Source organism: Diadema antillarum, unplaced genomic scaffold (assembly GCF_040938485.1).
Source record: "Diadema antillarum isolate AM-2024a unplaced genomic scaffold, OU_Dant_1.0 seq00001551_RagTag, whole genome shotgun sequence".
NCBI lineage: Eukaryota > Metazoa > Echinodermata > Echinoidea > Diadematoida > Diadematidae > Diadema > Diadema antillarum.
The window spans coordinates 739,415-800,708 of NW_027272280.1; the positions used below are offsets into that span (position 1 = coordinate 739,415).

The 61,294-nt window shown below is 38.8% G+C and overlaps 3 protein-coding genes across 3 annotated transcripts; 2 read left to right on the forward strand and 1 right to left on the reverse strand.

Moving 5' to 3' along the window:
- The first annotated feature begins 12,325 nt into the window (after positions 1–12,325).
- Positions 12,326–25,256, forward strand: LOC139710650 (uncharacterized). Its single transcript, XM_071622571.1, has 11 exons — positions 12,326–12,361; positions 13,156–13,250; positions 14,136–14,198; positions 16,074–16,166; positions 17,257–17,330; positions 17,686–17,791; positions 18,667–22,136; positions 22,537–22,703; positions 23,403–23,512; positions 24,112–24,202; positions 25,251–25,256. The coding sequence occupies exons 1-11, from the start codon at positions 12,329–12,331 to the stop codon at positions 25,254–25,256; spliced, it is 4,308 nt and encodes a 1,435-aa protein (XP_071478672.1). The 5' UTR covers positions 12,326–12,328.
- Positions 25,257–27,965: 2,709 nt separating this feature from the next.
- Positions 27,966–38,610, forward strand: LOC139710651 (uncharacterized). Its single transcript, XM_071622572.1, has 10 exons — positions 27,966–28,082; positions 29,057–29,144; positions 29,777–29,930; positions 31,528–31,695; positions 32,890–32,978; positions 33,653–33,712; positions 34,420–34,523; positions 36,076–36,176; positions 36,914–37,039; positions 38,493–38,610. The coding sequence occupies exons 1-10, from the start codon at positions 27,966–27,968 to the stop codon at positions 38,599–38,601; spliced, it is 1,116 nt and encodes a 371-aa protein (XP_071478673.1). The 3' UTR covers positions 38,602–38,610.
- Positions 38,611–46,600: 7,990 nt separating this feature from the next.
- Positions 46,601–49,238, reverse strand: LOC139710654 (sperm-associated microtubule inner protein 10-like). Its single transcript, XM_071622577.1, has 3 exons — positions 49,192–49,238; positions 47,861–47,954; positions 46,601–46,828 (listed from the first exon to the last, which is right to left on the reverse strand). Exons 1-3 carry the CDS (start codon positions 49,236–49,238, stop codon positions 46,601–46,603), a joined length of 369 nt encoding a protein of 122 aa, XP_071478678.1.
- Positions 49,239–61,294: the final 12,056 nt, after the last annotated feature.

Here is a 61,294-nt window from a genome sequence, read left to right on the forward strand (position 1 = left end):
CATCCTTGTTCATTGCAATTTGTTCTAAATTTTGAAAATATTCTTATTCTTCATCCCAATTATCAAAAATTCTAAAACTCTGTCCTCAGTTATAACTAATTTATAGTTGTTCAAATGAAAAAATCTGAAAATCATCCGGAGGTCTCCGTTAATTACCTTAGCAAAATAAAGAATGCTAGTTCTGTTGTATGTTGTTTCGGCTTTTAGACGATAAAGTACCTTTTCAGTAGGTTCCATCATATTTCTTTAGCATTTTCAGATTCAAACTTTCATAGATTGACCACCATGCTCTATATGTTTGCTATATTCTGTTATGCTTCCTTGATAGCTGGATATCTTGTATAACAGTTGTATTTCATTTTGTCATATTTGATGTATTTTTCACAGAGAAATATGAAAAGAAATTGAAATCAATCATATCAAATAAGGTTAGGATACGCACACATCGTAATGTACGTTCACTACTCTGCTATTGTCAACATTTAAAATGTCAACATTTAAAATTGTCAACATTTAAAATGTTCCCCTTCACCCCGAAACAGGACTGTGGCCTTGGCCTATATAAAATGCCATCAACTCTGTGCGTGTACGACTAGGTTTGTTGTTTGCAATGAGATGGCTAATCAAATTGGAATGGACTAAGGCGTGGCGACGATCAGTCACAATCAAATCGTATAACGTGCGATTCGATGAAGAATTGTATCATAAAATCAAATCTTTTTCAAATTGTCTTCTGTATTCCATCATTTCTTGTCTTCAATAGCGATATAATGAAATGATATTTGTATTTTTTTTCGACAGTAAACTGCGATAATATCTCACTCTTTGAATACGCACCTAAAATGGTTGAATGAACTCGGTGCTTCGATGGAGTTTTAACACTAATCTAGAATGATGGCGGTTATTATTCATCCTCGTCCCCTCCCTCCCCCCCCCCCCCTTCTCAATTCGACGCCGTGAATGGTCTAAGCTCCACAAAATATAACGAAACACGGTCTCAGTTTCAATGGGGCTTTCCTGCATACTCTCATGTTAAACGAAAATCTACAAAGGTATGGGATAAAGGCTTGCAAAAACACAGAGAACAGCAACAACCACGATGAAAACAACACTATCGTTATTTGGTTGAAAAAAAGCCGGCCCATGGCGTGGCCGCTGTGTGTTTTTCTTTCTAAATCTCCAATCCGCGATTGTATGACATTGCTGGTAAAACGAGCTCAAACTAAACAACATGGCATGAATGCCACTGACTCTTGGTATAATAGCAACATGATTTGCTCTGCCCACCCATGTTATTTTATTTTTCTGAAGACTTCGTTGTAATAACTGTGCCCGGGTGGGAACTGCTATATAGAATTCTTCAGCCCCACCGCCCCCCCCCCCCTCTCTCTCCGCCTTCCTTTGTGACAGATGTCACGATAGGTTTGGAGGCTAATATATAAACAGGGGACTAAATGTTATAGATCACCACCGGCCAGATGTCGTGCGAAGTTCAGTCTGATGCGGGGTTTTGAACGTGAGTTGAGAAACGTCCAAGACTGAGGAGAAAAAGAACCCAACACGAGGAAAGAGAGAGAGAGAGAGAGAGAGAGAGAGAGGCAATGTCACATATAGTTCGTCCAAAAAGGAGTTTTCGGTTCTGACGACGAAAGTCCCCCCCCCCAAAAAAAAAAAAAAAAAAAAAAAATGCGAAAGGTGAAGAAAATGTGAGGGCTTAAAGGGATTGTACTCTCAAAAAAAAAATCGAGTGAAAATTTTCACTCTAAAAAGAGTGAATACAAAAAAGAGTGAATTTCGAGTGAAATTGGAGTGAATTTTGAGTGAAAATGCTCATTTTCACTCATTTTGGAGTGACGTCAGGGATCATTCGAAGATTTTGGAGTGATCCCTGACGTCACTCCAAAATGAGTGAAAATGAACATTTTCACTCAAAATGCACTCCAATTTCACTCGAAATTCACTCTTTTTTGTATTCACTCTTTTAAGATTGAATATTTTCACTCAATTTTTTTAGAGAGTATAGTTTTGGTTGAGACCTAATTTCGGATTTCTAACATTTTCTTTGGTGAGATAATGAGAAACCTCTTATGAAATATGAAAGAGCATGTAATTCCATGAGGAATTCAACGTTTATTTGATGAAAATTGGTTTTGAAATGGCTGAGATATCCAAAACAGAGCGATTCTAATGAAGTGTGGGACCCACCTTTTATTACGATCGCTTTGTTTTACTTTGTTTTTGGATGTTTCATTCATTCCAAACCCGATTTTCATCAAATAAACTTTGAATTCCTCTTAAAATGGTATGCTCTGGACTATTTCATGTGTTTTGTTGGTATCTCGCAAAAAGTTAAAAGCCCAATTCTCATTTCCACCAACTGAATCATTGGGACAAATTTACGAATTATGGTGAAAGTTGCTGCATGCTGATTTTTAGATTAAAGGTGATCCCACAGCGCAAGAAAACTACATGTACTTGCAAAGCCTCATATCTCCTTGCACGTATAAAATTTGAATTTCTTTGTGTTCCACATTCAGTTCCTCTTTTAACAGCATTAATGACAGTTCGCTATACAGAAATCTCATCAATAGTTATGAACTTTGGATGGGAAAAATACAAATAATTTCGACACCAACAGAGCAAAGTTAGCACGCGTCACTTACAATCACATTTCGATTCAGGAAAGTTTCTAATTATGAGCGAGTAGATATCCGAAGAAAGAAAGAATACATCGCATAATTAATTAAAAAAAGCAAATTAATCATCATAACCATGTATGTATATGAGCACTCTGTGTGCGTGTGCATGTATAATGTGTGTGTGTATGTGTCTGTCTCTCTGTGATGTGTGTGTGTGTGTGTGTGTGTGTGTGTGTGTGTGTGTGTGTGTGTGTGTGTGTGTGTGTGCTTATGAACAAAACAGTTAATGTAGGCTATGCGATCAAACAGGAAATTAAAACGTTAAGTTAGACCGAGTTACACAGATCATGGAACGCGCGCCTTCAGACGAATGAACCGGGAAACTTCAAAACTATAAAGTTGTATTAAAGGTAAAGCAGTGGTGTTTGAACGAAACATATGTACACACATACCTACGAACAAACACGTAATAACGACAATATCTGAACCTATCAGAGAAACGGCTTTTTTCAGCTATCAGTGGACAGAATATAGTTTTTCCTCTGTCTTAACGAGAAGACGTATTTGGTTTTAGAATCTGCTAATAGTAATTCAGTGTTCCGTAAACAACGAAGTGCATGTAAAGTGTATCTGCTGTTATAACAATATACAGCCCTAAACTTACATCAACTCATTTTTTTTTTTCACTTGACTTGAATAATAAGTGTTTGCTCGTTTTTATTTTTTTTTCCGTTTCACATGGTTCCTTTACTGGGCAATACAGACTATGAAGATATACAAAATAGTATACTTAGACATGCCGATATCCACATCGACATATCACTATCTTGGCAAGTCTGAAGCACGTACACACAAACACACACACACACACACACACAACAAAACCGCAAACTGTATGTGTACGGAGTTGCGCTAACGAGAAATCAATACCGTAAAACAATTACATGATATGGCGACATCATCTTATAAAATAGCAGCAAACGCAATTTTAGTTAAAGCGATAATTAGCCCTCTAATTAACCGACCACGTCTCTTAATTGGGAAATAATGAGGGAGGGGTGCACCAGAATAATTGATTCACAAGAGAAGGAAAACTGATAACTTAAAGGGATGGTACAGTATTGGTGGAGATGAAAATTGGACTTTAACTTTTTTGCGAGATACCAAGAAAACACTTATGAAATAGTACCATTTTAAGAGGAATTCAAAGTTTATAAGTTTTAAGTTAAAAATCGGGTTTGGAATAGCTGAAACATCCAAAAACAAAGTAAAAAAAAAAAAAACCCGATCGTAATAAAATGTGGGTCCCACACTTTATTAGGATCACTCTGTTTTGGATATCTCATCCATTTCAAAATCAATTTTAATCAAAACGTTGAAATCCTCATGGAATTACATTCTCTTTCATATTTCGTAAGAGGTTTCTCACTATCTCACCAAAAAATGATAAAAACCTGAAGTTAGTCTCTACCAAAACTATACGATCCCTTTAAATGGGAGTATTAGGGCTATTCTGACAAACGACAAATTCACCGAGAGGGCGTTTTATCAATAAGAAACTAATGATAAAGCTCTCTGCAAGACATTATACCGTGCCTGAAGTGTCGTTGTGTATAAGTTGCTCACGTACTCATCATTTGCTGGTTTACCGGATCGACAAAACGTTGTGTGACTGACACACTTTTTAAAATGTAATTCCATTTCATGTTCTAGTGAAAGTTCTGGCTCTAGTGAAACAATAGTCTAAAATTTATGACTTGTACTTTTTTTTTTCAAATTGTTCAACAATATGAGTTGACAAAATAAAATGTAAACTTTGTATAATATATTGCTTTTTGTTTGATGGAAATAAAGTAAAATTGAATTGAATTGAACTGAAATTAAATGAATTGAGACAATGACAAAAATGCCATTGAAATCGAAAATAAAGGGCATAAATCTGATTTAAATGTTTCCCATGCCTTTAAAGAACAGTTGTCATTAGTGCCAACCATGCAGAGTTGAAGATAATGAGGATATCATCGCCCCACCTCACAGAAATATTTGATTCAATATGACAGAAATATTTGATTGAATAAATCAATAAATCAAATCAAATCAAATCAAATAGGTATTATATATATTACATAAATATTTATTTTCATAACATCAAACCAAGAAGAAAACATGTATTTTTCTCTTCATACCATTGTTGTGTTTACATGACCCAACAATAATGAGTTTTAGGTGGAAGAAATATTGGAATTTGAAAAACATTAACTTCAAAATTTGAATTTCGCCATATTTTGATATAGTGTACATGCATGTATGTATGTACCATATATGTATGTATGTGCATACTAGTATGTATATACGGATATGTACGTATATAGTACACACACACGCACACACACACACACACACACACACACACGCACAAACACACAAACATATATATATATATATATATATATATATATATATATGTATACATGTATAGCTACCCTCTCTATATCAGCAGATTCTCAGTCTGTCTAATTGTGCCTGCATGCCTGTCTCCCTTTCTTTCTCTTTTCCCCCTCTGTTTTCTTTCCCTTCTTGTCTAACCTTAGCCTCTCCATCACCGTTTGATCTAGTGATGACCGAGAAAATAAACTGAGCCCGGTTCCAATCCCTGAAGCAGATCTTTTCTCATGCTTTAAACGAATCTGGCTCTCATTTTGGGACTACATGCAATTTCGAATAACACTATAGCTCGCCGAGACTTGAGATAACAAAATATAACTATCGGTGACTACTAGTATCTTGCCCATTCCGTTCCTCATAAGGATGTAGAATTCACATATAATTATAATGAGCTTCTCTACTGTTTTTCTTGCCACGATTGGAAGATGTCACAGGCATTAGGACAAATCCAAGGGAATTTGGGACATACATCTCTCTGTTTTTTTTTTTCTTGGCTTAATCATCGTGTGAATTGAGCTGAACTTTGTATAATATGTCGTTTTGAAGTAAAGAGATGGTATATGTATTTATATGTTCTGAAGCTACATGTGAGATATCATAACACATATCAAAGGAATACGGTAGACCTTTATCATGATGCATTCATAGCCCGTGCATAGCATCATTATGATATATCTTATTTACCAAAACTTGCTCCGAAAACGACCCTAATGTTATCCAGAGGGCCATCACTATACACGTATTACAATCTTGGCAAAGGTCGTGTTAGAAACATGCATTATAACTGATAAATAGGCAATCCACTATCTATGAATTCGCTACTACACTCATGTATTGAAACAACTCATGACTGTTTAATCGTCTAATTTTGTGTCTATCACTATGATTTGTCTAAGCTCAAAAACCACTATTACATTTTCGTTATGAGGTGAAAGTTCATAAAACATTGAGTTAACGAAGTGCACATGAATATTTTTGTATAATTCGTTTCATATAATTTATAAACCAGTCTGCTTCCTGATCTAGTGCATTTTATTTTTAGAAACCGAACAAAGGCAGTACTCACATCGTACTATCAATGACTATGAAATAATGAAAGGCAGATAAGTCAATGAAATGTTTAAGTTACTACGTAATAGTAACGATCATTGTTATAACTACATTCCACAACAACCGCTCACCCCTTCCCCCGTCACTGAATATATGCCATGAAGTCTTTCTCAATGAGGCACTCTCTAACAACAACCGATTAATTGGCACTGTTTTAAAGTGACTTCTGTGGCGTTCGAACACTAATTAAGTAATCAATCACCGCGTTCAAGATATGTCTGTGGATGTTCTCAGTCATCCAGGTTAAGTACACTGATATAGTTCATGCTCAATTACCGCGTTGACATCAGGGACCGCTGAGCAAAACGCCACTAAAAATTGTCTCTCATATTCCAATGCTTCAGCATGGCCAGGACGTTGAAAGGGTGGCAAATAATGATTCCAGCTGAGTGCCGATAGTATGCATAATCACCACCCAACCCCTCCCATATTCAAACAAGAACAAGAAAAGAAGAAGAATGAATACAAAAGCATAATAAAATGAATTCGAGCAGAAAATGTTCCAGCATGACAATCAGACTGCAAGGTGGATGAGACAGGCAGCTATAGGGCTCGCCAAATTTCGAAAGGCGCGAAACCCGGCGCGAAACCGTCTCGATCCAATTTACCGGATTCGTGGCTGAGAGATTAGATGGGCAGCAGACTGATTTCCCGGGAGATGACGTCTATGATTAGGATGATGGCGGGAGGAAAAGAAAAGAATACAACCCCAACTAAATCGATTGAATCTGAGAGGACATTCTCACTTGGAAACATTCATCTGTTCCCGGATTCACAGCTGACGGCATGCGTGCGTTTTTGTCCTAAACCTGTGACATCTCGGATTCAAGATTATGATCTGCATCACTTATTTTCTCTTTTTTTTCAATCAATGTTTTCAATACAACTATATGAATTAGTGGCCTATCAGTTATACGTACTGAACAAAAGGGTGCTCCATGGGATTTGAGAAGGAAGCATAAAGCAAACAAACGACTAAGCGAACAGAACAAATTTACTAATTTCCTTATCTAGAAATGTCATCATCGACATTTCTGTACAACTGTAGAGTAATTTGATGCGATTTCTTCTTATTTTGAAGATATTCATCAAGAAATCATTTCAGATTGCGGGCTCTCTTGTTATGAAGGTTAGTCAAATCACGGAGTGAAGTCTTCCTTGAATAAAACCATGACAGTGAAAAAAAAAATCACACAAACGAGTAGTGTGATTGTTTTCCATTTTCTCGTCATCTCACGTTGGAAGGATGGAATTCTAAAACCTACGACCATCCCGCCCATCTGTACGGAAGACTCATTCCTTTCACACCCAATCCATGAACGGGCAACGATGCAATAAAAACATGAAAGCTGCAGGGCGGGAAAAGAAAATAATATGCATTGATGACTACCACTCGAGAAGACCTCACACACGCAATCTCTGAGAATATGACGTCGCCTCGAAGCTCTCTCGTTCAGCCGTGACAATAAACAAATCGGGATTACGTGAAATCTGCCATTTGACAGGGAAGAATTTACTTCACGGGAGGACAAATCCGGGATTACCAAGATGCTGAAATCCACTGCTGGGGCAATCACTTTATTTTTATTTTTCACCACACACACACACACACACACACACACACACACACACACACACATCTTTTTGTTTTATGATATTCGTTATTTGAATTTCATTTAATATCAGGTCTACTCTCTAAAAAAAATCTAGTGAAAATATTCACTCTTAAAGGAGTGAATATTAAAAAGAGTGAATTTAGAGTGAAATTGGAGTGAATTTTGAGTGAAAATGTTCATCTTCACTCGTTTTGGAGTGACCTCAGGGATCACTCCAAAATCTGTTAGTTCGAGTGATCCCTGAGGTCACTCCAAAATGAGTGAAAATGAACATTTTCACTCAAAATTCACTCCAATTTCACTCTAAATTCACTCTTTTTTGTATTCACTCCTTTAAGAGTGAATATTTTCACTAGATTTTTTTTAGAGAGTATGTTAACAACGAAATCAATATGAACAAAAAATAATGGCAGCTGTATTCTTTTCTCTTGTGCTGCTAAATCATTTTTCCAACAAAAGTACACACACACACCAGCTGCACACGCACACACACACCATAGGACAGTAATCTAAACTGGCATTTCTGTACAACATTATTATAGGTGATGACTGGCGGGGGAGGGAACATACCGAATTTGAAATGCTATATCGGGAGGTTATAAGTCCCTCGACTTCGTCTCGGGACTTATAGCCTCCCGAAATAGCAGTTCAAACTCTGAGGATGGAACGTTTGGTACATGTTCCCGACAACAAAAGTCATCATCTCTTATATTATATTGGTTAGTCAAATACGTCAACGTCAACCACCAGCACAACACACTCGATCGCTCGTTCGCGTATTGCAGAGCCAAATTCACTGTGCGCGCGCGGTCCTAGGCCTTCTGTCATTTGTTACGTGAAAATGTTTTCCCATGGGAGATCATTACAAGAAATGGGCGAACATAACGAATATGCCTCCATCACGTGACTGTGTTTAACCAGTCACTAACCGGTATTTGACTGACCCATTTAATATAACACAATGTTCTCATCACTCGGACACAGTCAACAAAGATATTACACACACAAAAAAAAAAATGTAGGGCCTACATCCTTACTGTGCACTTTTTTTTCTCACGCATCGAATGTAAAAATTGAAGTTTTTTTTCTCTCTCTCACCAATATTTATATATATATATATATATATATATATATATATACACACACGCATACCAACACACACACACACACAAACACACGCACACACGACACACATACAACGCACTAAATCACACACACAGTCACATTCGAAGGATTTTCCTCATTAGCAAGTTTTATATGAGAAAAGATATTACAGTGGTTTGTGCAGAACTCCTGTGGTAGGGAAAAAACAGAGGAATAATTCTGTTTAATAATTATTGTTTGCCTCGAATGATTATACTGATCTCATCTCATCGTCCCTTCTACATGCATGTACAATTTCAAGCCATGTTTGATTTCTTGGGTATGTACATAGAACAAAAAAACAAAACAAACCCAAGAATTAAGAAGCATCTAATGAAGCACGTTTATAGCGAAGCATACTACTTGTTTTTACTCAATTTTTGTTTACTTAAAATTGTTTGTTTGTTTGTTTGTTTTGCTTGGTGGGTGGGCTTGTTCCTTTTCTATACTTTTTTTTTTGGGTTCAGTATGCATATCATGGCGGGATAGGACTTGTTATGTGCATTCCCGACTGATTTTGACAATCGCATTAACAAACATTATTTTGATCAGCACGTGTGTCCTTACGTATGACAACAGTAAGCATAATGAATTAATTGACACGTGCTTAAAAATTAATAATAAAAAATTCTTTATTTTCTGTCTAGCTTCTTCCATACAAATGGCGGAAAGTGAGATTAGGGCCTATAGGCCTATTTGCTAATGTTATCATGGACTATGGGAAATGATGCTTCATTTTCGTGGACGCCATAAAAGTGCCTGCATGATTGCACAAAGAGTGGCTGTCTTGCTTGGATAATCTTGGTGATCAGACTGATGCCTTTCTCTGTGTTCTTTACTCACGATTATTTCGTCTGCAATGCAATAGTTTATATCACATAATACATGTAACCCCTTCCCCTCCCCCCCCCATGAAAATGTGATGTGCATACTAGTAATAGAAAGAAAACGCCATCATGTATACACAGCTTAGTGCGTACCCAGCACTCTCTCTCAAGCTCAGTCGGAATTCAAGGCTCAAAATGTGAAGACCGTTTTTTCTTTTTTCTTTTTTTGTCATGATCCATCGTCATTGGGTCACCCCCCCCCCCTTCAGCGAAAAGCTAGATCAGCCACCGCTTTGAAACTAGTTTGTATAATAGATCTGCTTGCTGTGACAAACTTTTCACTGGTTCTACTCACAGAATACTAGTACATAGTACATTGTACTAGTACATGCCTCAAAACTACCAAAGATGTAGTGGATTCTACTTCGCGGCTGCCCAACGGGTACTACGATGAATATCGCCCTCATCGGTGACTGGATCTTCGTTGTTGATCGGCGGACCTTTTGAAATCGGAACAGGCAACGGTTGCGAGTTGATAAACGTAAGTAATTTTCTTCTTTCTATACTTCTGAGAATCCCGTAAGTCGATTTATGCATGTGCGAGAAATAATTGAAACTTATTTACTACTTTATGTTTATTTGAAAAGTGCTGGCTTGAAATTACCCTAAGCAACATAAATGTTGTCGTGCTTTGTCTTTTATGGTCCCACCCGTTCGGTTTGATGTATGTAGTACGTCACTCGCCAAATCAACAGTAACACTAACACCTTCGGCCTTCCCACATCTGTACATGTATGGTTAAGTTGGACCTACTACTCATCGACCGCCTAATGTTTATTTGCTTGATAAGAATATTCAACACTGAAATTCACGTAAAAACTTGACCTACGTGATTGAGAAAATCCAGCACTATCAAATGCCGATGGGCGTTGTTCCCTTTTCGATTCGAAGTTTCAGTGCAAAAAATATCGCCGTCGAACTTGCGTGGCGTGGCCTCGTTTCAGCTCCCCGCGGTAACGCTCCTTATTGAGATCGACCACTGTTTTTACATTGACAATGCACACAAACCGAGTTGTATTGAACACCGTGTTGTACGAAGCTTTTTAGAAACTTCCATAGACATTACAATTTACATTACGATTCGGTGAAAATGTTCATTCAAAATTTTGTCCTTGATTAATTTAAAGGGTGTGTAGAAAGGGGCTCTACAGTTCTGGTCGAGGTGAAGATTTAGCTTTTAACGTTTTGTGAGATACCTACTCAGAAACCACTCTATGAGATGTCAAAGAGCATGCGGTTCTAAGGGGTGTCAAAAGTTTATTCGATGAAAATCGGTTTTGAAATGGCTGAGATATCCAAAAACAAGGTGAAACAAAGAGATACTGCTGATAAAGTTGGGACATGTCGCCTTTTATTATTAGCACTTTTTTGGATATCTCAGCCATTTGAAAACCAATTTTCATCAAATAAATGTTGAATACTTATTAAAATTACATGCTCTTTCATATTTCATAAGAGGCTTTTCATTATCTCACTTAGGAATGTTCAAACATGAATCCCTACCTCAATCAGTACTGTACAGTCCCTTTAAAACCATGAATGAACAGTGAATTTTCGCGTTTTCCCACACCATCCTCATCAACACTACAGTCAAAGCCAATGTCAAAGCCAATTATGTGCTCTGCACGCAGTGAAGTGCGTACTAAGTGTTCTGTGCGCCAACACTAGGCGGTCGGTTTCAATAAGGGCGGTCGCGATATGTAGTAGGGTTAGGTCCTACCATACTTTATCTACATGTATTTGTAAAGCAAACAATGCAACATAATCGCCTGACACCTACCCATTTACTGTGTCATTGACGAAGTTTCTTTACCCTAACGGTAATTAGTTAAATACACAGATATTTTTCTAGCTCTACTCTCCATTGTTTGAGACAATATTTTAAAGAAATAAAACACTTGTCACTGTAAAAGACGGGATGCTACCACCGCGGGTGCTGGACTTTGTTACTGTTATCAAGAGACTGTCACATACTTAATAGTGCTCTAGCGTTCATCAGGCAGGAAGCAATATTTATAATACATACTTGCCAACATTTTCATTTGAGAAAGTGGTAGAATCCAGAATGCCTATGCGAGCAGCGCTAGCTTGAATGTTAATGAAATTTTTCAAAAGCAGTAGTCTACCGCCAAATGCGGTAGAGTTGGCAAGTATGATAATATAAGCCCGAGTTGGCTGACCTTGAAAGTAGGGCAGAAAGGTAAGTTATAAAATCAGACAAATTGGAAAGTCTAATAAGAAGTAAGAGCCCCCAAAACTACTGTAGAAAACATCAGTTGAATTTTACAGTAGTTATCATTATTTGAGTAAGCTACATAGTACATCATTAAATGATTAGATTCAGATCATAAATGTACAGTATGCTATTTATTTACATGCAGTCTTCAGAATTGGGCTAGAAGAGGAGACCATGGGTGTGTCAACAATGCTTGAATGTTACACTCACTGTACATTCTATTATTACTTTCCGTCTTCTTTCTACAGCACGATGAATACACGAAAGAGAAAGTCTTTGTCTTCGGTAAGAATTTTTTTATCAATCTTGCAATATTTTATCCTCCTGTTATGAAAACTCAGCAATGTTTGGAAACAAGCTGACACTCTTTTTTGTAACAGCCCCCTCCCAAAAAAACAAAAAAAACCAAACACAAACAAACAGACAACCAATCTAACAGGAAGATATTACAAGTAATTTCTTCACACCTTGCACACCAATCACTTGAATATTTATTTTTGAATCCTGTGAATTGATAGGCTCTCTAAATGTTAAAAGTTAGTTTGAATGAAATCCATAGCATATCAGGGACCCATCTGAAAAGGTCTCAAAGAAATACATGTTTATTTGGCAGTTTAATTATGAGTAACTCATCTGAAATGGCATTATGCAACAAATTACAATCTCAATACAAGTAGCCTTGTTGGCTGTGTGATTGTAGTCATTCTCAGTGTTCCTTCAGCCAGTTCTCAAAGAAACTTTGCCTCTGCCAGAATGACCTGCAAGAGCACCAATTGTGTGTTTCCCCAGTTGAATGTCTTTTCCTCAGGTGTACCAACCACAGAAACATTCATCCTTTTTCTTTCCTCACATACATGTGATATCAATATATTTGTGTTATTACCATGTGATGTCAAATATTTGTGTTATTACTTCTGTCTCTCAGTGTTCTCCCTGTGCATTTTCTTATTATTATTGATAATGAAGGAGGTATGCACTAATTGATAATTGGTGTGATGATAATTGTTCTGTATTTACATAGTTGTACTGGACAAGTCACACCTGTGCTAATGCTATACGTTAACATTCACCATGTCCAGATTTTGAAGACACAGATGTCCCCCTCTCGGATGGCCCTTGCTGACCTGAATCCAAATCTGAACGGGCCAAGTGATGAAACGACACAGTTTGAAATGTAAATACATCAAGAGAGCTATATCATTTCTTTGTTGTGTCTCTTTTTGCATGCACTACCAATGTACAAACTTGTATGCATGTAACTGGTTGCATGGATTCATATACAACTTGTAGCATGTACATGTCTGTGTATTTTGGCGAGGCAATGTGATATTATAAGCTGCTGTTTATACCACACATTGAAGTATCATGCAAGTTTCCTCATGAATATGTACCAGTATGAGAGTATGTGTTCACATATGAATAAGTTTATATGTCTGCCCCTTGCATCCCAGGCACTGATTAGCTTTTCACAGCATTTACTACAGCAGACAAGCAGATTACATACATTTTTAGAAAACTTAGGAATATGATTGCTGAATAATCATGAACATTCCAGAAAATGGAAACTTATCTGAAGATTGTGAGAGACAGTATTTTGACAACCCTAACTGAATGCCAGAACCGATCTTGTGCAATTCGTAGCAGTGGCAGAATTCTTGACATCAAATTCAACAAGGTCTGAATGTACATCACGATCAAAATCAGATGTTTTAATGTTTCACATTAGGAAGCTGCAGAGAACAAACACAGTGCAGAACACACACTGATAGTGCACTGCTCTACAGCTGTGCAGAGATTTATGTCTATGCATAGAATGATGTTACGCTCACCAAAGATGGGTGCTTGGAGTCTAAAAACGTGATGTACAGCAGTAAGTTTTGATTTGCGATTTCTTTATGGCATGAATGGTTTCAAATAGATGATATTGATACCCTGCTTCAGGAGACCTTTCCCTTTGCTCTGACACCAGTTTTCTTATCATTTTAAAAATAAATATGATTAGTTTGTTACTATGATTATGACTACCTCTAAAGGATTGATTATTCCTCTGCCTTGTCAGGGAACCCAAGAAGAGGAGGAGATCCTCACGGAGGGTCAGCTTTGCAGAGACATACCAAGTGAAGTAAGTTTTGCTTCTGATTGGAGGTAATGCAAGGACTAAATAACTCACCATGCAGCAGATATGCTAATGCAGAGACTCCAACTCTCCCGTTTTCGACGGGAGATCTCCCGCCGAAAACCCATTTTTGCAAAATCTCCCGTTCTCCCGCTTGAGATTTAACTTCTCCCGCCCTGGCTCTGTGTCTCCCTTTGGAAATGATTTCTTACTTATTGCTATCGTATGTTGAAAAAATAAGCCTTCGATAGCACCAGAGAGCATCTAGAACCCTAGGAACTTCGCGCTTCGCACACATGAACTTGGTGTCTCCTGTTTGGTAGGGGTTTCGGGCGGGAGAATCTCCAGATCAGAAGGTGCTTGGGGGTTGGAGTCTCTGCTAATGTGACAAATACCCTGCAGGTGCATCAAGAAAATATTGAATTAAATCATACACAAATGTGTATCAATTTAGAAATATGAATATACTCTCTCCCCATTCATTCTGAGTTGTGCTTGTGCCAGTGAAATCTCAGATCAATGCACAGTACCGTAAAATGAGGTGAATAATTGTATTCTAGACAAGATTTATGTAAAAAAAAGTCATTCCATTGTTGCTAAAAAGCATTTAGAGTTTTGCGAAGTTGTCCATAGACTTTGCCCACTTCTTCCATGCTACATTTGTACATGTACACTCTCTGTTCTGAAGGGAGCATCTACAATGTGGTAAGGTGAAAATAAGGAATATGGAGATTTAATCAACTAACTTGGCCACTTTAACCCTAACAGGGCCGGGGTGGGGGGCAGAATAAGCCCCCCTCGACGTTTCGCGCTATAATTCTGTAAAGCGAGAAGGCCTCGTCGCGAGGCTTCTTAACTTTCTTTGTTCAAGTCTCGCGCAACTTTTGAGACCAAATTTACAACGTCCGCGCATGCCTTTTTGAAGCCACGCCCATTTTTGTAACAGCATGTCGCCCCAAAATGGGCACAATTTTGTGATTTTGTGTACATTTCCTATGGAAAACAGTGCTCTGTCATGAAAGTCATAGAACCTGATTATTACAATTAAACACTTTCATTGATTGATTTTATGCTAATTATGGTAGAAAAGTGGTTAGTGACAATTTTCAATAAAAAACAAAGAAAAAAAAAGAGTTGAAAAACACAGAAATACATAAAAAATTCTGAAAACAATAAAATACATAAGAATTTAAATGAGTTTTGGAAGTTTTTGTGATGTACAATTGTTGAATATGCTAAAACAGATTTACAGACCAAAAAATAGACTCTCAATGCTTTTAATTAGGCTAAAATATGATCTTGAGCTTAATTTGCATAATTAATTCATTAAAATTAGAAATTGATTGTTTCAAAAAATCTTATAACACAATCTTGTAGATTATGACGTGGGTGTCACGCATGCCAAATTTCGTTGCGATCACACCACTGATGGCCGAGATCTTGGGGGGGGGGGGGAATCTGCCCCCCTCCGGTTTTAGCATGGCCAAAAAAGCCTGGCCTGATTAGGGCTAAGTTAGGACCCAACTGACCATGCAAAATATTTGTATTCACAGTATATTATCTCATACACGTAATGTGGGGAATTTTTAGGCTATAATGATTCTTAGTCTACACTGCACTTCGGTTTTAATTTGGTGCATATGAGGCACATGTATGATGTATTTTCATATCTTCTTGTTGTGGTCACTCTTACCATGATAATATCATAATGCATAATGCAGGATATGTTTCTTTTTTTTTTCTGTTAAATGAAAATGAGATGTAAGTCACCTAGGAAAATTTGCAGAAATTACTACACAGTGTGATGCTCAAGCTGTGTCACAGGATGTTGGCTGAATCTTGAGTTGAAAATGGATTCAATTTTGCGTGCTTTGTCTCCAGGGAGTTTTTGAAGGACTCGGAAGCAAAGCAGTTGGGTCTCTGGAACGACTCCAACGACAGCGTCAGCAACCCAGCATCAAGTGGCGAGGACAAGTAAGCCCGTTTCTTGTGTGGTGTCCAGCTGTTTGGCGGAGGATTACAGAGAAGTTTGCTGCCAAGTTTGACAATGGGTTGACGTCATCATCACATCTGATGACATCATTGCGTTAATGCTGCTGATATTTTGTTAAAGAACTTGTTGCAGTAATATTGATCATAATGTAGAAAACAAAACATATCTTCAAACACTCAGTGCTAAAATTTCTCTCTGCACTGTAAGATTTTCCTTCAGAGCAGTGTTTTAGCATCCTTTTCATTCATCAAATACAAACATGCAATAATTATAGTTTAAAGGGGATGGCTAGTAACCGATCAGTGGGAATCAGTGGGAATGCTGAGGGATGATTGTTCCAATCCTTGTGGGATTCATTTAAGAGTACATTATATATCTACTGTTGTGTGAAAATTATTTGCTTCAGAACAGTCTCATATTCAAGTAATGTGCAGATTAATGCCCCGTCACTGACCAGGGACGCTTACCTGGAAACATTAAACTGCACATTACTTGAATATGAGACCATTCTGAAGCAAATAATTTTCACACAAGAATAGATATATAATGTACTCTTAAATGAATCCCACAAGGATTGGAACAATCATCCCTCAGCATTCCCACTGATTCCCACTGATCAGTTACTAGCCATCCCCTTTAAGCAAAGTTGTTGAATTGCTTCATAATTTCTAACTTGAAATTGAATCATATTGAAACTATGACACTTGCCCTTGTCCAGAAGGTCATACTGTATACACTTTATATTTAAGAGCATATCAGCTTGCAAATTTGATATTGACAATTGTGCAATTGTTTGAAATCCCAATAGAGAACCACATAGATGGAAGTATTTTCCCTTGACAAGAATAAAGTTCAAGTGATTTCCAGCCTGCTACTTTTCTGATCTGTTTGCATGGCAAATGCCAATTGGCTTGCAGATTTCATGAGAGAAAACAGACTGCAAAATATAGATTGCATGATTTTCTTTCAGAGTACTTCCAATGTTTTCTGTCACAGTGCTCCTAGTCGATGGGTACTCAGTATACTTTGTTTGTGATGAATTGTGCAAATGTTATGTAATTGGTGTTCCAGGAATTCGAGTGCATCATCAAGTGAGCCAGGTCCCAGTGAAGGAGTGTCCGTGGGACCAGGCCACCATATTCAAGGTAAGTCAAACTAAGGGTTTCACCTTATGGGGCTCCACACTAATTTGTCGGCTGAGATTGAGAAGGGCGTTAAGTTGCCTTGAACACTGTGGGTTTAATGGCAACTTCACGCCCTTCTCATTCTCACCCGACAAATTTTTCATTTTTCTCTGGTGGCGGTACAGGCCACTAAACGTCTTAAAATCAGAAATTCTGGTGATCCGAAAGAAACAGACACATGACAATCAATTTTGAATTTTGAGTGCCCTATCGCAACACCAAAAGATATCCTTTGTGGAAATTTGGTGGCCCTACATCAATTCTTAGTGACTAATTATGTGATGTGTTAACTGTTTTTTCCTATCTCTATGTAAAGGCCTTGAGACCCTGCTGTCTGGACCAATCAAACAAGAGGCTAGGACAATGACACTGCTGGCCATGCAGGAACCAAGTGATCACCCTCCGGACACGCAGACCCTCAGGTGAGGAAAATGCACTTCTGCACGATGCATGTCACGGCTCCCAAATCAGATCGATATTCTGTGAGCGTGTGATGTCATGATGAGTTACAGATGGTATTAAACCCAGTGTTAGTTTGTTAAAGTGACATGCACCTCAAGGACTGTGTATTTAGCACTTTCTTTACAGAGCTGGACTGATGAAAATTAGATTTGGGCTCATGATCTGACATATATTGTCATTTGATGCTAGCCAGAAATAAGCCAACAAGTTAATTTTGCTACCACGGTAGTTAGTTTTGGATAAGTATATGAGAAACCAGAAAAAGCAGACTTTTGTATTTTAGTATTTCATATCTTTTCTCTGACTTTGAGTTGGATTGCTTATTATATGGAGTGTTCAATTTGTACTGTGTAGCTCTGTCTCTGTGTGCAAGATATGTACGTACCGGAAGATGGTGACACATCATTAGATAAGTATGCAATTTATCAATGCTTCATCTATGTATAAAAAGTGAGTAAATATGAAGTACTTTGTGGTTAAGTGGTTAGGCCTCATGCTATTAACGACTAGGTCCTGATTAACATTGATTCTTCAGGAGAAAAACATCAGACCGATCACAATGGAAAAAAAAAAGATGACAATAACATTGTGGCATTAGCACAAATAACTCTAATCAACAACTTTAGAATATCAAAGCTGCTTTGTTACCACCATCTTGAAAAAGATCAGATATTGGGTTGACAGAGATGAAAATTTGCACAGTTATGAATGCATATGTGTTACATGGTAAAGAAAGACAAAAGCTATCTGTGTGCATTATCCCTGGCAAAAGCATGGAAACAACTGTGAATCTATGACATTCTGAAATGTGCTTATTTGTTTTTGTTTTTTCCAGTCATGGCACTGTGAATCATCTTCCACTAAAGCCTGAAGACGAATGTTCACTGAAACCACTCCAAACTGACAGCAATGATGGTGGCATCACAAGCAGTTTCCTGAAATCATTTATAGCGGCCGGTCCAGCCACAACAGAAAGCTGTAGCACCAGCGACTTCCTCGTAAATGTACCAGTGGAGAAACCTTCCACGCGGGTGTCAAATGCTGCCTCGAGTTCAATGATGGGTGCTCTGTGGTCATCTGAGGGTGCGGCTCAGCAGCAGGATGGTGGTGGTGAGGAGGGGATGAAGCCGGGAGGATTCAAGAGCAGTTTCCTCCAGTCCTTCATTGCTGCCAAACCAGAGGATGGACAGGTGTCGTCCATCGGCAGGCTGCAGATGGATGCGACCAAAGTCTTTGAGCAGGGAGATGTTGATGGAGGAATGGAATTCACAGCTTGTCTGAACTCCACTGCAGCCAGGGGCGACGGAAAGAGATGGAAAGGTGCTGATGAGAATGCGGGAGAAATAACCAGAATATTTGGAGGTGGACTCGCAGATGTCAGTGGCATGGATATGACGACTTGCATTGGCGGCTTCGACACCACAGCGTGCAGGGGAAAGCTGGAGCATCCGGCGGCAGAGTCAACGAGGATCTTTGGCAATGAGCTCACAGACAACATGGACTTGACAGGTTGCCTGAGGGAGTCTGAGGACACTGGGAGGAATGGGACCCAAGAGAGAGTGATGAACACAACCACATTTGAGAAAAGCATGGACTTCACAGCTGTCCTTGGGAAATTCTCAAAGAGTGATATGTCAAACTTGCCTGATGAATCCACAGGAAAACTGCTAGGTCGAATTGATGCTTTTCTCAGTCCTCAGGAATCTAACGAGGCTGAGGCTGCACCACCTTCCAAGGAACCTAGCAGCTCCAGCGAGACGGATGCAGCTCTCTACAAGCCAGACCATGCAAGGAGATCGGTCGTCCTGGATACAATACATGAGGTGTCCTCTTCCACAGCCTCCATGCTCAATGTGACATCGGGGGAGAAGTCTGGCGCATCCATCCTGGCATCAGTTACATCCTTGGATGTTTGTCCAGAGGGAGATGACATGGAGATGACCACATGCAATGCTGTGCCACTTAGTGTCAAGGCTGCATCGGAAGCAGAGCAGACAAAGGTGTTTGAGGGAGAGGATACAGAAGCCATGGAAATGACCTGCGCTCTCAGCGGAAAGGTCCAGTCAGTTGTATCGAAGCCTCAGCCAGTGCCAGTGGGAGATGCAGGGGACGAAACCAGGGTGTTTTGTTCTGAGGATGCGGCTGCGATGGAAATGACCTGCACTGTCCATGAGCACGTTCCTGCTGCAATTCACGAGTCAAGGCGTGGAGGAAATGAAACCAGAATCTTTGATTTGGAAGATACGGGTGCCATGGAAATGACATGTACCATTAGTGAGCAAGTCCTGCCCGCAGAGACCAATCCCATGTCTGCTCAGTCCAGAGATGTGGGGGATGTTACTAGAGTGTTTGACTCGGAAGACACTGCTGCCATGGAAATGACATGCCCTGTTGGGGGACTGCTTTCAGCAGGGAGCAAGAGTCTGTCGCTTTCCACGTATGAGAAGACTCTTCTGCCCAGAGACAGCACCTCAAGGTGCCACTCTATGGATACGACCAAAATGGAATTCACGGCATGCTTGGGGCACTTAGGGGAGGGATTGGCTTACCAACTTCAGAAGAAAGGCGAGAGACAGGTCCAAGCTGATACGTCTCTCCCTGCAGATCATCAGACAAAAGATGGTGGGGAAGGAGAGCAAACATGTTTCTTTGACAATGAAGATGCTGGCAAGATGGAAATGACAGAGTGTCTCAGTCAACATGAGATGAATAACAAAGCAAAACAAGCTAACTCCATGAACCTCAAGCCTAATACAGCTGCAACTTCTGAGAGTCTTTCCCAGTCAAAATTTTCCTTTGGGGAAGAAACAAGGTTTTTCAGATCAGAGGCCACTGCCAACATGGAGATGACTGAATGTCAAACAGGACTTCTACCAGAGATCAGTCTGCCAAGCTCTTCCACATGTCCACTATCCCCACCGAAAGCAGTGATGTCACCCGACCGCACCAAAGTATTTCAGGCCGATGATAACTGTGGCATGGAAATGACAGCAAGCTATGGCATAATTTCCGTTGGAAGTCAGTCAAGCACCAAGCCGGATGCTACCACTGCTGACAAAGAGCCGGAGAAGACCTGTTTTTTCCAATCAGAAGAGACGGCCTGCATGGAGATCACCGAGTGTCACACCTCAAAGATTCCTCTTCAAGGACCTGTATCCATACCTCAGAGCCATCCAGCTCCACACCTTGGCAGTATTGGTAGGTCTGCTGATGAGCACACAAGAGTCTTTGAGAACGAACACACTGCCAACATGGAGATGACTGCTTGCATTGGTTCTCTGCAGAGCCACGAGGGAGCGGCCCAGACATCCGGTGTACGTGCCGCCGTGGAGCCGAAACCCTCTGCAAGCAGTGATGATCATACGCATTTCTTCCAGTCTGAGGATACAGCCAACATGGAGATGACAACCTGTGGAGGTGTTCCATTGAGCCATGTCAACAGTAAGGCTCTTCCCCAGGCTGATAGCCACTCATCCAAAGATGCCACGAAGCATTCTCTGTCAGAAGATGAAGCTACAGCTGCCATGGATATCACAGCATGCCAGGATAGGGTCAGTGCAAGTTCTGTACCAGCAGCCCATTCGTCAGGCTCCTGTTCACGTGTCAGCAACATCCACACAGACCACACCACAGGCAAGGATCTTACCAATGTTGGTAATCTTGAGTTGGCAGCTACTGGGCTCCTTAGTCGTTCCATCAGAGAAGACACACTTGATGCACAACTGACTGGTGTCCTAACAAATGAGACTTCCAAACAGCATGACAGACTTTCTTCTGATGGAAATCTGGATGCCATTGGTGAGATAACACTTGATAAAACGTCAGACACATACACTCTGAGCAGCCCCACCACTGGACAGGAGAAACAGCAGACAAGGTCAGACGAGTCCAAGCTTTCTATCTCTATCAGCAACGATGGCAGGAGATCAGATACCTTCACCATCGAGACTGTGTGCCCAACTACAGAAGGTGAGGGCGAAGGGGAGAGGGGACCAGGGCTGTCCAACTCAAATCCTGTGCAACCCGCTATGTGCCATAATTCAACACTGCCTGAACTAAGAATGGAACCCAAAGCATCATCCACCCTGTCTGATGATGGCACGAATCCAGTCTCTGCGGTTAATGGAGCAGAGATGAACAAGTCAGCTGTTGCAGAGGCATCGTCTTCCCTCAAAGACAGCATCCTTCCGGACTGGGTGTGCGAGGAGGACGATCGAGGCATACTGGAAGAGCTGCCCATCGACAACGATAACACAGAGGACCTGTGCGTGGCATCGTTGGCAAAGAGAACATGTCTGGATGAATGTAAGTTTTGTGACAATGATACACAGTTTTTTTCTTTCTTTATTTCTATGTTTTCCCTCCTTCAATGTGCATAGAGCCACTAATTTATTTTTTTATGATATGCACTATATAAATATGTTCTATTATATTTGTTTGAATGTTTCATTTCCATCTGAGAAGATGGCTGGATAGCCCATATTCAGCTGCAATAGCTTGTCTTCCATGGGGTCCAGTTAGATGTATGGCAGGACCACTTTAATAATATCGCAGAATGCAATGGACAGTTGTTGTTAGGTTTTTTTTTTCCTCTATCCACATTTTCTAAAAAAAAAAAGAAGTCTTTGAATTTTGATGCATGTTGACCTATCACAAAATACCTTTTTATTTTCCTCTGTCGGCTACCTTCCCACTCTTTCCCCAGCGGCCTTCTCGATGTCTCAACTGAATGCGTCCGCATTGACCTGTGACCTGTCTCACCTGCCCAGCCTCCCCACCACTGGTCCTGTGTCCCTCTCCACGTTCCTGCAGGAGTTTGGCGACTTCAGCGACCTGCCAGAGGGAAAGCCCAGCATCATGTGTCCACGCAGGGTAAGATGCATTTCTCTGGTTCCTCTGAATTTCCCACCATATCCATTGTGTGTTATCTCAGTGTTACATTAATAATAGGATGGCCCATTGATTATGGTGCTACATTGTACACATCCAAATCTCTCTCCAAATCTACCGCAAAATACCTTAATACATCAAATATGCCATTTTCTGGTTCATTGGTTAGGGCAGCAGACATATGATCAAAGGCCCTGAGTTCAAGCCCAGTTTGTTAACTCTTTTCAGCTGCTCCGTGTAAAATATTTTGTCTTTGTCTTTGTTTGCCTGCTTAGAAGATTATTGGTATCTTCAATGAAGTAATCAACTTTTTCATTTCAACATGTGAAGTTATTGAGTTACACACCATTTAGTGATTTATATATACATTGCATTTTGATACTTGAGGCATATCTGGCCTGAATCGTGTTTGGCTTGAGTTAATAAATCAATCACTTTGACCATGAGTATTGACAATGTAGAATGTGAAGTGGTCTAATGCCGGAAGGGTTGCAGTGAATGTGGATGCTGTCAACTACAGCTTTATCATTTTGAATGTGTTTCATCATCCGATCACAATAATAGTGTAGTCTGAAAGAAAAAATGACCAGCAAATGAAGGGCAAGCCAGCTCAGCTACCGTTTCTGTAGTCATACACATGCAGCGTTTAGCATTAGATGTAAACTTCTCGTTCCATGCCAGTTTGATGAGCCCACAACACTTGCAGAGCAGCTTCAGTCATCTTGCATCACCAAGCCCAAGGGGGAAATGTTTGAGTGGGCCATCAACTTTCTCGCCCCTTCCACCAAGACGTGAGTGCAATTTTGCTCTTACCATTCTCAAAGAGCTCATTCTTATCCTTTTAAAACACTTCCTTTTCTGTAACAATAGTACTCAAAACAGGAGTATGCACAGTTTTCTTATTTTGCCGTTCTTTTGAAGATGCTGGATTTTCCAGCAGAATTCTGTCATCTGAATTGCTGCAAAGCAATCTTCCTATTTCGTCAATCTCATTGAAATCTAAATAATATTGCCAATGAGTGACTTAAAAAATGGAAAGAAGAGCCTTTCTTGAATAATGCAAAAAAGTGCTAAGCATATAAAGCAACTTTTCAGGAGAATGTTCACCTGGAAATACACATATACAGTAGGACTTCATAGAAAGCATCAAGTCTCAATTGTTACAAATCACCTTTTATGCTGTAAACTTCTTTGTTTTGTTTTCATCTCCAGACTTTACAAGCTAATCTGAATGGTGATGAAATTGAACCAGATAAATTATGAATGTATCCTCATGTAAACCATCATTCCCTCATCCTTGTTAATGAAGCATTATCAAGTTCAAATATACTTTTGCTGTCAGTAGACACAGTCAATATTTCCTGGTAATACCTTGTATTTCTTATTTTAGACTAAAGGAAGCAGTAGCGAAACAGGAGGCTAAGTACTCTGAAGATACCCCTGCCATAATCACAGAGATGCAGAATGCCACACCAGAAAGGGTGAGAACAACTTTTTCCTTTTGATTTTTTTTTGTGTGTGTGTGTGTATTTTTGTTGGCAGATATATTCCTGATGATGTTGAAATCACATGGAAGAAAGAACCAATTCCACAAATTTCCTGTAGCTTCGAATTTCTGAACATCATCTGCTGATCATCAGTTTTCTTCACCAGGATGTTTGAAGAGTTTGAATGCAAAAAAAAACAAACAAAAACAAAACAAAACAAAGCACCAATATACCCATTTTTATGAACTTGAGAAAACATAGATAATAATTTTCATCTTTTTTTAATTTCAACATATTTTGACAGGATAACAAGATCAGCAAGTGATTGCTGTTTCACATCAAGGTCCTGTACAATCCAAGTTCATAGATATAAAATCACATTTTGAGATATAGAAAACAGGCAGGTTTAAAAGAGCTAAACGCCCATTTGAAATCACTAATACCTATAACCAGATGTTAAAAATGACAAAAAGCATTGTAGTCAAAAATAGTTGTGTTTAGAACAATTATCAAAACATGGCACATATGTAATCCTAACCATTACAATATAAGCTTAAAGATACTCTTCTGGATGGAACTTGAATTCGCAAGCCCTCAATAACAGAAAAGCGAAAGTATATCAGGGTTAACAAAATGTTTACGCAAGAGGTCATGGATAGAATAGATGGCAAACAGTGACGCCCATTCAAACTCAATGATAAAAAGCTTGTACCCATACCACACATTCAAGCACTCATGCACGTAAACACTACACAAGACAATGAGCTAAAGGTTATCACTCATGCACATAATTCAGGTTTGTACCGGAGGGCACATTGGAACAAAAAAAGTTGAAAAAGCATAATGCTATTAAAAGCCTACCCAATTAAAGAAAGAAAAAAAATTATAAAAAAATGTAACGCTGCCAAATCAGGGCATTAAAGTGAAATCAGTGAAAGTACATTTTCTTATACAAAACTTTGAAAGCTGTTAGTAACTTTGATTTCTTTAAGACATTTGTCTTTAAAGAAATCCCTGAGTTCCATAACCTTACCCCCTGCAGATCTAAAGCAGCTTTTAAAACACTCAATATTCAGCTTAGGTGGTGCCTGAACAAGACTGTTGAGGAGGGGGTGGAGTAGACTGTTGGATACTCGGTGATGAGTTTGGGCACTGACTTCTCGCGGTACAGGGAGGCATACAATGCACAAAGTTGTAGGTTGGCTATAGGGAGGGATACGTGCATTCTTGAAGATGATTGTTTTGACTTTGCTCATGTGGTGCATCTGGCATCAGAGGTTGTGTCTAGTATTGCATCAACAGCATGTTGAATCCTTTTCACATCTATGCACAGCTGGTCCACACGAAGGTGTAAACTATTGTATCGCATACAAATGTGTTTCATGGCTTTACATTTGAGAACACAAAATGTCACTAATGTTCTGGTCTTCATTGTAAGATGGTATGCACTTCACAAACAAGCTGTTCCGTGAAGACTGAAGTGAGTCATTGACACTACATGAGGTTGTAATTTGCAAAGCGAAATGGCGGCAAATCTCAGAATTTAGATCTGGATATATCTGTGCCAGTTCTCCTGCGTAGAAATCGGTCACAGAAAATTTCGTCAGGCACTGTGCTATGTACCTTCAAAGTGAGATCAATAGAATACAATCAACTGTCGGTGGTAATACCTTTCGGAAGTTGTATTTGAAGGATGAGGTGCCTGGTTGTCCTTGACACTTATTCGTCCGTAGAGGTTTGAGTTTCACTGTGGTGCCATGTATAGAGATAATGTATCAATGAGTTCGAAATATGTACACAATGTTTTTGCTATAAACTTACCGAGTAATGCTTGATGATGAATGTCATAGGACATGAACCTCGCAGTGTAAAAGTTAACTGTCAGAGTCCAGTAATCAAAAGCAGAAGAAGGTATAGCTGTCCAAAGTAACAAGATACAGACGAACGGGCGGTGAGTTGGCTCAGTCGGTAGCGCGTCTGCCTCACGATCACGCGGCCCGGGTTCGAACCCGAGTCTGGACTGAGCAATGTTGTGTGTAAGCATACCGTCCCCTCTAGCAAGAGGCAAAAACACTCTGTCCCTCGGATAGGACATTAAATGGAGGTCCCGTGTATGAGAGAGTAACAACTCATGCACGTAAAAGATCCCGCTTCATTCATTCATAGCAAAGAGCAGGGTGTTTAACCCAGTGAAGTGGTCCCATCTCACATCCAACTGGACCCCATGGAAGACCAGCTTAACGTAGCTGAATATGGGCTATCCAGCCATCTTCTCAGATGGAAAAATGAACAAACAAACAAACAAACAAGAACGATGTTTACATTATTTTGTAATTATGGGACTATGTAAAAATGAGTACAGAAATTACACGCAACGTGGTGAAGAAAATATCCATAGTTTAATGCATTAAAAGATGTTAAAATGTTCCCAGTACAACAGTCAATTCACAATGTATACTAAAATGTAAATATCCAATATGAAAGATTAGAGAAGAAAGATAAAATGTGAAAATTGTGAGATAATCCTTAGGAAATGTCGAACTTGTTGCACATGTCACACGTCAAACATGTCATGATTAAAATGTATGTGATGAATGTAATATCTTCAAAAATATTTCTGATTATGTAATGAGTGGCAGTATCATTGAAGAGATTAAATTGTTCCCTTTTTGATGACTGCCTTAATTAAAAAAAAAAAAAAAAACACCTAAAAAAAAAAACTTTGAACATGGCATTACCTGTTTTTGGATTCAAACTCATCATTTGTTTTATCCCTATAACAAGTTATTTCAACCAAGATTGTATTCCCCCTCACCTGCAGGATAGTTTGGCTAAAGCAATATGTACAGCATCTATGGTATTCATTCTCATACAGTGTATGACATGGCAAGTCTCATTCTCATTATAACATACTCTTATGGAAATCCAAGAAATAAAAGCTTTTCCTTGGAACTCATTGAGAGAATGATAAACAACACAAAAACTACAAAACGTACTAACATCAAATCTTGAATAGGTAATTTTTTTAAGTAATCAATAGAACACAAAATAACAAGTGATATAAATGAAATGACAATGAAATGAATCAATAAGTAAATAGTATTTTAAAACAAATATCCTTGTCATAACAATAAAAGGTAGGTTTGAAACTTATTCAGCAAAAAAATGGAGGAACCCACCAAAAAACCCCCAGAAAAAACCCAGTGCTTGTAATGTGCCAGCCTCTCTGAGGAGAGCCAAACAAATGGATAGGGAGTATTAGAAATGTACATATGGATATAGACATACTGTATAGCCCACAACTCAAGAAGACATACTCTGGACAGGACACAGTTACGTATGATAACATAAGCAGTGACAGGACAATACAAAGACAAAGAAAGGATAAATAAATGCATAATTTTTTGGCTCTGAGTTCTGGGTTGTGAAATCATCAAACATTAAGCAATTAGACCAGACTTAAATGAGGATGATTACTTGGATGTGCAGGGTCTCCCTGTAGGTCATAAATAAAAGAATGATAAACATGTTACATGTTCTCAATATATGTTCCAATGTACAATTTGTAGTTTTACCCCAAAATTCTGTGACTGTCAAGTAGTAGCTCCCCTTCATATGCACCCCCTTTACGTAGAGATGGCTTGTCAGTCCAAAGTTTGTGCTGGGGTATGTTAAAATGGATAAAAGCATGTAAGGACAGCTTTCTTTCATGTATTCAGCACTCTTATGTTCTCTCTTCAAAACTTGTGAACTGCAGATGGCGGCCATGCGGCGACAAGTCATCAGTCTGCAGAAGTACTGTACCCAGTCCACCAAGGCCAAGCTCAAGAGCTGGAGGCTGAAGATGACGAAAAATGTCCAGTGCTCCATGGAGGTATTTCACTGTGGCAGAGTTTGGTGCTTTGAATGGTCATGGTTAAAAGACAAAAGTGGCAGTATTTGGAAGCACCACCATTTGAGAAAAGTAGTGGCAGTGATAGCAAAGCTGCCAATTATCCCTGATTTCAAAGGAGGCCCTCTAAAAACATAAATATATCTCTTCATGCCATGGTAACAGAATATGAGACCCTTCATGATTTGGAATCATTTTTATCTATTGACTATTAGATAGGCCTTAGCTAGATTTTGTTTTTATGCTGCTTTGTAGTGGCTAAATTTCTCGCCTTCAAAATTCATGACTGTTTCCTCTGATGTTTCACATACATTTTGATGTGCTCTTTTTTGTAGGTCTGGCCCATGGTTGTGGTATCAGATTACAATTACTGATCACAAGTCAAGCAAAATGATAGATTCTTCATTCTGTGTATTGGCCTATGGTAAAAAAAAACAAAAAACAAAACAAAAACAAAAACCTCCAAATAATCAAAACCATTTCTTATTATTATTATAATCGTAAAGATGTGTATGTTATGAATCACAAAAGCAGTCTCTGGTTGGTAAAATAATGAAAATCATTGCCCACTGAGTCTTTAACCAGTGGCAAGGTGCTAGATCTTGGACACTTCAAGGTAAATTACTGCAGTTAACTCCAGAGAAGACTTTTTTAACTGTCAAACAAGTAAATCTTGGGTGCCAGGCATTACCTAGACCTGCGCTTTTTAACTGTTTCATCCTGAGGCCCCATTTGGCTCCTACAATCTTTTTTTTTTTTTTTTTGAGGCTTAGTTTATAGATGGAATGCAGATCCATTTTTTAAAGTTTTCGATGACATTCTGGTCCACCTGTGAAAGCTTTGTGGCCCAAAGAAAAACAAAAAACAAAAAAAAAATACATGTACATGACATTCGGTTCCGCAGTGGTAGAGCCAATGTGAGTGTGGCATGATATGTATCTTTTTCTCTATGGCAGGATTCTTGCAAGCGTCTGGACAGCAAGTTGGCCAAAGTCACTGAAAGCCTCACCACCATCGAACAATGTGTGGAGGACATCAAATCCTGTGAGTCCTTGTGAGATGATAACTGGGGGCTTCATTCTTGTGTTTTCTTGTGAAACTCTCATTCACTTGTTTCTCTGTGGCTTTTTTTCCCCCTCGAAATAAGTACTCCTGCATTGGCAAATACTCCAGGCCATAATTATGTGCTACTGTACCTGGGTCAAGATGGACATTGTGAAGAAATAAGCTCATCGAAGCATGCATGCACTGAGGGGATTTGAACCTAGATCACTCTTAAATCTATTATACCAAAGGGTTAATGCCCAGTGTAGAGGAAATAGAAAAAAAAAATTAATGAAGTTGTCTTGTATCAGATCCCAAAGTGAGTGGCAGTTTGATGTCACTGTAAACCTAGAAATATTTGCGGCACAAAACTTTTGCAAATGGGAGCCGATGACCTTTTTTTGCGGCATGAAAATTTCTTGAATTGACAACTGGCATTCAATGCATTCTGTAAGCAAAAACTTTTGCAAATCTCAGCTCCTTGCAAAATTTGTGAAAGTTTCATACATTCAAAACTTTCTGGTTAACAGTATATGTTTGTGACAAGCGTTAGGCACCAAAAAGATAGTGTAAAGTAGTTGGGACAATGCTGATGTTACTACATGTGTATCTGTTGATTCATGTACAAACAGTGGAGGCTACCCTCGACACTACCCTAGCAGACCTAGAGCAGATCCATCCTCCATCTGAGGAGGAGAAGGCGGAGCTACTTGAGGGACGGGCCAGACTGGAAACCATGACAACAGCGCTGAGAGAGAAGGAGTCGTCTGTGAAGCATGCTGAAAAGTAAGAACTCGATATCCCATGTCAGTAATCCCTTGGACAGTTGTCCCTTTTATTTGGTGTTTTGGTACATTGACTTAATGACCATGCCTATACAGTGAGGTGGGTTTGAGGTTCATGCCCCACGAGGGCCACCATAGTGCTTAAGTCCTTCAACGAAATGCTTTCTCCACAATGTGTCTTCCTCCCTTTGTGTAAGTATAAATAGCCAGTAGAAAGTTGACTGCTGCTGTAGTAAGTTTTGTTGAGTGCCAAAATGTGGCAGCTAGGCTGGAATATTTCCCCTCATGGAGTTAAAAGAGTGGCCTGTAGGTCTCGGGATAAATTCCTGTGATCAGGGTGATATAATTATTTTACATGGTGCTGTGAACACCACATTGAATTTGAAATATACGTATGTGAAAATCAAATACCTAGGTAATAAGCAAACAAACAACTACCAAAACAAAACAAAACAAACTAAGACTGACATAAGTGTCGGTAACTTCCTCACACTATATATCCCAAGACAATCAACCCTTGATGCTTGTTGTTGGATGATTGTCTAGTAGGCAGAAATGAGTTAATAGTGCTAGATGTTTAGCAGTCAGTCAACTGTCCAAGAATCTTCTTGACAGGTTTCTTTTCTATGATTTTCTGTTTGTTTACAAGGGGACTCTGACTTTCAACATTCCTTTTCATCTTTCCTTCCATGTTAGAGTTTTATTTCAAAGCTCTCCTTGCCTTTCATTTCCATTTCAATAAAAAAAAAAACAACTGGTACTTGCTGTGCCATTATTGCTTCCAACATTTGGATCAAATCCACCTGCAAACCTTTAGACACCAAACTCAGCTGACGTCTCTCCCTTCCCAATAAACAGCCCAGCCTGCCCCAATCCCTGTACTTGTTCTGTCACAGATATACAGAACTTTGTTTATATGTAAAAAAAAAAAAAATGATTTAACTGTCGTGATGTCAGAAAGCTCAGCAGAATGCTGTCAACATGCTTAAAGATGTCTTTAATACAGCATTTCATAAGGGTGTGTTTATGCTGAATTTGCAAAGGCAGAATTAGTATTTTGAAACAGTGATCCAAAATGCTGTTCACATGAGTACTGTAAATGCTCACTTGTTTCAAGCTCAAGAAAGAGATAATTTCCTGAAGATGCATTGTGCATTGTTTAAAAACTGTAAATTGCTATTGCAGCGAGCTGTTCAGCATACATGTCCACTTCATGTGACCCAAAAAAGTGTTGAGATGATGTCAAAATAAGCATCTTTATATGTGATTTTGTGTATATGCTTCCCTGTTAAACACATTTAGAGAAAATTGCCATTCGTATTAAGATGCACCTTTTTGTGCATTTTGAATCAGCATGTTGAAATGCTGTTTATATCAAAATACATTGGGACACAACCGTGTTCAATAACTAAATGCTTTTCAAAATTCTGATTATAGCCCCCAAATAATTGAGCATTGACCCACTGAAGACGAGTTAGAGTAAACTCGGGTTGGTGTCTATGGGAAATGCACGTTGTAGCAAAATCAGCCCATCCTCAAGCAGTAAAAATTTCCTCACTTGAATGAGTATCCATTTTTTATTTTCATGAATCTTGCAGTGAAAGAGGGACCCTTGAGACAGAGAAATCACGACTGCAAGGAGAAATTAATGAGCTGGAGACGGAGAGGGAGGATCTGAGACAGTGGGCGGGGAGAAAAGAGGATGGCATCAGTGAGATGGAGACTGAGCTGGCGAGAGCACGGCAGGAAGTCATCATGATTCAGAGGTAGAGCATGTTGATTTTTATATAGGCAGTTACATTTTCAGACCTTCCAACCATTCCTAATATGGAGGAAAGAATCTGAATTTTGACCATTTCCAGCTCTTGTTTCAATGAAAATTTCCTATTTTTCTCGATAATTTTACTACACACTCCTGTGTGACCTGCTCTTTTTTCCTATTTTTGAGTCAGTTCATCCCTATTTTTCAGTCAGTCAGGTTGGGAGGTCTGCATTTTTGCTGTGTTTTGCTTACTTCACCCCCTTCATAATTCTTAATCCTTTCTGAGCCAGGAACTTTGAACAGTGTGTACAACAGTATGGAGTTTCCTGTGCCCGTCGCACTCAAAATATAGAAAAGGTTTAACAACGTGCATCCTTGCATTTTCAAATCCTTGTCAGTGCTTCTCACAGCATGGTTGTGAGGGTGCTTCTTTATGGCACTGAGCAAATTCCAAAACTGACTACTGTACGAGATGAAATTTTCACATACAGATATTTTCGCGAATTGCTACTTGGAGGACATTTTGGCGTGTTGTTTAATAATTTCGCGGTTGCGAGGGTCTAACTGAACTTACTTGTGCGTTGTTATTTTCGCGTGTTTTTTTTTTTCGCGGTTCGCGGTTGAACACATTCAAATGTCTATGAAGTAAATGTGATGCCTTCAAACTGATGAGATTGCGTTGGCACTAAGGGGAAAAGAAGTAGGAGAAGAAAACAACTTCCCAAGTGTTCAAGAAGTTAAAATGATATCATACAAACATATTTGTGTTGGGATCTTTTTTTGTTTATTTTTTGTTTGTTTGTATAAGAGTGGCAGAAAATGCATTGCCATGGTAACAACATTTTGGCAAGAAATCTACATGTAAATGCTTGTGGAGAAAACTATTTCTAATGTTTTTAAACTCATCAAATAAATTTGGAGCTCATATCAGTCTTGAAATTTTCCTGTGCAAAGTACTCTTATGGACAGTTGTAATGGAAAGTATGTTACTGTGGTAATGGCATATCATCCAAAAATGAATATGGAAAAGCACTTTATCTCATGCATAACTGCTTCCTTAGGTCAGATGTAGTTTTAATTACCCGCACATGGCAATAATGTTGGACAATGGTGTGATAATCCCCTTCAGTGATGTTCAATTTCTTTTTATTTGATTCTTTACGTTTAATGTTCGATTTTCTTTTATTTTTAATCTCAGATTACAGGAATGGAAGCTAAGGGAGTTTGCTGACAACTGCTACAAGTTTTCCTTCCTGTGTGACTCACTGATTGTTGTTGCACAATGTGGTGAGTTATTTTTCATCAGTATCAAAGATGAGGATTTATTCATTTAAAAAAAAAGTATGTTTTATAATGTGGGGATTTATCATCTTTATGAAGCAGACTAATTGTACAACAACAGACAATATCTGTCATTTCCTTAGCTTCTCTGCATCCCGCATCCACGTATGTCTGGTATCACAACCCAAGCAATTGCACAACATTTTTTTTTTCATTTTTTTTTTTATTTATTCATTTTTTTTTAATCTGCTGAGACCAGGAGAAATCAAATTGATGAAAGGTCTTCCAAGTTTTCCAAGGTTTTCAGAGTTGCAGCCTTGACTTGTTGGAAATCTTTAGTTTCACTGTTTTATGTATGGTTTCCTGTCATTGTGCCCACTGTTTTTGTCATATCGTGGTTAGAAGAGATCAGACGGTCAGCCTTGAATGACCAGTACCCTGTCCAGTTCCGTAGTCTGCTCTAATCAATGCTCGCTGTATTTCTATGTCATCTTTGTCCAATGCCACTACAGACATATTTTTAAAAAAAGCTATAAAGTGATAAAAATGTGCAGGTCAGGCAGGCTGAAAAAAAAATTGTTGCATGACACTACTTACTGCCCTGTGAAAGGCTCGCAGCAGAATTAAAACTTGTTTTCTTTATTATATTTTTGTCTTTTGTATTTCTCTTATTTTGTCAGATGATGCCACAGGGGATGATGCAAAACTGTCTGGTCTGAAAATGGAGAGCAGACTTGCTGGTGAGTGACATATCAGAATAAGATAAACTCTTGGCAAGTACAGATATAGAAATTTTATTCAGCATGGTTTATGCGTACTTCACATTTCCCCATTTTTGAAAGCAAAATATGTATGTGTTTTTGCATGCATTTTGTGTTCTTTATATTCTTGAGGGGAAGGGAAGTCAGTAACATTTCTCGGGGGTGTTTCATCAACGTTTGTCAGCGCTGACAACTTGAATCACCATAGTAACTGTCAGTGACCAGAGCATCTCAGCCAATCAAAATGAAGGATTTTGCTGAAATTGTCAGCGCTGACAAACGTTGATGAAACACCCCCCTGGGCTACAGACATTGTCAGCCGTGATGATGTTCAAAATATGAAAGTCTCATGTGGAATATAACTTTGCATTCTCATTGGTTCTCACAAACCACTTGTAAACAAGAATGAACCCGTGTGTGCAAACAAGAAGTTTGAAAGACACGTTGTCTCATTTATACTTGATACTTTGTGTACATCATATTACAACTCTTTCCATTTGATCTGAAAATGTGTAAAATGAGTACAGATGTAATATCAGAACTTTAAATGTTTATTGAAGCCTTCAGCATCATTGCTCCTGGAACTTGTGACAGTGGTCTTTGATGGGAAGAAGTTTACTTGGAAAAAAACAGCAAACCACCAAAATTTTATCTCAATGATTCATCCATCTTCATTATTCCCATAGATGACGCCTGCGCCTCAGCCCAGATGGCACACTCTGTGTTCTTCAGCAGCGTTGATGGCGAGAGATTGAAGTCCCTCTACCCCACCCGGGCTGCCCTTCCGCTGGTATGAAGTCTAATCACTTACCACTCAATGCAGACATATTGTTTGTACTGCACACAATGTCTCCAGTCAGCACGTATGAAATGCTGGCTGGCTTGAGTACATCTTTTATTCCAGACATGTTGACATGTGTTGCACTGGTTCCTGATGGTAATACCTTCCACGCACTCCCACTTCACCTTCCCCTTCCTTGCCCTGGAATTAGAGACATCGCAATTAATCCTTTAGAGACCTTCAAACCTCCATGGAGATATATCTCTTCCTCTTGTTTGTGAGAATCTGAAGTCTTGGCTTCTCGTTAATTATGCTCAGTGACTTTGTTTCATAATCTCTTTCTCTTTCTCTCTTTCTGTCTTTGCCTTCAGCATTCAGAAATAGATTTAGGGATGTTGTGTGACCTACCAGTATCTGATTGATTTGATCGTGTGGTAGTAAAAAGAAAAAAAGATGAAAATTAATATCTACATGGTTTCTCAACCTATTTAAAAACAGGTCAGTTGACCTTAGATGAATAGTTCAACAAACCAAGATCTTCGTGGTCTTTCCTCTTTCCCTTTATTGGTATGGACCACCAAGATGTGCTGATTTTAACACACTGGTTATTTGAAATACACTGTAGTAAAGCTCCCTTCACTAAGGAATGTTGACATTTAGCCTAAATATCCTTTAGTTTAGAGCTAAGCCATTTCTCTCTTTTTTTTTCTTTGAATGGAAAATTTAGTCCTATTTTGATGAGGCAAGTTGTGCAGTTGAGCCATATTTGCTTGTAATTCTATATTTTCCAGTCTCCAGAAAATGTGATAATACAAAATACAATTTTGCTTTTGTTTCATTCATCACTATGATTAAACAAAGCAACATCATATCATGTAGAAGAAAGAGAAATTGTTTCTTATCTTGAGTTCTCTGATTGTATGTGTGTGTGTGGCAGGGTGGTCCACAAGCATGTCGCTGCAACATGCTAAAATTCTTGCGCAACATCCTCAAAAGCCAGTAACATGCTATGCAACATCCTCAAAAATTTGCAACAAGCTCAAAATAAAATGTATTCAAACATGTGAAAAACATGTGAAAAACATAAGAAACATGAAACTACCTGGTACTTGGATATTTGTATGCAAAACGTGAAAGAGAACATTGAATGTAAGCAGCATGGAGAGCATGAAGAGAGATATGCTGCGAAATATTGCGTACTACATGCTCATGATGTGCGCTCCGTGCACATACAATTTCTGCAATATTCTCAGATTCTGAGCTTGCAACATGCTAAAATTTCAAGATGTGGACCACCCTGGTGTGGGTGGGTGGGAGGGTATTGTCTGTTGGTCTGGAACAACATTTCTTTAAACCCCCTTTTTGTGTCTTTATTTTGTGCTCATCCAGAAAGCCTCATGATGGAAAATTGCAGATCTCATTCACAGTTTAAAACAAAGTACCCTGTGAATCAGACATCTTGAGTTTGGACTGTCCAACCCCACAATGGGCGTGGAGATGGAAGTGCCCTTGTAGTGAAAGTTAATGACCACTATCTTTCCCATAAATTTCCCCCAATCAGCTGATGCAACACCTTTCGGACATGGTCATCCAAGCCAGACTGCTGGAGGCGGAGTGCAGCGAGGTGGATTTCTGGCATCCTATTACGGTAACCAAAAACAGGTGAGCTGGCAGTCAAGTTTTTTCTAGCACCTGCTGTAAAAGAGGACTAACTGTAGAATTATCACAATAATGTCCTGCAACTTTCCCTCACCTCAGCTGAAACTATGTGAAATGGAAAGGAAAATGACCATAACAATTTTTTTTTTTTTTTTTTTGCTGTTGGTCTCTGTACTTTCTGGTCAAAGCAGTAGGGGATGTGGGTTCAATTCGCAGGATAGTTACTTCTTTTTCACTTGGTTTTCATTATAATACAAATTGAGAATATGGTCTTATTTACAGAGAGTAACAGTCAAAATAGGAAACCTCTTTACTTAGATGAAACATAGTCACTGTCATTGTGTGGTGGTCATTTTTGGACAAGTTGGAGAAAGTTAACACAAAACTGTTAATAAACATTTGTGGGATCAAAAGCATTATTGTTTTTCAGTCGTCATTTACAGCTTACTTGCATGTTTAGTGTGCCCATTATTATTTTTTTTCTGTTGTCTCAGTCGAGATGAAGTTCTATGAGATTTCATGTAAAATTGTATCATAAATGTCTGATATACAAAGTGAATACAAAATGCTCACAAATGAAAAGGGTAACGACTTGTAATTTCTCCTAGAATCTGATCCATTTTGCCTCCTCAAGCATTCATGTTATATCCCTTCTCCTTTCCCTTTCTTTCATCCATTCTCCTGCTCAATATTCTTTGCACACATCCATTCACAAACTGATTGACGTTCCGCTCTTCCAGGCTATCAGTCAAGTTCTTCAGCGAGGAAGCCCACTCCATGTTCTCTGTCCATCTGGACTTGTTGCCGGGTCAGTACCCCGCCACGCCCATCCCCTGCACCTGTACAGTCAGATTTGGTAGCATCAGGTAAGAGCTGGTTGCCACTCCTAGCAATAACTTCCAGTATGAGGGTATTTTTTATTGCAGAGATACCTTTTCTGCAAGCTTTGCTGTGTCCACAGAATCACACATAACATGCACGGATGGCAATTGTCATAGATGGAATTACATTTGTCGACTTTTATGCTTTGGCAGTGATAAAATGTGCCATCAATTTCCCATTTTCTCAGAGTGCATAGGATTTCTGGTTCCATGTGAAAAATCGTGTGTTTATGATTTTCTTTGAAAAAAGACACACATCAAGATGCTTTTGCATGCATATGAGGGCTACTAACTTTGTGGAAAATGACTCATTTTTAATTGCAGTCACTTGTTTAATGTGTGAGTGCCTCAAAAGAATACAGAATAATCCATTATGATTGAATTTCTGTTCCCTTTGTTCAAAATAGAATAGTGGGAACATTGATACACCTCTTTAATCGATTTCATACGGGAACCTCTTGTACTAGGTTCCTGTGGCGTCAACTCCTACCGGTAAACGGAACCTGGTATACCAGGTTCCCAAAATGTGTACAAGAGTTTCAGCATTCATGGCCTAAATTTATGTTTGTGATATACTCGCCAGAAAAATGACTTTGATTGAAATATTAGAGTTTCTTCTATCAATATCTGTTCTTTTTCTGTATCAAAACTGTGTATTTTTGTCTAAGTTACGTTTTCCAATGTTGTAGTGTGCTTGTTCTGCTACAGTTGTATACAAGTCTTATGAAGGCGTATGTACTACCCTCCCATGACAAAAGGAAGTAACTCTGAATTTTATCAAAATTATTTTTCTTTTCTAGATTTGGGGGATTTTTTTTGTATGCTCTACATGATGGTGAAGAAATTGAGGTTGCATGACCCCAATTTTCAAAATATGAACATTCAAAAGGGAGCAACTCTACAGATTTCCTCATGAAACAATAATATTTTCTTCATTTTGAAACTCATTCCACAGAGTTGCTTCCTTTTGTCATGGGACGGCAGCTTAGCAATCAAAGCTGAGCTCACTAGATTTGACTTTCGATGATGAGTCCATTTGGGTACCCTTGTAAGGTATAACAAAAGAGTTTGCGAGCCCATCAGCGCATGCTGTATTCATATCTCACATCAGATCCATATTTTGCATTGTTCAATGGCACATGCAGTTGACAGCGGAAAGGGGAAACATGTACTTCTTGACTGCTTTCGCACAGGTGGATTACCAACCTGTCCATTCTCTGTCGACAGGCAAAAAGAATATAGTTTTGGTGGCATTGAAGGCTCGCGAAGCATTGCGGGAGGAAAGGGTTATTAGACTGGGATATTTCCGTGCTCTATGGGGGGTCTGGGGATGGGGGGGTGGGGGGAAGCTTACCTCATGATATAAGAAAGTGATGACCCAGAAACTGACCTTGTATTCATGAAGTTTTTATTGCTTTCTCTACCAATCCAAATCTAGGGAGGAGTCTATCTGTGAGGTCATGAACAGTGTCACCCCAGGCTGGAGATATGTGACCAGACTCATCAGTGCAGTCAAAGACCTCATACGGAATCACCATAGTGTTTGATCCTGATCGTGGACACGTGTGTGTATATGTACTAGAGAGGATTTGACATCTCTACATTGCATGCAGTATCATTAAATGTATCAAGTGTTTCTCCTCAAAAGTGTTCAGAATGATGTATTGCAAAGGAAACTTCATACACAGAAGGTTATACAGAGAGCAGAGACCGATACTGAGGGATGTCTGCTTGAAACTTTACTTGATACCAAATCCTGACATGATTCAGCATCCTATCTGGTTGAGTAATTTGGTTAGAAAAGGCACTTCTACTTTGATAGTATTCACATGTCGCCTTTTTTTTTTAAAATTGACAGCATAAAAGATTGTCTTGTCTTGTACCATATGACTTTCATTTTAGGATATTCGTAGTAGGCAGTTGCATTTTGGGGAAGAAAAATGCTGACTCTGCTTCCATTATGACACTTTAAGCAGATAACAGTGTGGGTGAAAGATATCAAAACAAGCTGATCAATTTTATGCGTAGTTCTAGCTCCTAGAGTATTGATAAAGCAATGTCCATGCATTATTTCCACTTTGCCAATACTACTGTGTCAAGCCACTGTTTCAAGTCTCAAAGATATTACTCTCCGGTAAAAAGATGATTATAAAGAAGGTGTAATTATGAATCCAATTTCACCAAGCAAACTCAAAACATAAGGACTTGGAAGAATCACTTGATGTAGAAAGGTTGGATCATTGCAATGAGAGCTTCTGCCCTAGTGCATAAATAATTATGTGTGTTTGAATTCAGTATATATCTCATGTGCTGAATTCTGGACATTTTTTTTTTTTTTAAAAGAGAGGCAAGTTATGTGGAATTTCACAAATACCCATGATTACCGATACTCTGTGATGCCTACCAGTTGCAAGAACAAGCATTGTCTGTCTATCTATCTGTCTGTCTGCCTGTCTGTCTGTCTGTCTGTCTGTCTGTCTGTCTGTCTGTCTGTCTTTCTGTCTCTGCCTCTCATACTCTCAGTTTCTTTCACTCAGTGACAGTTTGGTGTATACAATTTTAAGATGGTTTGATTTCATGGAAGTGGAAATGTATTTCAGCAACATAAAAACTGTTAACCTTATATAGCTGGGGCTATTTTGAATTTGGATAGCCAGTGGGGGGGGGGGGGGCATATTATGGCCCCACAAAAGTCATTGGAAATTGCCATTTTTGGTGACATTGGTCCAGAAAATGTGCTATATGTCGGCAAGTGTACACCCTATTTTAAAATCATCGCAAAAAGATGTCAAGAGGGGGCTTATATAGCCCCACCCCCCCCCCCCCCCCACGGCGACATAGGGTCAAGGATGCCGACAAATGTTATCAAATGGTTTGGGATATTACGTTTGTTTTTGTTCAAGTATCATATTCCTTGCATTGGTTAAGATGTCCTGAAACTGACGATGCTATCTGCCTTTCTCACTATGCAGCGAGAAAGGCATCAATATCAATACATAATGCATTTCTTAAAGATATGACTCGTGGTATGAATATGTACATAATGTGTGTTTATGTGTACAATGATTTTAATGTCTCGATATCTTTCCAAACTTGCAGATCAACTTTATCAACACAGGAGAAATGTGATATGTTCTCTCCTTTAGCAATTTCTCACTGCAGAAATCTTTAAGATCTGGCAAAATTATGTTGAAACTGTATCCTGGTCGAGTTTTTAATTTGCACTTTGAGCGTTAGTTCATTGCATACATCTATGGACTTTGTTGTCCTGTTTTGTAAATTTCTTCTGTATATTTATGTTCATATGTATTTTTAAGCAAAATTATTTTACGAGAAATCGACAATTCTTATATGTCCTTACGTACCGCGTGTATTTAACCCGAGTTTGCCTCAAATCTTGACAGAAATTATTGTGAGTATAACCTTTGGAAGGGTTTTCATGCAAAGTTAATCCACCCCCTCAAAAAAAAAAAGAGTAATAAGAAATAACAAATGTAGTTGCACTTCACATGCTGTGGTACATATATATGGGAACAGGTTTAGACGATATACACTTGTATATAAATGATGGTCCCCATGGCCACATTTGCCTAATACCAGAAATATTTGCAAATTTGAGCCGATGGCCTTTTCGCAGCATGATTTTTTTTGTGTGCAAATTATGCCACTGGCATTCAATGCATATTATAGAGTAGACAAGAACTTTCACCTGCATTTAATTTTGTAAATCTTGGCTCTTGCAAAATTTGCAAAATTAAATAAGCCCAGCCCACTTTTACAACATACTGAAATATAAGACCATTCAAACAAAGATTCTACTGCCCTACCCTGACTTGCTGATGCATAAAGTTCACCTCACTGTTCAATGTTTGAATGCTCAATGTTGCGATGACCAACACTGCACACACCAGCCTGTGTTTATTCTATACTGAAAAGGAAATAATAAATCTAAGATTTAGGCCTGCAGTGGGAGCAATCCAATAAATTGTGTCTGTAGGGATCATAATAGAGTGATGTGGATGTGCCTGCCACAGTAAGGGATACCTTCAAATACATATGTACTGAAAGTATGCAGCAATACAGTATTAGTAGAATACATCAGTGAAAGTTTGAGAAAAATTGGACAATCCATTCAAAAGTTATGAATTTTTGAAGTTTCAGTACCACCATTGCTGGATGAGAAGACTACTGCAGTTTTTGATGGCACATGCGTAGAACGATATGAGGAAAATGAAGGGAAAATAAACACCAACAAATCATTTTCATCTTTCTGCCGTAGTAAAAGAACACTTGACTTGCCTCTTTCAGAAGGCAGAGGGAATATATTACCCTTTACTAACATATGTCAGTGTATGTCACAATATGTCATCAAAAAAAAAGTTGTGGAATTCTCTTTATATTTTCCTTATATCGTTCTACACATGTGACATCATACACAGTAGTAGTCTTCTCATCTCGCAGTGACTGCGAAGAAACTTTAAAGATTCATATTAACTCTTAAATGTTTTTTGTCCCCGCCGAACGAGTTCGAGCAGGGGACTATGAAACGGGCTCTGTACGTGTGTGTGTCCGTGCGTCCGTCCGTGCGTGCCAACGAGAGTATGCTTGTGTGGCTAGGAGAACAATAGTGCACAATAGATGGCCTTTATTCCGTCAGGCTTGTGTGTCTATTTTAACAAAAGGGAGAACAAAGGGGTAGACACACAAGTATAGCGTCCGTCCGTCCGTCCGTCCGTCCGTCCGTCCGTGTGTGCGTCCGTGTGTGATCAAAATGTTCAATTTGCTACTTCTCTGTCATTTATGAGCCAATTTTGATTCTGTTTGCTTTATATGATAGCACTACATGGGAGCTTTAAAACTTCTACACAGAATTTCAGTTGTGACCTTTGACCTTGACCTTTGACCTATATTGTACATTTTGCTACAAAATGCTACTCCTTCGCCATTTCTAACCCGATTTCGATTCCGTTTGCTTTATGTGATGGCACTAGGTGAGGGCTTCAAAACTTCTACACAGAATTTTGACCTTTGACTTCTTTGACCTTTGACCTTGATTTTTGACCTATATTGTACATTTTGCTACAAAATGCTACTCCTTCGCCATTTCTAACCCGATTTCGATTCCGTTTGCTTTATATGAGGGCACTAGTTGAGGGCTTCAAAACTTCTACACAGAATTTTGACCTTTGACTTCTTTGACCTTGATTTTTGACCTATATTGTGCATTTTGCTACAAAATGCTACTCCTTCGCCATTTCTAACCCGATTTCGATTCCGTTTGCTTTATGTGATGGCACTAGGTGAGGGCTTCAAAACTTCTACACAGAATTTTGACCTTTGACTTCTTTGACCTTTGACCTTGATTTTTGACCTATATTGTACATTTTGCTACAAAATGCTACTCCTTCGCCATTTCTAACCCGATTTCGATTCCGTTTGCTTTATATGAGGGCACTAGTTGAGGGCTTCAAAACTTCTACACAGAATTTTGACCTTTGACTTCTTTGACCTTGATTTTTGACCTATATTGTGCATTTTGCTACAAAATGCTACTCCTTCGCCATTTCTAACCCGATTTCGATTCCGTTTGCTTTATGTGATAGCACTAGGTGAGGGCTTCAAAACTTCTACACAGAATTTTGACCTTTGTCTTTGACCTTGATTTTTGACCTATATTGTACATTGGCTACAAAATGCTACTCCTTCGCCATTTCTAACCCAATTTCGATTCCATTTGCTTTATGTGATGGCACTAGGTGAGGGCTTCAAAACTTCTACACAGAATTTTGACCTTTGACTTCTTTGAGCTTTGACCTTGATTTTTTACCTATATTGCACATTTTGTTACAAAATGCTACTTCCGGCGGGGACATATATTACGCACCGCGTAATTTCTACTTTTCCTTGTTTTTTTTTGCAATTTTCCTCAAACTTCAATGATGTGTTCTACTAATATTGCTTCAGTCTCTAAATCTACTTGTATATGAAGGTCAACTTGTCCTTTAATGTGGTGTTCAAGTATCTGTTTCACCTTTGTTTATCATTTTTTTTCTTTACATTGATTTGATTTGATTTGATTTGGAACACATCTTTTTGAGAGTGTTTACATGCACTTATAATGTAAAAAACAAGAATGTATTCTGTAAAAATTACTGAAGTTGTACAGTGGAACCTCATCATAACAGGGTCAGATATAGAGAGATACGTGTATATACACGTGTACTGTACAGCCGATACATGTGTATAGATAATAAGGTAATTTTACATGTTCTATTCCTTTCATATTCTGTTTTTTCACTATAAAATGAGATACCCAAGCTGTATGAGACCACTGAATTCTTTGTCACACATTGGCAATGTATGACAAAAACATTTCAGTAGTCCCATACAGCTCGTTATGATGAGGGTCCTCTGTGATATTATCCAGGGACTTTGCACTGTATAAAGATTCTGAACACTCACTCCATCAGAATGGCATTGGCACTTTGATTAAGATGATCTGTAAATAAAATCAAGATACGTGTGTACAGACCTCAATAAAGTTGTGTCCAAAGCAGTTTCATGTATTGTCCTGTGTAGTTCGTGTGGGGTGAGGGGTTGGGGAAGGGGGATGGGCAGAAGAAAAGTGCCAATAGGGCCATATTCAGTGGAAACAGACGAGAGAAGAGTGTGCAATAATTCAGGAACAGAGTGAGGATTTCAGCTTTTAACAGCCTTTTAACTTTCCAGTGTTGGGAGACTCTACCCCTTTTGCAAACATGCCCTTAAAATGAAACCAAAATATACACAGGATCGAGTGAATGTAGCAATACAGGTGACTCCTGCTATAATGAAGTCCTTGGGACCAGCATATTATTTTCTTTTGTTATTATTGTATTGAAATTTTGTTACAGCTACTCGAATATAAAGATATGGAAGTGATAATTCTGGAAATTGAAGAGAATTTCATCGAAACCAAGACAGTAGTGTTCATTTTGAAAGGAGTGCACTGGTACACCCGTATTACAGTGTAGTACAATACATAAGTGAAGTTTGAGGAAAATCGGACAATTCATTCAAAAGTTATGAATTTTTAAAGTTTTGTGCTGCCATTGTTGGATGAGAAGACTGCTACAGTTCATGATGTCACATAGTTATGGAAAAGGATTTAAAATATAAAAAAGAAAATACAAATGTGTCCCTCAAAGTTTCATTTATTTAATGAAAAGTACACATTCTCTCAACTTGTTACTGACATACATGTATGTTAAGGGTAATGCTATTCCCCCCAGGTTTTCTAGAAAAGTGAAAATATGTTGAACTTCCATTATATTTTCTTTACATGGTTTTCCATGTGTGATATCACAACCTGCAGTAGTCTTTTCATCCAGTCATGGGAGCACCAAAACTTTAAAAATTCATACTTTTTAACAGATTGTCAGATATTCCTCAAACTTTCACTGTTATGTTCTTATTACTGCTGCATTCATTCAATCCATATTTATATTTGGGCTTCATTCCCCTTTAATGCCATCAATATCTTGCGAGCATATTGTATATACTATTTTTGTGAGTGCAGATTTAATTTGTAATTGAGACTGGGAGACTTGGGAGATAATGTAATAATCTTTTGCTGTGTTATTTTTATGAATATCAGGTCTACTCCGAAATTCATGAAAATATTACCACTGTGAAATGCCAGGTATATGGCACATACATTGTGAATCTATGATCCATGGATATGTCCCCGTGTGTTCATGTACATATACTGGGATACATACTTGTTACACAACTTTAATACACATAGAGAAACGAATGTATCCCACATACTTGTACAGTAGTTTGTATTGTACAGGGTTTTTATGCAACATTTCTGTAACTTTGCTCAGTTTTGGATCCAGATTACATGGTAGTTTGTGACCAACTTCCAGATTACAGCACTTCAGGCGGCGAACGTTTCACCGATTTTCATTCTCCATCATGGTCCTGCCAAGAACTGCTCAAAATAACTCTTTTGACATACATTGTGCACATACACTTCAAGATTTTCATTTAATAGTTCCTATGCTTGATTTTGAAAAAACAAAACAAAACAGTACAAATACAAAACAAAAATGCCCTGAAGAAGAAAAAACATGATAAACAATGTGTCCTTGCTTAATTGCATTACAAATTTTAATAAATACATGTATAAACAAGAGAGAATGAGCTGATACGTACTGTACAAAGAGCATCATGTACATTGCTGCTACACATACACGTACATTTTGTAATCATAAAGGCATAATTAATCAAGAATTCTCCATCTGCAAACTGCATAGAGATATGAAGCTATTATTGATTATGCGACAAGTCATTCTGTTTTCCATTGTACTGCAAGCAATTTAAAGAAAAACAGAGATGTGAGACAAAATATGTTCGCATAAATCACAGGAAAGCATGAACACTGGGAAGGAAGCAAGTGCTGTTACATTGTACCCTCTTCATAAAAATCAAAATCCTGCAATTGCAATACACCGTCTGCTTGCCAGAAGCAGCTCTTTCCTTTCATACATTCTATTCTCCAACGACATAAAGACCTCGCCCAACTAATCTCCTGTTTGTAGAAAGTCTTGTTGAGACCACAGTAAAGGCTTTGCACCCTGCAACTTTGGCAAAGTCGCACAGTGATTCACTGTAAAGTGACAACATTGTGGAGGTCCTACTTATGCAGTAGCTGATTATTTGACTTGAGGAGCTGAATGAAGTTGATTTATCCCCAAGTAAAGCTGAAGTGCCGAGCATACAGCTGTACGTAGGCATTCTGTATAAAAGTAGAACCTTATGTGAAATGTAAAATCTTTCGCCGATACCTGTCATGTAGCCTACACGACACGAAATGCAGCCTCACAATGTGGCATAACATGTTCGAGTTGCCAATTTACACGAGTGATTAAGGAGGCACTAAAGTAAAATGGAGGGCGAAAGAGCTTTTGGTATTCACACACACACGAATATTGTAAGATGTATGGCGCTCACATTAAAAAGAAAATCTTCAAAAAGACAAAATTTAAACACATGATTTGAAAGCCACCCCTTAAAATTGAGAAAAAAAAATGGTTTAATTGTGCACCAGCTTTTTTTTTTACAGTAAATTCATGCAGATTAGACTTCATTCAATTTGTGTGTAATGAAAGTGTATGTTTATATGTACATGATATGTGTACTTTTCAACATCTGACATCACCAGCATATTCACAGATTTTTCCATTTGTAAGGATTTGTGCAAAAAGAAAACAAGCTCACCAAATTTAAGGGAATATAAAAAAGAATGTAATTAAGGAGGAATAATGGCACTTGAGTATCTGAAAAAAAAAAAACCTACAAAAAGAAAACATTGCAAGATTGTTCTAAGACCATAATTTCCAGATTAACCTTATCACAGGAGCTGGAGGATTTATCATTTGTCAATACTTCAATTACACTTTTCTTTCTTTTTTTTTCTGTATAGTCCACTCCAGTATAGTCCTATTCATGAATACCAGAGAAAATTTGGTTTCCTTCCTTCTCCTTGCAGTAAGAAGCATGCTACTGGTATTCCCCAGATTGGATATTGTCTCTGCGGAACATCAGGCTGCTCTGGTACTTGGATTGGGCGGTGTGGAACTCGGGACGGAGGGCGTCATATCTCTCCAGCACTGGGTGCTTGGCCTCCACCCGCTGGCGCGGCTCCACTTCGTTCATGCGCTCCCGCTTGTCAAGGAAGAGGCTTTCATCGTGTGGGCCCTTGGGGATGATGCCACTCATCTCACAGTTCTTTGGTGGTTTCAGAGGGAGGGAAAGAGAGAATACAAAGTATTAGGAAATCTGTGGGGTATGAGTTTCCTTCAAAAGTTTTCTTCTCCCCTCTGCTTTTAATCTCTTATTTTCATTTGGCAGCTATGCTAATCTGGCAACCTTTTATTGTGGTATATATTCTCTCACCGTTATCTTTTCATCTGATCATTATATGATTGTCATCTGATCATTATGATTGCTATGATCATCATTGTCAGCATCATCATTATCTTGTCACCATTACCACTAAGTTTAATCATTATTATTATCATATCTACAGTCATGATCATAATCATCTACATGTAATACATAAGCTATTTGTATTCTGTTGTTCACTTCTGTTTGTTTATGTGTTTTTGTTTCTTTGATGGTGAAATCTTCCTTCATTTTGTTAAGTTTACATGGTCACCAAAGCAATGAAGTATGCCACTATGGTTCAAGATGCACAGGAACATCTTTCATCAGTTTTCGATCTGTAAAGTTTTCAAAATTCCCTCTGTAATTTTGACAATTTAGCAGTTTCTAACTTTTTGGCATGAACTAAGTTTAATGAACAACAAACAGAAGAAATTAGCAGTTTCTGACTTTTTTGGCAGTACTGGTAATGAAGTTTAATGAACAACAAACAGAACAAAAGAAAAAAGATATTGAGAACAATCACCCAGTAATAGATAAATTTCTCAAGGTGTAAAATGTACGTACATGTACATGATAATACTGAAAGTTGTAACAAAAACATGCCAATCATCAGACTCTGTGGTCACAAAGAGGAGTCATAATTTTACTGCTAGTCCTGGGAACATGTCCAGACCAATTGACATACATGTACAAAGTTTAAAGGCCTATTTGCTATTGATTGCAAGAAAGTACACTCAACCTAATCTACATTGTACATTTAAGTCAGTCTCAAATGAGTTGGAAACACATCAAACTCAAGATTCAGTCAAATTTTGTTTCACGAAATGAGAACTGTGTGCCAGAAATGAAGATTTTTGTGATGTGGTGACTCACCATGACAAGCAGCTCTCGATTCTTCATGTCATTCTTCCATTCCGGTACGTATCGTCTTGGAATCACAGGGTGCAATTTGGAAAACCTTGGGATGCTGTGACAAAAATGGAAAAAGAGTTGACACAGATTACTATTAGATAGTTTTCTTCTGCACAATCTGGAGAGAAATTGAACTACATGTATAGATATAAATATTGGTATATATGTGCTGTAGGGCCTACACAAATGAATGTTCACCTGTTGAGGACAGGCTGATTTTGCAACAACAACACATATTTCCCATAGACACTTGCCCGAGTATACTTGGGACTCGTCCTCAACGGGTAAATGGTTACTGAGGTCAATACAATACATCACAAACGCATCAACTTGTAATGAGTAATTTTGCCAGTTTCTTGGACACAGAAAAAAAGTATAGACGCCTATCTATTGACTCATCCATGAATAACTGCTGAATTAAGTTCTTGCATGCCTCAAACTATCAAGCTACAATGTACAATTGTACATTAATACTGTTCCTATTGTATGACTAAAATTGCTGAGTAGGTCTACTGGCAGTTACATGTAGCACTGTCTAGTAACACTAACAGTATAAAATGTAAGTGGATTTTATTCATCTTTTGTTGGCTAAATAGAGCATAGATCTAGTCAACCCTCTCTCAATTTCATGGCAAAACTGTTTTTTGTTTTGTTTCCACAGCGTTTGCTTCACACGTACCAAAAAGAATGAGTCACATACACATACACAGAGCTACCGTACTGATCTTGATGTAATTCACATAGAGTTAGATCTTGTGTAAGCCATGCGGCAAAGCCCGACTGAACACCTACAAGCGTTGACCGAAAGATCGGTCTGTATCTGTCCGTCGGGGAATGTTCCGCGGAGACTGCGTCTGGCTTCACGGATCCCCTCCTACGGAGGACAGCGTTAATGGCAAAATACAAGAGAGTCCTCCGGACAGACGGATCTTTCTGTCTACTACAAGCGTAGCAATCTGCAACCCACGCTCGTCAATCTCCGACATAAACGGAGGGAGGAAAAGAAGAAGAAGGCAACTTTTGCACAAATTTACACTTACTAAAGTACACTTATTATGTGTCACAGACGCTGGAGTTATGGTTGTTTGATTGTGCACAAATCACAAATTGGTCGGTTGCAGTAGTGTTAGTGTAGAAGTGTCTACTGTTAGGCCTTGACTCTTAGACTGAGGCAGAGGTCTACGAATTTTCAGATTTTGCTATAAAATAATCTTTTCTTTAAACTTCCAAGTTTAACTTAATTTAATTTATTGAAGACCGATCGTTTGATGATAATAAAATTAGTCACTTACCTCTGGTAGCTTGTACCCTTGTCTTTCGTCGCCACTTTATCAGCCATGGTGATCGGAACAATCCACAATCTACAATCAGAAAAATAAAGTCTAAAAACACTGCCGTCTAACACTTGACAGTTAGCCAGTAAGCTCACACAGGCACAAGATTAGGCCCAGAAAAAATTTTACCAGGTGGTTCTTGAATCTTGTGTTCTGATAATGTGTAGTAATAGGTTTCAAAATTTGTTGAGATTAGACCCCTTTCCAATTGGCCTCTTCTGGATCAAGGAAACAACAGGGAACCTGAAGGAACTTACAATACAATACACTCGAATCTTTGATTCGAATCGTATACAACTCCTCCGCATATGCTTTTTCTTATCTCGCGTACACAGCCAGCTGGTAGCTCTGCGCCCGGCCCACCACCTGTGTGGTGTGTCGTTGTCATGGTGAGGTCAGAAGTTATTCAGCGCATGCAGGTAAAGTTTCCGGTTCCGGGTTGAGCATAAGCAACCCCCGTTCGACGAAGTGCCGGTGGCTGTGCGAGGTGAAAGAGTGACGCTATTTTCTGGCTGGCATATTGTAGAAACTAGTTGGATTTGAATATGTGAGTATGATCAGATTTCGGGTGATTCTATGCAATATTGTGAAAAGAAAAATAATGGTACATGACGGTAGTGGCGTAAGTAAAGTGATGACTGCCGAGCACCTGCTGTCCGCCTGTAGATATGTGTTGTGTGTATTGAGTGTACACATGAAAGTGCAGCAGAAGTAACACGTTTAACTACGAAGGAGCGAACTTGTCGAAGCTCGGGAATTGACGACACGACTACATCATTACCCTTGGTCGATCCCTGGACCCTGGTTCACCATGTCAGTGGTTTAGAGCTAACAGTTAGACTGTAAAGGCCAGAGGTAAACTTTACACCGACGATAAACCTGTCATCACAAAACTTCTGTATAAGTTCTCGATGTTTTTCCATGCAATCTTCCTGAAACTTTGAACAATATTGAAAGCATCTTTAATATTGTCTTGTGCGTGTGAAACTTCTTGCAAATCTTCCCTCCCACTTCACTTCTGTTCTAACCTTAGATCTGTAAATTTAATTACGATTAGAGATCTAAATATTATCTTCACAATGATTAAAAAACTGGATCTGATGTTTATGAAAATAGATTTTAGCCAAGGACGTGCAATATAATACCGTAGTTATGGGTAAACTCGGCCTAGCGGGTAAAGTCGGCCGCCAGCGCGCACAGTACATAAAATTGTACTGTGCGCGCTGGCGGCCGACTTTACCCGCTAGGCCGAGTTTACCCATAACTACGGTATAAATTTAATATAGAGGTCTAGTAGTTAGTACCGTAGTTATGGGTAAACTCAGCCTAGTGGGCAGGTAAACTCGGCCCCCAGCGCGCGCATTATAACTAGTTGTAATGCGCGCGCTGGGGGCCGAGTTTACCCGCTAGACCGAGTTTACCCATAACTACGGTATTTATTATATTCCGCATAAATTTAGATCTACTAAGGCTGCATTTATCAACTTTCCCCTGTTTAAACGGCTTTCGATAGCCCTTTCGAAAGCCCTTTCCATAGCCCTTTCGAGAGCCCTTTCCAAAGCCCTGACTGCCTGTACTATTAATGTGCCGCTTGTTTTCTAAGAAGGGACGGCGAAAAGCAATTACAGGGGAAACTCGGTATAACGAACACTGCTATAACGAGATATCGGTTATAACGAGGAAATTTTCCCGGTCCCAAATTTCCTTCCACACAAGTCTATGTAAAATGCTACTCTTATAGCGAGATCGGCTATAACGAAATAACTGCTATAACGAGATAAATTTTGTGACTTCCAAACAAAGAAAAACATAGCCAATCAAACCTGCTATAGCGAGGTAAAGCAAAATGCCTTCAGTAAAGCTTTACTTCGCCTGTGCTATCATCTTCCGAGATTGTAAAGCTTGATGCGCCAAAAACAGTCTTGTACACACATAATCATTTTTCTTCAGTGCACTCCAGCTAGCACTGCATGTTGTACGTGTAAGTGTGTGTGTGCGCGCACACTGATACATGCAGAAAATGTGGTGGGACGGCCATAATGTATGCATGACATCATCATGACGTTTAGCAGGAATGAGGCAATCTGATGCTGTGATTGGCTTTCTACATAGGGAATTCCCCATCTTCACACACACGCAGTCATAATGTACATACAGAATGTGTCACATACACACACAACATTGTGCAGCCCATATTCAAACTTCCATAACACACACCCATACGATAACCACATACCAATCCACATACGATCTTGATACAATCGCAAGCTATATAAATTTACAAATTCAAACATCTACAATTAATAAGAAACACATTCATGACTTGATATTGGATTTCCTTGGCGAAAAACATCTTCTTACCCATAAAGGTGAGTAATTCCCTCACACACAATATCAAGTTATCAGTATTGATTGAAATATGATGGGTAGTCCCACATGTGCAAATTAATGTCTTTATGTTATGCCTTCTTTTATGCCTACTGATATAACGAGATATCGGCTATAACGAGGAAAATGACTCGGTCCCGACCATCTCGTTATATCGAGTTTCCACTGTACCATCATAAAGACATATCTTCCTTTGAGAGTGACGAGTCATGGTGCAATGCCACATGAATCAATTGTCTTCCTATCTGTGAGGCAGCTCCAGTTTAGCACATACTTCAAATATTTCTGAGTGGCGGTATGAGACTTTGGCTGCGTTTATCAACTTTCCCCTGTTTAAACGGCTTTCGATAGCCCTTTTCAAAGCCCTTTAGAAACGGCTTTCAAAATAGTTGTGTTTATCAACTCTCTTGGCGAACACGATTTTTTAACTGGCCTGTCACTGCATACATGTACAATGTAGCTGCATTGCGCTATTCGACCCAAGGAGAAGTACAAGCACTGAAGTACAAGACTACAAAGCCGTTTCAAAACAGCTTTGCGTTTATCAACTTCCAAAAGGCTTTTATAAACAGGTTTCTGAAAACCTGTTTAGGAAACCTGTTTAGGAAACCTGTTTGTCCTGTTTGTATAGCCACAAATTTGGGGCTTTCAAAAAGGCTTTCCTAGGGCTTTCAAAACAGCTTTGCATTTTTTATTATCAACTCGTAAAAATTCCTTGAAAGCTGTTTGGATAACCTGTTTCTGCTGAGAAAGGAGAGTTGATAAACGAACCCTTTCATAAAGGCTTTCCTAAAGGGCTTTCAAAACAGCTTTGCATTTATCAACTCATAAAAATTCCTTGAAAGCTGTTTGGATAACCTGTTTCTGCCGAGAAAAGGAGTTGATAAATGCACCCTAAGATTCAAAGAATCTTGCTATAGGATTGGTCAAGAGCTGATCATGTGATAAAGCGTAGTTTTGCCCATCACATCACCTGAGAAGAAAAGTTCGTTACACTCTATGATGATAGTCATTTTGTTTCGCTGATCTCTTATTCCACACAGTCATAACGCATGATATAACTTACAATTTTGAGTACGCAAGAAATAAAAGTGCGTTGCACTGTGGTCTATCATTTGACCTGGGTCAAGTGATAGACCACAGTGCAACACACTTTTATTTCGATGCCACGGGCAGGGCGCAGAACAAATTCGTTGTTTGGTCATCTACGCGCATACGTCTAAAGTAAACTACATAACCTAAGCCCTGAGGATACCCTAAGACAGCCAAAACGGTTTCAGATGTGGAATAGAATGGGAATATCTAGGACCCTAGATGTGGAATATACAAAGCAAATAATCAACTTTTAGTTTCAGGCAATGAAGCAAACTATCACTTCCTCGGCGATCTGAATGTGTACGCTATCTTTCCAAAGCGCATAGCTACATCCAGATCACCTCGGAAGTGATAGCTTGTCCCATCACCTTCACCAACGTTGATTATTTGCTTATTACTATAGGCCCTACTGGAAATTTCCCAAATCTCCATAAATCTTCCCAAAGTTTATACAGTCTGAACACACATGCATGATGTGGCTGAAACTTTGCAAAGTTTGTCATGTGACCAGTCCAGTTCCTGTTTACGGCACACGCTTCTTCTGTGTTACACATGCGCACTATACTAGCAACCCAAGCCAAACACAAAACTTCTTGAGAACTGTAGCTTTGACTTTGTTTTGGCTGCCGATGTGAATGGATGAGCAAACTTTATTGTCACAAAGAGTTCTCAAAATTAAACTTCAGCTACATTGTATTATGTGTATATAGGCAGGGTCTACATAAGCACTTGCCCGAGTGCCGGGGGCAGGTGAAAATCAAATTTGGAAAGTGTTTTTGAACAATGAAAACAAATGTTTGCCCAAATTGTGCAAGCAAAAAGTTTTAAGCCACCCTTTTGTCACTTATTCCCCCAACAAATCCTCACAGTCATCCACACAAGAAGCCCAAAGACAATGGCTGTTTTGTGATGCAACACACTTTATATTTCATTTCAGCAACTTTCCAACACTTGGGTGAAGTAGCCCCAATGCAATGCAATGGCAACACTTGATCGGACCAAGTTTGTCACTCCATTGTGTTTAAGCGTGTGAATCAGTGTGTGCTGTTTATTCAAATGATTGTGTTTTATTAAGCCCTTGACTAACACATGATTTTCCATAGTTATTTCCTTATATTATTATATGGACTTTCTTTTTGGGCAAGTGAAATTAAAGGACAGGTTCACCTTCATAGACATGTGGGTTGAGTGAATGCAGCAATATTAGTAGAACACATCAATGAGAGTTAGATGAAAATCCGACAATCCGTTCAAAAGTTATGAATTTTTAAAGTTTGTGCCCAGTCACGGCTGGATGAGAAGACTACTATAGCTTGTGATGTCATATGAGTACAACTATATAAAGAAAGTATAAAGAAAATTCAAGATATTCTCACTTTTCTCACATATTAAAAGAACACTCGACTTCTCTCTTTCAGAAGTCAGGGGAAATAATATTACCCCTAATATAAGTCAGTAACATGTCGAAGAAATGTGCACTTTATTCAAAAAGTCAAGTTTTGTGAAATTCTCTTTTTATTTTCCTTATATTGTTGTATGCATGTGATATCATGCAATGTAGTAGACTTCTCCTCCAGCAGTGATTGCACAGATACTTTAAAAATTCATAACTTTTGAACGGATTGTCGGATTTTCCCCAAACTTTCACTGATGTGTTCTACTAATATTGCTGCATGCACAAAACCCACATGTCTATGAAGGTGAACTTGTCCTTTAATGATTGGGCAAGTGTTTTGCAGCAAATTTGAAAATCTGCTTGCCTGACCTGGCAAGTGGTAAAATAAAGGTATCAAATGTATCATAGCACCCTGATATATACACGTAGGTCTATATATATAGAGAGAGGGAGAGAGAGAGAGAGTAAGGGAGGAAGTTTTTAATGTTACAATGACTACATTACTACAGGGAAAATTGCAATGTTCAAGCTTCCCTGAAGGGAGTTTTCAGATGTGTGAGTTTTCAGCGGTTTTGTAGTGTACGATAGATTGCCTCACATTGTAACCGTAATATGGCCATATTTCTCTCTCAATTTACACGTATACTAACAAAGGTTGTGATATTGATACTCGATATTCTTCTCTTCTTCATTCATCCAAGAGTTTCATTTTTTTTTTCGTTTGCCCAAATCTTCTCTTAAATGCTGTTGTTTTTTTCTTTTTTTTATCTTCCTTTCTTTCTTTCTGACATATTCTAATACAGTGACACATTTATGTCTACATACGTTCACTTTCTTTTAAACATTTCTGATAAGTAATATGTACAGTGATGGTATTTTTTTTTTTCATCCAGCGTATCTTAAAGCCGTTTAACTATTCTCAATGTATTCCTTATTAATGACCATAATTCACTTTTATGTGTTTTCTTTGACAAGTTTATAGGTTTATTTGATTTTCATTATCATTATTATATAAAAGTTACTGGTGATGTAGTGGCGGAAAACTTCATCCCCAGTGGTGGGGTGGAATTTCAAATCTCTGCTCTGAAGCTAGCAGACGGTCATTTGCAAAGTACTTTTGAGGAAGTGAATACACTCTATGTGTATCCTAGAGCTTGAGTTTACAAGAAATTTTTCCAGTGATCCTAAGAAATACGACAATTTAAGGACAGTCTAGATGGGGCCATGTCTTCTGATTTGTATGCAAGGAAACACAAAAATGGACTTGACTTCCAAATTCTCAGTTTTTGAAATGAAAATATGAAATGGAAAACTTACAAATCTCAATATAACACCAAATCTACTGTATACGCCATATATTTCGTTGAGTCTAAATTTTCGCGAATCAGGACTTCCCGACAACTTCGCGAGTGGTTGAATTCATGATCGTGGAGTCCTGTACTGAACGGGGAAATGTATACGCGTACGTCACATTCATATCGGCATTAGAGTCAATATTTTCGCGTGTTTATAATTTCGCGAATAGCAGCTTACTCGCAAAATTCGCGAAAATAAAAACCTCGCAAAATATTCGGCATATACAGTATGCAGCTAGGTCTCTGATACCGGTAGCCATGAATGTGATGTGAATGATTCCTATTCAGATTGTCCATTAAAAAAGTATTCCTTCAGTTTCTGTAATAGTGCTACTGCTAGTACTGTAGCTCAGCAGTAATCAAGCAACTGCCAGTTGCTAGTACCCATGTTCCTGTAGTACACTCTGCTGAAATAAATATTGAAAATCAATGTGCAATGTTTAAATTATGATCCACATTCATTTCTCACTTTTTCGAAGTATGAGAAAAATCATTCAGTTGCATTGAAAACAACTTGATGGAAGAAGTTTATGAATTTGAATTTAATTGTTAAATGATAGTAACTGCTGCATGATATAAGGATTAGAACCAGCACTGGCTGTCAGGCAGTAGCTCAGTGATCTAGTGGATAAGACCTATCCAGTGATCAGGAGGTCATAGGTTTGAATCCAGCTCGATTATTTATGCCCATGATTTCTTTAGTCTTGGCTGCTACTAAAACACTGATCAATTCAGTGCTTATTTATGTCATTGCAGGGCAATTTGTCAATCAGTTGCACTAAAAACAACTTGACAGAAAATTTCATAGATTCCCCCATATCTATGCAATGCCAGAAGGTACCATGTATCTTCTTGAAACATAGGTTGTACATTACCAGATAAAGATTCTTAAGGGAAAGGTTTGGATCATGGGGTCAGAGGTCAAAGGTTAAAGGTAAAGTGAAAATTTCATCTCACTTTTTATGCCTCCGCAACGAAGTGGCCGGAGGCATTATGTTTTCGAGTCGTCCGTCCGTCCGTCCGTCCCGTTTTGTTTTTGTCGATATCTCAAGAACCGTGTGGTGGTTTTACATCAAACTTGGTATGAGGGTATATCCTTGGGGGATAATACTTTGTGTGGATTTTAGGGTCACAGGGTCAAAGGTCAAAGGTCACAGGTTATTTTGTGAAAAAAAAATTGAAATTTCATGTTTTCCTCCATATCTCGCAAATGGTTCAAGGTATCTTCATGGAACTTAGTATATATGCTTGTACCGATGGGCAGTGATTATCTAGGGAAGTTGGGGGTCATGGGTCTAAGGTCAGGGGGTCAAAGGTCAAGGTCAACTCCTCAAAATATCACTACTTTCCTTAAAATGCAATATGCCTGAAGGTTTTTTTTTTTTTTAAACTTGATGTATGGCATGTATTACCCAATATATATTTTTGGGGAAGTTTCTTGCCAAAAGGTCAAAGGTCAAAAGGTAAAAGGTCAAGTGAAAGTGCTAAATTGCACTTTTTCCTCCATATCTCGAAAGTCACTCAAGGTATCATCATGAAACTTACATATTTATGCATGTTCAACCTAACAGTGATTCTCTTTGGAACTGTGAGGTCAAAGGTCAAAGGCCAGGTTTAGGTAATGCTATTTTCCCATTTGATAACTGAAATTATACTTTTTCTCAATACCTTGAAAATTACTCAATGCATAAACTTATAAAAGGGTCAAAAGTCAAGTAAAAATCATCAGTTCCCCAAATACCTGCACTCTGACATTTTAATCATTCATTAAATTGAACCTAGTTCTAGGAAAGTGAACATTCAGCACATTTGTGTCAAACCTGTCATTTTAATATTTTGCCAATTGTGTGAAACTGTCATCACACATTGTCAAGACATTGTACTATAGACCTATTAGGAGAACCATGCATTATGGCGGAGGCATATCAGTAGCCGTAGCGATATATCTAGTTTCTCCATATGTTGGAAATGGCTCAAGGTATCTTCATAAAACTTAGGACATGTACATTCTGCCTGACAATGATTCTCTTGTGAATTAGAGGGTCATGGGGTCAAGTCAAAAGGTCAAGGTCAAAGGTCAGGTTTAAAAGCTGAAATTCTACTATTTAATGCTAAAAGTGCACTTTTTTGTATACCTTGGAGATTACTCATTGGATGCATAAACTTAACCCGTTGAAGACGGTTTGATTTAGCTACAACACGCATTTCCCATAGACGCTTGCCCGAGTATACTCGGGACTCGTCTTCAACAGGTTAATCTACATTTTTTGTAGGTACAATGCATACACACATGCATTGCTGCACAATGATTTTGTTGGGAAAGATTTTATCATGGGGTCAAAGGTCAAGTGAAAATGTTATAAAATTTCACAATTTTCCCCATACATGTATTTTGAAAATAGCTCAAAGTATTGCCATGAATGTGTTATCATTAAGTGATTATTTGAAGAATTGTGGGCCATAGGGTCAAAGGGCAAGGATCAAAGGTCAAATAAGGATGCTCAAATTCCCAAATGCTTGCTCTCTTGAATGTGCAGAGTTCACTCATATTCACACAACTTAAATTACAATGATCCTGATTTGATCACTCTATTTAGAGACGTTTCATGTGAAACAATAGTAGCTTTTCTAAAAGCTATCAATTTCTTTATTCTGTTCTAAATTCATATGAAGGCAACTGTTTGAATCCTAATCACAACAGGTACAAGTATGTATACCCTTGGGCAAGGCATCTTATGCCAATTGCCTAGTCTTTCGGAGGAGACTGTAATGTCGGTCCCATGTAAAGGAGAGCCACACCATTTGCACGTTAAAAAACCTATTCACTTTTTGAAAAGAGTAGGGAGTTATCCCGGTGAAATAGTTCATAGTTTTTAGTTAATACGCTATATGAATATTATGATTGAGATGCCCGTTATTTTTACTGTACATGTTAAAACTGTGTATGAACTTACTCATTATACCCCCGCCAAACGAAGTTTGAAGGGGGTATATAGGAATCAGCGGACGGTCGGTCGGGCGGTCGGTCGGGCGGTCGGTCGGGCGGTCGGGCGGTCGGGCGGTCGGGCGGTCGGGCGGTCGGGCGGTCGGTCGGGCGGTCGGTCCGTTGCAAATCTTGCGTCGCGAACTACTTCCTCAGTTTTCAACCGATTCCCACAAAACTTGGCACAGATGTGTGCCTTGGGTTGTAGATGTGCAAGACGTATTTTTTGACAGTACCCAAAAGTACGTTGCCATGGTAACGGCATATTATGGGCAAAAATGGGTACAAATCTTGCGTCGCGAACTACTTCCTCAGTTTTCAACCGATTCCCATAAAACTTGGCACAGATGTGTGCCTTGGGTTGTAGATGTGCAAGACGTATTTTTTGACAGTACCCAAAAGTACGTTGCCATGGTAACGGTATATTATGGGCAAAAATGGGTACAAATCTTGCGTCGCGAACTACTTCCTCAGTTTTCAACCGATTCCCATAAAACTTGGCACAGATGTGTGCCTTGGGTTGTAGATGTGCAAGACGTATTTTTTGACAGTACCCAAAAGTACGTTGCCATGGTAACGGCATATTATGGGCAAAAATGGGTACAAATCTTGCGTCGCGAACTCCTCCCACAGTTTTTGATCAATTTTTATGAAATTAGGTACAGATGTTCATCTGAATATGTTAATGTGCAAGACACATATTTCCGCAGTGGCAAAAAGTGCGTTGCCATGGTAATGGCATGTTATTGGTAAAATATAGGGCAAAATGCTTCATGGCAAAACTGCTTCATCAGTGTTCTTCCAATTCTCATGGAATTCATATTGAATGTTTGTCTTAGGATATAGGTCAGCATGACACATTTCTTGACAGTGACAAAAAGTATGTTGCCATGGTAACAGCTCACATATTATGAGCCAAAATGATGGAAAATTTTGTGTTGCAAACTACTTCCTCAGTTTTTGCCCAATTTCCATGAAACTTGGTACAGACGTGTGCCTTTGGTTGTAGATGTGCAAGACGCATTTTTCGACAGTACCTGAAAGTACGTTGCCATGGTAACGGCATATTAATGGCAGAAGATCAAGGAAAGATCTTGCGGATTTAACTACTTCCTCAGTTTTTTGACCAAAGCTTATCAAATGTTGTTTTGACCAAAGCTTATGAAATGTTGTTTGACGGGGGTATAACCAGTCGCTGTAGCGACATTTCTAGTTTAGATTAAGATAAGCTGTTCGACACTTAAATAACACTAAATGTGTTGATAGTGTCGTTAAACATATATCAATCAATCAATCTTTAAACCAATTTAGCCATCCATCCAAATGAAACCTAGTTCAAGGAAAGTAAACACTCAACACATTTGTGACAAACGTGTCTAACATACGCTGTGTGGCTTATACACACCCTGTACAACCCCAAAGGTTATCTGAAACACAGCATCAATAACTCCAGGTCTGCCAAGTATTACACATATTGTGTGTTATTTCGTGAGATGTATTTTCCTTCATACTCAAAAGCAAAAGCAGCAAAGGCTGAACAAAATGAGAAACATCGATGAATTAAATGTAAAGCTCAATGATGCCCTGAATGAAAATGTCACTCATGCTCAAGTTGACATGGCTATTGAATACTCAGAACAGTGAACATTTTTATTATACAAGTGTACTAGCATTTGGACAGGGGAGAATAGGAGAGTTTCAGTAAACTGAAATTGAGCATAGATCATAATATGATCTATGCACAATATTACTGTGTTAAAGTAGTGATATTCAGTGCAATCACAGTAACAGGTTGAATGTTCCACACTTTCATATTCTCTTCTAAATAAGTGTCTTTTATCCAGACTTGACAAAATGTATTTACAGTTGACTCCTGTTAAAGCAAAGTCCCCAGGACTGGCAGTTTTCTTTCGTTATACGGAAATTTCATCATAACGGAACAAATAAACAATAGAACACGTAGAATGGTCTGAATTTTTTTACTTCGTTTTAACCAGAATTTTATTATAAAAGTATTCATTATACATGTAATGGCAGTGCACTGTAGACAACTTCTGGAAGGGCAAATGCTCTGTTAACATAAGCTCTCAAGAATCACCTGGTTTTGAGCCATTGCTTTGTCTTGGTATTCGATTAATAGGCTGACAATGAAGAGAGTTTGCTTTTTCTTCCTGTCTACAGATGAGTTCTCCTGGACTGTGAGAAGATTTTGCAATATTATCATCATGTTGGAACTTCTATCAAGAGTGAGGCCACTTCTGTCTTTAGCATGTCGAACATGTCAGCTGCATCTTTCAGCCAGAGGTTAGTTAGCATAGTAATTTGTTTTGTTTTGTTTTAGTATATTAATTCACTTATCTATATATTCATTAATGTTTGGGCAAGTTTGTTTCAAATTGTTTTGCTTTTACTTTTCATTTCAATTTTTTTTTTAGCTCACCTGAGCCGAAGGCTCAAGTGAGCTATTGCGATCGCTTTTCGTCCGGTGTCTGTTGTGCGTCGTGCGTCTTGCGTCATGCGTAAACTTTTTACATTTTCATCTTCTTCTTGAGAACCCCATGACAGATTTTCACCAAACTTGGCAGGTGGCATTGCTAGGGGGGATAGGATCTCAGTTTGTTCACGTGGGCACCATACCTCACCTTGGAGGCCCCAGAGGGGCCCAAACTCCCCAAAATTAAGGAATCTTAAAAAATCTTCTTCTCTAGAACCAGAAGAGATAGAGCTAAGTTAATACTATGAGTTAGTACATTGATGACTGTAGTTTCAAGTTTGTTCATGGCTGAATCAGGGGTGCCCCCCTTGGGACCCAGGGGAGGGGGATTTGGAAGGGTCCTAATGGGG

Excerpts from the sequence above, each read along its gene's own strand:
- LOC139710654 (XM_071622577.1), bottom strand. The coding sequence starts at position 49,238 with ATGGCTGATAAAGTGGCGACGAAAGACAAGGGTACAAGCTACCAGAG. Across the intron at positions 47,955-49,191 it reads AAGGGTACAAGCTACCAGAG|CATCCCAAGGTTTTCCAAAT; the intron begins GTAAGTGACTAA and ends TTTTTGTCACAG. Across the intron at positions 46,829-47,860 it reads ATCGAGAGCTGCTTGTCATG|AACTGTGAGATGAGTGGCAT; the intron begins GTGAGTCACCAC and ends AAACCACCAAAG.
- LOC139710650 (XM_071622571.1), top strand. The coding sequence starts at position 12,329 with ATGAATACACGAAAGAGAAAGTCTTTGTCTTCG. Across the intron at positions 17,792-18,666 it reads CCGGACACGCAGACCCTCAG|TCATGGCACTGTGAATCATC; the intron begins GTGAGGAAAATG and ends TGTTTTTTCCAG. Across the intron at positions 23,513-24,111 it reads CTCGCCCCTTCCACCAAGAC|ACTAAAGGAAGCAGTAGCGA; the intron begins GTGAGTGCAATT and ends TTCTTATTTTAG.
- LOC139710651 (XM_071622572.1), top strand. The coding sequence starts at position 27,966 with ATGGCGGCCATGCGGCGACAAGTCATCAGTCTGCAGAAGTACTGTACC. Across the intron at positions 32,979-33,652 it reads GATTGTTGTTGCACAATGTG|ATGATGCCACAGGGGATGAT; the intron begins GTGAGTTATTTT and ends TTATTTTGTCAG. Across the intron at positions 37,040-38,492 it reads GTCAGATTTGGTAGCATCAG|GGAGGAGTCTATCTGTGAGG; the intron begins GTAAGAGCTGGT and ends ATCCAAATCTAG.